General features: G+C 40.5%; 4 protein-coding genes and 1 long non-coding RNA gene across 8 annotated transcripts; 1 reads left to right on the forward strand and 4 right to left on the reverse strand.

Annotated features, from left to right (window-relative positions):
- Nucleotides 1–1,236: 1,236 nt before the first annotated feature.
- On the reverse strand, nt 1,237–2,960 carry LOC107379577 (heterogeneous nuclear ribonucleoprotein A0). The gene has a single exon (XM_015950379.3). The coding sequence runs from the start codon at nt 2,733–2,735 to the stop codon at nt 1,815–1,817; it is 921 nt and encodes a 306-aa protein (XP_015805865.1). The 5' UTR covers nt 2,736–2,960; the 3' UTR covers nt 1,237–1,814.
- A 782-nt stretch (nt 2,961–3,742) lies between these two features.
- On the reverse strand, nt 3,743–4,760 carry LOC139069670 (uncharacterized). Its single transcript, XR_011520361.1, has 2 exons — nt 4,106–4,760; nt 3,743–3,842 (listed from the first exon to the last, which is right to left on the reverse strand). It is a non-coding gene; the product is annotated as an uncharacterized lncRNA (long non-coding RNA).
- A 672-nt stretch (nt 4,761–5,432) lies between these two features.
- On the reverse strand, nt 5,433–6,651 carry LOC107379568 (heterogeneous nuclear ribonucleoprotein A0). The gene has a single exon (XM_015950369.3). The coding sequence runs from the start codon at nt 6,562–6,564 to the stop codon at nt 5,665–5,667; it is 900 nt and encodes a 299-aa protein (XP_015805855.1). The 5' UTR covers nt 6,565–6,651; the 3' UTR covers nt 5,433–5,664.
- A 1,194-nt stretch (nt 6,652–7,845) lies between these two features.
- Nucleotides 7,846–25,299, reverse strand: maea (macrophage erythroblast attacher, E3 ubiquitin ligase). Of its 2 annotated transcripts, none has more exons than XM_070550421.1 (9): nt 25,157–25,299; nt 21,156–21,338; nt 14,137–14,340; nt 13,714–13,836; nt 12,731–12,807; nt 12,521–12,629; nt 8,556–8,689; nt 8,224–8,419; nt 7,846–8,135 (listed from the first exon to the last, which is right to left on the reverse strand). In XM_070550421.1, the coding sequence occupies exons 1-9, from the start codon at nt 25,223–25,225 to the stop codon at nt 8,040–8,042; spliced, it is 1,191 nt and encodes a 396-aa protein (XP_070406522.1). In that variant the 5' UTR covers nt 25,226–25,299; the 3' UTR covers nt 7,846–8,039. The 2 variants fall into 2 exon arrangements, with proteins under 2 accessions (XP_070406522.1, XP_070406525.1); XM_070550424.1 differs by lacking the exon at nt 25,157–25,299 and adding an exon at nt 24,262–24,395.
- LOC107379536 (C-terminal-binding protein 1) lies at nt 24,439–51,530 on the forward strand. 3 transcript variants are annotated; one of them, XM_054739268.2, is made up of 12 exons: nt 33,555–33,760; nt 42,086–42,240; nt 43,068–43,212; nt 44,586–44,689; nt 45,089–45,191; nt 45,632–45,756; nt 46,605–46,694; nt 47,720–47,850; nt 48,131–48,258; nt 48,588–48,702; nt 50,400–50,450; nt 51,109–51,338. In XM_054739268.2, exons 1-11 carry the CDS (start codon nt 33,721–33,723, stop codon nt 50,443–50,445), a joined length of 1,182 nt encoding a protein of 393 aa, XP_054595243.1. In that variant the 5' UTR covers nt 33,555–33,720; the 3' UTR covers nt 50,446–50,450; nt 51,109–51,338. The 3 variants fall into 3 exon arrangements, with proteins under 3 accessions (XP_015805816.1, XP_054595243.1, XP_054595242.1); XM_015950330.3 differs by lacking the exons at nt 33,555–33,760; nt 50,400–50,450 and adding an exon at nt 24,439–24,544 and having other exon boundaries at nt 51,109–51,530; XM_054739267.2 differs by lacking the exon at nt 50,400–50,450 and having other exon boundaries at nt 51,109–51,530.
- Nucleotides 51,531–71,684: the final 20,154 nt, after the last annotated feature.

A 71,684-nucleotide genomic window follows, 5' to 3' on the forward strand; every position in this document is an offset into this window, starting at 1 on the left:
ATGTTGACATCTTAATGTGTATTGGATTATTTTTTCAGCTCTACCCATAGACTGGCTCTACCGAGCGCCCCAGCTAAACAAACCAACACACTGACTTAAACTTGCTCTGATTGGTTGTTCATCAGTGCGTCTGTTGTGTCAACAAAAGCAGACTAGCAAATGTCACGACTCGGCTGAGAGAAGGAAAAAAACAAAAGTGTGCTCATAGATTCGTCCAGGAATAACGGCACAGGAAGGTGATAGAACGCAAACAGATAGTTCTACGAGCTTTGGTAGATCATCCTCACTTTAGAATTCTTAACAATCTTGTGTCGTCAGATCACATGGCCCTACCGGGCGATGCACGTGTGAAGTGAATGATCTTACTTCCTTTAATGAGTCATTCACAACTGTGACCGCAAGCTAACAGCAAGACGGCACTCTCTCTAATGCTGCAGGCGAACGACTGTTTTTAACCTTGTTTAAACTAATATTGTGTTTGAAAAACATTTTAATGGTAAAGTGAATTATATTTTTAATCACCTAGATTTAACAGCCTGGTATAACAATGTTTATTTATTCAGCAGACGCTTTTATCCAAAGCGACTTACCTATAACCTATAGGGCATGTTGTGATCTGTGGGGGAGACCGGAGTACCCGGAGGAAACCCACGCATGCATGGGGAGAACACGCAACTCCACGCAGAAAGGCCGCAGCCGAGTTTCGAACCTGCAACCTTCGTGCTGCGAGGCAACAGTGCCAACAACTGCGCCACAATGCAGCCCAATAACAAGACAAATCGTGTTAAAATACGCTTTTAAAAATCCTGAATTTATTTTAGCAAATCAATACCTCCAAAATTGCACATTAGGCATCTTTACTCAAGTGTGGTACTTTCCACATGAATTCATGTTTGCTTTAATGACACAAAAAAACAAACTCACAACCGACTGCTGCATCCTAGCAAAAAGTTCAAATCTTGATTTAATAAATCATTTAAATATTAGTCATTCAGGATTTTATGTTAAATGCTAACCTAATTTCAGACCACTAAACACCATAATAGCTAAATCTGAGTATTGTCCTTTATTCGTCTCAGTCTGATGGCGAAAATTAGAAATCCTCCCTCCTGGTGGTGGTTTTATGAACCCAACACGTGGGTTTCATGATGTTCAAAAATGTGTCGTTTAATTATGATGCAAAGATATAAGCTAGTAGACTGAAATTAGGACAGAAGCAATAAATAGATGTTCAAAAACATTAAAAAGTTTTAATAAAAGAGTAAAACACAAGGGTAAAATGAACACATCCACTTCAAACAATTTGTCTAAAAAAATAAAAAGGAAGCCTAAAATGGGACGGCGAGGTAAAATTAATGCAGAAATTTACAGTTAACACTCCGTGACAGTTTCAGTTGTTTTACTCGTTTTAAGATCAAGAAACTCAAGCAATCAAGCCTCGTTTAGCGCCACACTGACACCAACATCACTTTAACCCTGAGTTCATGATACAAAAATAATCACATCTGACTGGTTTGCAAGAAGCAGGGACTGAGACATTACGGCTTCACAAAAGGAACAACTGAGGTCTTTCTGAAACAAAAGAACAGTATGATGAGTCACAATTCAAAGTCATAATGTCCATTAAGGGTAGAACAAAAAGGAACAGATGGGAGTCCGAGTGAAGGTGGCGGGTTTCATTCATTCTCAATGTGTAGGTGACGGGCACAACTCGATTTTATTCGACCAAAGACCAACCCCACCTGGGATGTGTATATAAATTGAAGTTCGTTCAAGTGTCTACATTAATTTTCTTTTTCGGTTTCATCGCGCAACTAATAGCCACCGCTAAACCCACCACCCCGGGCGGGGCCCACGCCTCCTCCTGCGCCTCTGTAGGGAGCCCCGCTCCTGTAGGAATAATTGCCGCCCTTCATTGCGCCATAGCTGGACTGTTGCTGTCCATAGCCCTCACCAAAGTCACCGTTGCTGTATCCGCCTCCCATCTCGCTGTTGTCATACCCGTTGTATCCTCCATAGCCCCCGTAGCCGCCGCTACCACCGTAGTAGCCTCCGCCATAGCCGTAGCCACCTCCGTAACTCCCGCCATAGCCGCCACCGTAACCTCCTCCGTAGCTGCCATCGCCTCCTCCTCCTCTCCCGCCACCGAAGTTCTGCATTCCTCTTCCTCGTCCTCTTCCTCCTCGACCGCCACCGCCGGTCATTTCTTGCTTCGTGAGGGCTTTCTTCACCTCCACCTTGTTCCCGTTAATCGTGTGGTATTTGTTGAGCACGGCTTTGGTGGCGGAGTCGGTATCCTCAAAGAAGACAAAGCCGAAGCCTCGCCTCCTGCCGGTCTGCTTGTCGGAGATGATTTCAGACTTCTCCACGGCGCCGAACTGCGAAAAGTACTCGGTCAGATTTTCAGCCTCGATGTGGTCTTTCACGCCGCCGACGAAGATTTTCTTGACGTTAGCGAGAATGTCCGGGTTGTTGGCGTCTTCTCGAGCTATGGCCCTCTTCAGTTCCACGTTGTTGCCGTCGACGACATGTGGCTTAGCAGCCATTGCTGCGTCGGTCTCCTCTGGTGTCGAGTAGGTGATGAAGCCGAAACAGCGGGACCGTCCGAGTTGCTGGTTCATTACCACAACACAGTCGGTGAGCACCCCGTACTGCTCGAAATACGCACGGAGGCCTTCATCCGTGGTTTCCACATTCAGCCCTCCGACGAACAGCTTACAGAGTTTATCCGCCATGTTTGAGATTCTCGAGAGAAAGATGGAAATCAGAGACCATTCCTCTTCTTCTTCAATGAGCGTCAAGGCGGGACGTTCTTGTCCCTGCCTCCATGTGACGTACCGCTCTCTGATTGGCTGTTGTTGTTTAAAACAGTCTCGCGATATTTGCAATGCTTAACGTGAAAAGCCTTTTACAGCCAAGATTATATGAAATTCTCGAATCATCCATTCATTTTGCTTTACAAGCGTAATCTTGTTTAATCACTCTAACACGCTCAGTATACAGTAATTTATAATACAATAAATAAAGATACCAATCTAGTCTGCATACAAGGAGTTCTGATTTTTTTTTATTTACCCTGTCCCTGCAAGTTTTAAAGGATTTCGGGGAGAATACTATGGCTCATGATTCGGTTCGTGGGACAATGGTTTTGTGCTTGTTAAACGACAATTTAAAAAAAACTACCAACAAGGCTTTGCTCACTTTAGAAAACAATAAACATTTTTATGGATTTAGCTTTATTACACCACTAACTGCAAGCACCAGTTTTAAGATTACCAATATGCGCTCATAAATTTAATATATCCCTATAACCTTAAATCTCAGACCATTAGAAAGAGCAGCATAATGAGCTGTTCATTTAACTCAGCTTCCTCCTTCCTGAGGTGCTTCAACTATTCTGCAAATAGAAGTTTTTAATCATGCTTACTTTTTCATTGACTGCTACAAAGCACAAAATCATTTTCTCTTACCCACAGAACTACTGATAAAACTTTACTTGGCTGTTTCACATGTTCCCCAAAACAATTAAAAACCTAGTGTGTAGGTGTAGATTACAATTATCTGAGATTTTTACTCATAACCTGACCATAACCCCACAATAGTATTTTCCTCAATCTAATTCCCCCATTTGTTAATGATCTACATGTTTATTTAATCCACCTTATCTGTTCAGCATAAACAAACCAGAAGACACATTTGTGAGGCATTCTGTAAATAAAATGATATAAAAAAGTAACAAGTCTTTGAGGATAAAACAGATTTATTACTCATTTATAAAAGCATGGTGAACAAAAAAAATGTATTTTCCTATGGAGTCATCAGAAGTCAGCAAGCACAAAAACCTATAGGAGAAAGAAAAACATTCATGCCCATGTATAACCAGTGACGCTTTGTTGAAAACATACAATTAAAAACATTTAAAATGGTCATTGTGGTTAATCTTTGCTCCGTTTCTGGATACTTGCCGTTACACTTCATAAAAGTCTGGGGAAGACTGTGGCTGTGTATATTTTTTCATGACAAAACAACCCGTGACATATTTCAACCAGCTTACATACTTCCACCTTCTTTGGTAGAAGTTGCTGAATTTTCTCTGAAAATTCACCTGAGGGGAAGAAGGCACGATCACGCTTTGGTCCCCAGTCAGCATGGAGGCACACACCCCATCACTTTCAGGGTGATGTCCTCCTGTCCAGGTTACCATAGCAACCTGAAGAAAATGAAGAAACACAAAATTAGTGCTTGAAACTGAAGAGGTTAATTCCAGGACAGATTACTTGCCCCATTTCATTTTCTTTGTTGGTGGAACAAGTGTCCCCTTCCACCCACTTTAAGTTCAAAATTGACCAAATTAAGCATTATCCACCCCCATCATTATATTCAATTTTTAGCTATATGAAAAGACGAATTCATCTGAGAATAAGATTAAATAATGGTACACTTGTGCACCATCATAAATATGCCATACATAGTTGACCAACACAGAGTGAAGACAGGTTGATTTACATACCTAGTTGGCTGGATGTGGATATCCTAAAGAGATATTTCAGACTCCTATCACAACCGACCCCAGGTAATCAACAGGGTCCTGATGTAGCCTACAAACAAACTGCTACGGCTATTTTGGCTGGGATAGCCTACTGGAATACAAGTATGAACACCTAAATATAGGAATAATCAAAGATAATTATCAGACCCCCCACATAAAGACGTGTAGAAAATGATCAAATATGAGTCATATTAGCAATAACTAAAACCACAAATTTTAATACAAGGTTACACCCTACAAAGCCTACATGCATCGGCTGTGGGTAGACTGCAACCATTTCACCCACCTGAATGTAAGGGATTAAACTGTGGAAAAGACGCCATGTAACTAACAAGATGGAGCCACTTAAACCTGTGGATAAACTTGAGGAAGCCTCGTTAAATAATTAAGATAACTAAGCTAAGTGGTATAACGTTTTATTTAAAATGAACATACATAAGCAGAGTGTTTCAACAATAAGTTTTGTTCTCCAGACATGAAGTATACAATATACATTAGATATTGCTACAAGTAATGGAAAACAAACAAATGACGGAAACTACCACTATGCTTGAGTATTTTAGGAACAGGCTGAGAATGAAAAACTAAAATCCTGCAGTTTCGCCTTTGCTGGATGATACAATTTGACCTTCGTTACAAATCTATGAAAACTAAACATGCTTTATTTAATCTTCACACATTGGAAAATACACTGGATTACCAAAGCAAACAGATTTGGAACCAACTATTTAGAAATGGCAAAATATTAAAATAAGAACGGGTCACCAAAACAATCCTACATCAAAAGCTTGATAAACAGAGTGAACGCAAAAAAAAAGTTCAAATCTAAACGACATCCGCACACCGATGGCGTGGGTACATAAAAGGAATCACTGAAACTTAATTCTTGTGTCCTAGATGAAGAGCAACAACAGCTGCCGCCATAAATCAGGTGTTCTGGGAAGTGACCTTCCTACCTGTTTGGGTATTTGAGGTCTTGATTAGAGGTGGGGGATCTTGGTCTCTGCCATGGGAGGATTTCACGGCAGACGCCCCATTACTGTTTCACGTCAAAATCCTGGCTGGGGGGGTGACTTGTGGTAGGAATTGGGGGTGGTCCCTTTGTGCAGTCTCATCTAGTAGCCGCCACCGCCATAGCCCCCTCGTGGGTAGCCGCCGCCACCACCGCCTCTGGTGTAGGGAGCAGCGCTCCTCTGGCCTCCGAAGGGCCCTTTCATGGGACCGTAACCAGAAGAATGCTGACCGTAGCTGCTGCCGAAGTCGCTGTAGCCGTTTCCGCCGCCATAGCCGCTTCCTTGGTCACCATAACCACCCCCATACGGTCCGCCGTACCCTCCGTAGCCGCCATAGTTGTAACCGCCGCCATTTCCGTAGTTGTAGCTTCCGCCATAATCTCTGCCTCCGTAGCCATTTTGATTTCCTCTCGTGCCTCTGCCTGGCCTGCCCCCCCTGGGCGCCATTCCGGTTCTGCTGGCGGCCTGCATCTCTTGTTTCGTCAGAGCTTTCTTTACCTCTACTTTGTGTCCATTAACTGTGTGGAACTTGATCACGACCGCTTTATCAGCAGCGTCGTGATCTTCGAAGTACACAAAGCCGAAGCCCCTTTTCTTTCCGGTCTCCTTCTCGGAGATGACTTCGGATTTCTCGACCGGGCCGTACTGTGAGAAGTAGTCGGTCAGATGTTGCTCTTCGATGTCGTCTTTCAGGCCACCAACGAAGATTTTCTTAACTTTGGCAAGCGCTTCGGGCTTGTTAGCATCCTCTCTCGCCACGGCTCGCTTCACCTCAACTGCGTTCCCGTCGACAGTGTGAGGCCTGGCCGCCATTGCAGCGTCGGCCTCCTCCGGCGCGGAGTAGGTCACAAAGCCGAAACAACGAGAGCGCTGAAGCTGCTTGTTCACCACCACAACGCAGTCGGTCAGGGTCCCGTACTGCTCGAAGTGCTTGCGCAGGCCGTCGTCGTCGGTGTCCACATTTAGCCCACCGACGAAAAGTTTACAAAGCTGGTCACTCATGTTTAGAGAAAATGGCGCGAGCTCAGTGTAGCTTTCCTATACTCAACGATGAGTCGGTCTTAAAATGGCGGCGATAGCGAAACGCACTTTTATATATACCCTACGGACAGTGACGTCAGCTCTTGAAACGCCTTTTCCGGGTCACGCTTTCTTTGTTGAAATTACAAAATGTTCGACCCTACGCTTTTAAAATGCGTCATAAAACAAAAAATTAAAATCACGGTATTGTGTTTTCATGCCCGGCATTTTCTCTGTACTTTGGTTTGACACTAACATTCATATCAAATGTTCTGACCTCTGAAACCTGAACCAGTTCATCTACTAGCTAACACGAGCTCCGACACGATACTAATGACTGATTGAAACATTAAGTTTTTAAACTTTTAAAGCGATTGATTTCACCGATACTGTCCACACAATAAGTTAATCAGAATTTGCAGCCCAGGTGCAACAAAATTATTATGCGCGTTGTCTTAGGCAGAATTTACAAAGGATTACTCTCATAATTTAAAAATCCCTTCAATACCTCAAATCTCTTACTTATCCACTAATAGCCTTCTCATATGTTTAACTCTCTCCCTGAACTCAGATCATTATAGTTATTATTAGTTGCATTTCTACCTTAATGACTTGTCTCTTAGTCCCTGGAAATGCTTACACGAGTAAACTGCAAACACAAAAATACTGAAATAAACAAAACGGCAATAATTTGAACTAAAGTATTTTAGTGTTTCTCCAAATGGATTCATGTCAATATTTAAAAAATGTTTGCGCATCAATCGATCTTACATCATGTATCCAGATTAGTGTATTTAGAGTAACATGCTTTCAGGTAACACGGTATAGAAGTTTGCAAGTGAAGGGAGTGTGTTTACCCCAGTTTGTGTTGAATGTGAACCATCTTGTACTTTTGATACAATCATTGCTGTTGCATTGATCAGGATCTTATCAGTAAGTGACTCGGCCTGCTGACAGGTCTGACCTTAAGAGATACCTTCAAAGGAAGAGGTTGTTGTTTTAATTGAAAAAACAATGCGTTTAAATTTGATTTAATAATGCATCTTGTGGCCCTTTCATGATTTTTTTAAAAGAAAACAAATGCCAAAGTAACATTTAACAAGGTTTTTTTATTTGCTGTAGTAAAATCAAACATCTAACTACTAGTTTTTCCACCCAGTCCTTTTCTCTAGAGAGTAATATTCAGAATAAAGGCCTTTAAGATAATGACATGTTGGTAGTCCATGTGCTTGGATGAATCAGTTCAAACAACTTCTAGCCACATCTAAAACACAGTCTGAAAGAAGAAGAGCCCAGTTTCTGTGAGACAACACTGGGGGGGTGGGGGAGATGGACCAGCTAGCAGAATGGGGTGGGGGTACTGGATCACAGCTCCACTGGTGGCTCTTGAGTTAACCCGGTCACAGATGACAGGCCAGGATTTGGTCTTGTTAACACTATAAGCATCATTCAAATGATCACATGATGTAGACCTTTTCTGCCTGAGAGAAGTTGAAGACTTCTTTGGTTCTGGGACACACCACTTTGTCATCTTGGCGAATGGATAGCAGGGACTGGGGAACAAAAACAGAATAAACGACTCAGCTTTATAGGACTGTTCTGAAATTCCAGATGTGGATCTGCATCTCACGGAGGACTTACGTTGTATCCATACACATATCCATTAGGCAGCATCATAGGAGGGTTGTTTTCATTCATGACCTCCCCAGAGATCTTACACACTAGTCTAGAGTTGGCACAGTGAGCCATAGGTAGCGGCTGGGCCAGTTTGTTTAGAGATTTACTGCAAACTGGGCAGTCTGGGTTTTTGGAACTACCATCCTCCTTGTAGCATTGACTGATGTGGATCGTTAAGGATCAGGTGCATCTTTTAGTCAACATATGTGTCCCCATAAGAAGACAGCTATATACAATTATCCACAGTTTGCATTGTTAGGTGTCGGGAGTTGAAATCACAGCAAAGTGAAGGATACGGGGTCTTGATGGCAGACAGCCCAGCCTGCAGGGTGATGGTGAAGACAGAGTTGTTTCCCAGCTGGTGAAGTCTGTAGTTGTCATATCGAAACTGCTGGATCAACATCTTCCAGCGAGCTGGATCCAAAAGATCCTAAAGAAACGAAAGACAAAGGCAGGAGTTTTATCGTCACTTTAGATGTTTACAGGTGTGATTTTGTGATCCTGAAGACTAAAGTCTTCGAGAACACAACTTTCTGTCCATTTTCACCCACTTATGTCATTCTGGGTCACAGCTCCAGCAGAGAGGCCCAAACCTCCCTTTCCCCAGCGACCTCCACCAGCTCCACCAACAGGATCCCCAGGTATTCCCTGGTCAACGTGGAGAAATAACACCTCCAGTGTGGCCTGGTCAACCTGGGGGCCTCCTTAAACACCTCCGCTGGGTTGCATCCAGGAGGTACTCATTAAATATCCAAACCAACTCAGCTGGCTCTAGGGATGGGTACCTTTGACAGAATCGATACGGAACCAATTCCCGGTACCTACAAATCGATACCGGTACTTAATGGTACCAATTTTTGATACTTTTGAGTGTTAAATAATTATTTAAATCACTTTTTAAATTAAATATATATTATTTTCCCAATATATAATCACATTTGATAAATAACATAAAACAGTTTGTAATTCATCAAAGTTTGTACAAAATTCTTAAATATGAAAACCTTTAACAACAACTGTCTCTAAATGGCTCAAAAACAAACCCAGCTCCATGTACTGGAATAACTGATGAGGAGACCATGTATTTTGAACTACAAATAAAACTAAAGCAAACTTAGATACCATACAATAGCTTGTATTTTAATATTGTGGTGTTTCACAAACTAAAACCAGCTCCATGTACTCCTTTCCCTTCTGGACAAACTGAGATGGTGGGTCCTTGTAGTTTTATAAACTACACTGAAGCAAACATCTTTGCTGTGAACTAAATTTACTGTGCATCTTCATTACTGTTGCTGTTCATTTTTAGACTGTTTATTTTTCTAACGGAGTTGGAATTTCCAAGGAGAAAATGAACGCACCATTAGCTATGTAAACAAAAACTCAGCTAACGTTATCTTAAACAGTTTATTTTGCTGCGGGAGCAGATTGAGATGCCTCATACTCATCACCGCCCAATTGCCCAACGCATTCAGTGAAGTGAAGCCAAACTTTAGAGCGCATTTGCTGTCTTCTAGTCGGAATTTTGGAGTTCCCAGTAGAAAGTGAATGCACCATTAGCTGAACGGAAGCCAACATATCAAGCTAACGTTATGTTAAACATTTTATTTACCTACCTAGCAGATCACCTTAATCTGCTCCGGTCTTAGATCGTTGTTGCTGGTTTCATCATCACCCAGTTACCCATCCCATTTAGTGAAGTGGACCCAAACTTCAGAACACTTCCTCTCTGCCATGCTACTTTGTTTACAGCTAGCCCAGAGTGACTGATGACATAGGGAGCCTAAGTCACTTCCGCATCATGGGTCCCAGGAAGAACAAAAAAAAAATGAATGCAAGTCAATGGGGCTAAAAATGCTAGTTTCTAATTTGCTTTGACCACGCCAGTCACGTACTTTGAGATTTATTAGCTTGTTAAAGTTCATAAATAGCATGACTACAAACTAGAAATTGACAGGTCGCATATGTGACGTCACCACATAATCTCCTCTCCACTAACGTAGCTGCTACTTACCACATAGCCAGATTTATGGTGGTTCTTTTCTCCTGCGGGAAGCTCGCTGAACTTACAGCCCTTTTCCCTCAGTTTTCTCTGTGTCTGGTTCGATGACGTCACTGTTGTGATGCGCATTTGTAGTCTTGGACTTATTTTCACACAAAACCTAAAATATTGTTCCCCCCGTTCGAAAATAAGCACATTCTTGGTATCAAAATGAGTCTTTAAAAATTCACGGACATCATATGTGAAATCCATGTTACAAAACAAGCCGAGTTAGAAAATAGTGTTTTTAGCCCCGTTGACTTGCATTCATTTTTTCGTTCTTCTGGGGACCCATGATGCAGAAGTGACTTAGGCTCCCTATTACGCTCATGCGCCGGCACATGGCACGCGTACTGAAACAAGAAACCGTTTCATATGACGTGAATTTGTACTCAGACGGTACTTTCTATTCTAAAGTTGCATTTATTTTTACTTGCAGGTAAATGTGTACATCCCTATTAAAACATCTGCTTAATAAATGCTCTGAAACATTATCAACTGATCGCTCTCTTTTTTTTTGTGCCCGTTTTGTACATTTAATACCTGGTCAGTTTATTGGTATTTTTTTTATTAATATTGTTATAATGTTTGATTTTATCACTGAGCAGTGCACAAAATTAAGATTCAACAGTTGGTTAAAAACTGATTAGATTCAGAAATCTTGTGCATTCACAGTTATTATTGATACTTAAGCAATTTGATAAGGTGCCAAACATCGAGATATCGGCCATGAAATCGGCAGAACTTATCGGCCATCGGCTGACCACGACCGCCTCGTATTGGTATTGGTAATAGAAAAACCAATATCGATCGACCGTCGACCTTTACTATGGAATTCGGTCAATGCCTTAAAAAGTACCGAATTTGGTACCCATCTGGCTCCTCTCAACATGGAGGAGCAGCAGCTCTACTCCGTCTCTCCCGAATGTCTGAGCTCTTCACTCTTTCTCTAAAGCTGAGCACAGCCATCCAACAGAGAAAACTCATTTCGATTGCTTGTATTCACAGTCTTGTTCTTTCAATCTCCTGCTCCCTCTTTCTCTCATTCGTGAACAAGCCCCCAAAATACTTGAGGTTGAACCTAAAGACACAAATTTGCATCCGGCCATAGTCACTTTGTCACAGGCCTATAAATGGAGCCCAGACACAATGATACTGTGATAATTCTGTCAGCACACTGCAGAAGCAGGGGAACAACATCAGTGTACATGTAGCACATCGCTTCTCAAAACAGGAAGCTCATTCTAAACCATGCATCTTTATTATTAATAGTGTGTTACATTACGGTCTCTTATGCAGAAACATGCATGTAAGACAGAAAGAAGCTACTTCTGGTTATCTGGAGTTAATGAACAGTTTAACATTTAACATGTTCCACTGCTTCTGAGTAAGTAATGGTAGCATCTTATCTGTGCTTCATTGATAATCCTGTGACCACAGAAATACGCTTACAGCTGTAAATGAGTGTTTTTGCTTTCCTACTCATATTTATGAAGAAAATAACACAATCACAAATATAAACATGCATGGATTTAATTAATTAATCAAATTGTAACTTTTTAAATCTGTATTTATCCAGGGATAATATAAACTTCAAGTTTCTTTTCTATTCACTACCCTCGACCAACACGCATAGCCTCTGGACCTCTGGATGTGATTTTACATTGATAGTGTCCCAATTTCATCGACATAAATGGATTTTGATTTGATAAACAACTGGAGCTGTAGGTAAGACAGCGTTTTAAACATCAGTACAAAAACACAGTGTTAATTCATCTGTAACTGATGGTGGTCCCAATGATACAAATAAAAATTAAAAACCTTTCTAAAGTCCATCTCATCTTCTAGAAAAACGCATGTGTAGTCATTAGTAAAACTGATGTGATTTCTGTGTTTATAGTATTTTGTGTTTCAGACAAAGCACCACTGTTTAGGTTCAGCAGTACAAGTCCAGCTATCCAGAATGAAGAGTTTATCCTGTTTGAAGACAACTGAGGTCCTCTAGTGGCCATTCAGGTGTTGAGAAGCTTTTTGTTTTTACTGATCTGTGAACTCATAATAATTTCTACTTCAAGCAAGTAGCATTGGTAGTTCCCAGACTGTAAACACACCTTCATCAGCTAACAAGAGAAATGGAGGTCTGCCTGAACAATAGCTGTGTTTACACAAATACACCTGTGGAGCAGTTTTTTTTGTTGTGCAACAGAACCAGTTTGTTACCTTATAAGGGGAAATGTGTGTATCTGATGGGAAGGCCAGCATGCCCATCACCTGCCGAACCTCATCCAACTGTCCCCCTTCTGCTTGGCTGAAGTGCTTCCTTGCATGTCTGCAAATCACACAGGGACCCACAAACCCAGTCAGTAACAAACAGACCTCTGTAGGTGTATGGTGAGTGGTGAGTGCGAGTCTGTGGTCCTTGTTAAGTACCGGACTGCATCCATGCGCTTGTTTTGTCTGATGAGCTCGATAAACTCCTGGATTCTCAGACTAAACTCAAGACAGCTCTGGCAGAGAAAGAGACAAGAGAGGCCATGATGAAGAATGCCTGACTGAAACCCAGGCAGGCTGGTTTCACCAGCTTTTCCAAACCATTTTAATAATGATGTCCAACATGTTCACAACCTCGCCAACTGTAGCTGGTAGGTGTCAACATGGCAAGTATGAAGTCTGTGAGCATTACTGTTGCTGAGATGAAGCTGAACTACATGATGCACAAAAATAAAAAACATTTACACAAATATTCCCTAAATTAAAACACTGATCTTTAAATTGACTGAATATAAGTGATCGTCTAAATTGTATTGGCTGATTTCAGATTCAAGACTTGAAAAACAAATAAAAAACAAAAAAAACTATTCCAACAGGATTGTTTCAGACCAGATAAAACGTATAAAGTGCCGAGAGGCCGATTTATGAATGAAAAGAGGGTTTAGAAGTGCACAAGCTATACCTTTATCACAATGTTAAAATCAGGCATCACTAGTCAAGCTGTTAATAACTACAAAATGAAATATCAATCATATATATGATTTAGAAGACAGATATAAATAATAAGACATGCCAACAAATTTCTTTCATGTCTTCATGACACACACACACACACACACACACACACACACACACACACACACACACACACACACACACACACACACACACACACACACACACGTCACTTTTAGATTAGTTTGCTTGCTGCTATCCTTCCAGAAACAAGCTACACAGCTGATCTGATGAACTAAAGTCAGCAGCCTACAATTAAGCTTAAACTTTAGACCATATTTAAGAAGTTTCATATCAACAGTTTCTTAAAAAATATTAAGAAAATACTTTTTGCACCTTATATTTCACTGGCTTTAGCCTCTTAAAATCCTAAGTGTTGCTTTTTTCCATCACTGTTCATGAAGTACCTTCATCTTGCGGAGACGGGACTTGTTGTCATGGCACCAGGCCAGACATGTGACTGTCTCCTGCCTCTCCAAAGACTCCTCTACCTCCTTTGCTGTGAGGAACATCTCAATGTTCACTAAGTCCTAGAAACAAAACACAAGCCATGTTTTAGTCATAAAACATTTTGAAGAAAAGTAGAAGAAAAAGTCACTAGATCACATCACAAACCCATCCATCCATCCATCCAGCTTCTGAACCCGCGTTGTCACATCACAAACCCATAAAGGGAAATTGTTTTTATCATCAAAACCCTCATCTCTCCCCCACACACAAATAGTTCTCTACTAGTTCCACATTTTGCTGCATGATAAGGAACATGTTAAGTCTTAAACCCCTTGGTGGACCTCAGGATAATCTGCATTCTCCTCGTTTAAAGAACATACCTCTATACCGCTCTGTCTGGCCAGTTTGACAGCTGTGTTGTAGTAGCCGCAGCGCAGCAGATGCTCCACCATCATGCGGTCCATGCGTTTCTTCTTCCACAGACTGACTGAAGCTGGCTGATCACTGCTGTGCTCCTTCAAGTGCTCGATGCGACGCTTGCATAGCTTGGCGCTCTCGTCTTCTGCTTGAATAGACTCTGCAGCCTTCAAGAAATACAAGTAAGGAGCTTCCAGTGAGTTAATGTAAAAATATTATAATATGTTTTTTTTAAGTTATTTGTGTTGAACATTTTAATAAAGGCAGAGTTAAACAGAGGAAGTGATATTTAGGATGTGTACATTACAGAAAGGAAATGTCTGAAGGCCAGAGCAAATAAATGCAATTTGCATTATGCAAAACCTTTATTTAAAGAGCAAATTGCAGGTAAAAAAAATTTCTAATTCATATAAAATGCTGTCCAAAACTACTATTTGAAATGCTTATTGTGGATATTTGGTTTTAAAACAGCAGTTTTCTAGTAAAAAGTGGCCTTTCTCAGCAAAGCTTCTAAAAAGGCTCTTTTTTCTAAATCTGAACCTCTGACGTAACCAAAGGGAGTTAGAAGCTCGGCTGCATCAGCTCAGTGTGGAGAGTGGCTAGTTTTAGGGTAGAGAGGTCGTGTTATGGAGTCAGTGTGTTAGGCTTGGGCGGTATTACGGTATTACCGTATACTCGCGGTATTACAAAATTGCGACGGTGTCAGTTCCAATACCGTCATGAAAAACAGCTGTGCGACTGACCAGTTCCACTATCCTCCCCATACTCCAGCTCTGCAGGGAGAGCGTGTTGGCTGTATCAGAAGACGACCTCCAGCTTACAAAGTCAATAAAAACCACAATTCTAAAAAAGCTGGAGGCCAAGTATGAATCTGATTCAGTGCGCAAATTAATGCGAAAATGCACTTTCCTCGATCCTCGTTACCGTGGCATATATGAGCTTGATGACAACGCACTGGCTGAAATCAAAGCTGAATTACAGGCTGAGATCGTGAGCTTAGAGGGGCAAGCAGCACCAGAAGCAGTGGCCATCCGAACCATAGAGGAACGAGCACAACCTGAACCCCCACGCAAAAATATGTCTCTGGGGGCTCTCCTGCAAAAACGAGCCGCTGACGCTGCGCCGGAGGGTCCCGTCAGCACAGAGCAGCGAGCTGGAGCTGAAATAACAGCGTACTGTTTGGAAGCTGTTATTCATGGGGACGAAGACCCTCTTCTCTGGTGGAAATATGCTGGCAGTCGTTTTCCCCAGATGTCACGACTGGCCCGGAGGTATCTATGTATTTGTGCCACCAGCTCACCATCGGAGCGGGTTTTCAGCACTGCAGGTAAAGTTGTTGGTCCACAATGTGCAAACTTGAACCCAGAAAAAGTAAACATGCTGGTTTTTCTGGCGAGAAATCTTAACTAGATTTGCTGCAACATGCCGTAATGTTCACACTCCTGTGTGTGTGTGCGCGCGCGCACACGCGTGTGGCCGTGTGACGGAGTTTTCTTTTTATAATTTTAATGCAGTTGTTTTGGTTGCAATAATTTTTATAATTTCAATGTTTATGGTTATTCAACTCTTGTTGACCGTTACGGCCTATTTGCACTGTTTCATGCTGCTCGTTGATAAGTTGTTCACTTGATTTGCGCACAACAGCTGTCCTGGGTTTTTATGTTGATTTATTGCTGTTGGACTGTTGACTCTTTGCACTTGTTTATAAGCTGCGTTTTTTGCGTTAATAAATGTTGTTAATAGGGTTGTCACGGTAACCGGTATAGCGGTAAACCCCGGTAAAAAGGTTGACAATAAAAATAACCGTCCAGTTTTTAAAAAACTATATTATCTCGGTGGGTTTACCGTGGCCGCGGTTTCGGCGCGATGACCCTTACCAGCCACCGTCGCTTCAGCTGAAGTTCCCGCTGCGCGCACACGCACTTTTAGTTTGCAACGGCACCAAAACTTTGAAGCTGAAATAACGGCCGAAGGAGGAGACGGCAGCGCCCAGGACATCCATCAGCCCTCAAAGAAGACTAAATCGGAAGTATGGGCATATTTTGGATTTCTGAAAAATGCTGAGGGACAGTTAATAGAAGACGGCTATCCCGTTTGCAGAACGTGCAGGAAACAAGTGTCTGCAAAAGGCAGCAACACTTCGAAACTAATGGCACATCTGTGTGACGATCACCCACGTCTCTACAGCCAGTGCAAGGTAAGATAACATTAGCATTTTAGCTTAAATGCATGACGTGAGGACTTTTGGTTGAGGGAGAATGCAACGAGTCACTATATACTGCAGCCGCAGCGCCCTCTGCCAGCATTTAAACCGTGTCACGGACACCCTGTTGCTGGATGAAGCATCTTATTTGTTGATGATGAAGAGAAATATACAATTAGTTCCTTGTCATTGATTTGTTTACTTATTCAATGCCATTTATACTTGAACATTTGGATTTGATTACATAGTGTAGTAGTTATTTTAGTAATTTGTTTAAAGTGGCTATTTATTTTAAATACATATTTTTTTAAGGTTGACTTGTACAGTGCTCAAGTCAAGTGTGGACTGGAGTTTTAGATTTTCATTTTGATAATGAAGAAAACAAGTATATGAGAAAACAAGTGGTGTTTCTTTGATTTGTTTACATATTGTTTATGTTTCGAATGTTTGGATTTGTATCATTTAAACCTGCACTGACTACTGGCACATGTTCCAGAAAAAGAAGCTATTTGTTCCTTTACTTGTGAAAAGTTGCACTTTTGCTAAGGCTTTGTGTTATTTTAGGTTTAATAAACACTGTTAAACCTTTTCAAAACTATTTCAGTTTGTGTAGAACAGGACTATCAATGCTTTCTGAACATATGCAACACCGTTTAAAAAATACCGCGATAATACCGAAAACCGTGATAATTTTGGTCACAATAACCGTGAGGTTAAATTTTCATACCGTGACAACCCTAGTTGTTAATAGTATGTGAGTTGCGTTGTTATTTTTTTTAGTAATTGTTTGGTATTCGGATTAAGAAAGGTGAAGGTCCACTTGAGGCTTACGTCATACTTTTTAAGTATTCACGGTAACACCGTATACCGGGGTAAAATTAAGTGGAAGTTAGACGGTATTCAAATTTGGATACCGCCCAAGCCTACAGTGTGTGTGTGTGTTTACTAGTGTTGGGCTGTGTTCATGTTCATAAACTATAGTGTGTGTGTGTGTGTGTGTGTGTTTACTAGTGTTGGGCTGTGTTCATGTTCATAAACTATAGTGTGTGTGTGTGTGTGTTTACTAGTGTTGGGCTGTGTTCATGTTCATAAACTATAGTGTGTGTGTGTGTGTGTGTGTGTGTTTACTAGTGTTGGGCTGTGTTCATGTTCATAAACTATAGTGTGTGTGTGTGTGTGTGTGTGTGTTTACTAGTGTTGGGTTGTGTTCATGTTCATAAACTATAGTGTGTGTGTGTGTGTGTGTGTGTGTTTACTAGTGTTGGGTTGTGTTCATGTTCATAAACTATAGTGTGTGTGTGTGTTTACTAGTGTTGGGTTGTGTTCATGTTCATAAACTATAGTGTGTGTGTGTGTGTGTGTGTGTGTGTGTGTGTGTGTGTGTGTGTTTACTAGTGTTGGGTTGTGTTCATGTTCATAAACTATAGTGTGTGTGTGTGTGTGTTTACTAGTGTTGGGTTGTGTTCATGTTCATAAACTATAGTGTGTGTGTGTGTGTTTACTAGTGTTGGGTTGTGTTCATGTTCATAAACTATAGTGTGTGTGTGTGTGTGTGTGTGTGTGTGTGTGTGTGTTTACTAGTGTTGGGTTGTGTTCATGTTCATAAACTATAGTGTGTGTGTGTGTGTGTTTACTAGTGTTGGGTTGTGTTCATGTTCATAAACTATAGTGTGTGTGTGTGTGTGTGTGTGTGTGTTTACTAGTGTTGGGCTGTGTTCATGTTCATAAACTATAGTGTGTGTGTGTGTTTACTAGTGTTGGGTTGTGTTCATGTTCATAAACTATAGTGTGTGTGTGTGTGTGTGTTTACTAGTGTTGGGTTGTGTTCATGTTCAAAAACTATAGTGTGTGTGTGTGTTTACTAGTGTTGGGTTGTGTTCATGTTCATAAACTATAGTGTGTGTGTGTGTGTGTGTGTGTGTGTGTGTGTGTGTGTGTGTTTACTAGTGTTGGGTTGTGTTCATGTTCATAAACTATAGTGTGTGTGTGTGTTTACTAGTGTTGGGTTGTGTTCATGTTCATAAACTATAGTGTGTGTGTGTGTGTTTACTAGTGTTGGGTTGTGTTCATGTTCATAAACTATAGTGTGTGTGTGTGTGTTTACTAGTGTTGGGTTGTGTTCATGTTCATAAACTATAGTGTGTGTGTGTGTGTGTGTGTGTGTGTGTGTGTGTGTGTGTGTGTGTGTGTGTGTGTGTGTGTGTGTGTGTGTGTGTGTGTGTGTGTGTGTGTTTACTAGTGTTGGGTTGTGTTCATGTTCATAAACTATAGTGTGTGTGTGTGTGTGTGTGTGTGTGTGTGTGTGTGTGTGTGTGTGTGTGTGTGTGTGTGTGTGTGTGTGTGTTTACTAGTGTTGGGTTGTGTTCATGTTCATAAACTATAGTGTGTGTGTGTGTGTTTACTAGTGTTGGGTTGTGTTCATGTTCATAAACTATAGTGTGTGTGTGTGTGTTTACTAGTGTTGGGTTGTGTTCATGTTCATAAACTATAGTGTGTGTGTGTGTGTGTGTGTGTGTGTGTGTGTGTGTGTGTGTGTGTGTGTGTTTACTAGTGTTGGGTTGTGTTCATGTTCATAAACTATAGTGTGTGTGTGTGTGTGTGTGTGTGTGTGTGTGTGTGTGTGTGTGTGTGTGTGTGTGTGTGTGTTTACTAGTGTTGGGTTGTGTTCATGTTCATAAACTATAGTGTGTGTGTGTGTTTACTAGTGTTGGGTTGTGTTCATGTTCATAAACTATAGTGTGTGTGTGTGTGTGTGTGTGTGTGTGTGTGTGTGTGTGTGTGTGTGTGTGTGTTTACTAGTGTTGGGTTGTGTTCATGTTCATAAACTATAGTGTGTGTGTGTGTTTACTAGTGTTGGGTTGTGTTCATGTTCATAAACTATAGTGTGTGTGTGTGTGTGTGTGTGTGTGTGTGTGTGTGTGTGTGTGTGTGTGTGTGTGTGTGTGTGTGTGTGTTTACTAGTGTTGGGTTGTGTTCATGTTCATAAACTATAGTGTGTGTGTGTGTTTACTAGTGTTGGGTTGTGTTCATGTTTATAAACTATAGTGTGTGTGTGTGTTTACTAGTGTTGGGTTGTGTTCATGTTCATAAACTATAGTGTGTGTGTGTGTGTGTTTACTAGTGTTGGGTTGTGTTCATGTTCATAAACTATAGTGTGTGTGTGTGTGTGTGTGTGTGTGTGTGTGTGTGTGTGTGTGTGTGTGTGTGTGTATGTGTGTGTGTGTGTGTGTGTGTGTTTACTAGTGTTGGGTTGTGTTCATGTTCATAAACTATAGTGTGTGTGTGTGTTTACTAGTGTTGGGTTGTGTTCATGTTTATAAACTATAGTGTGTGTGTGTGTTTACTAGTGTTGGGTTGTGTTCATGTTCATAAACTATAGTGTGTGTGTGTGTGTGTGTGTGTGTGTGTGTGTGTGTGTGTGTGTGTGTGTGTGTGTGTGTGTGTGTGTGTGTGTGTTTACTAGTGTTGGGTTGTGTTCATGTTCATAAACTATAGTGTGTGTGTGTGTTTACTAGTGTTGGGTTGTGTTCATGTTTATAAACTATAGTGTGTGTGTGTGTGTTTACTAGTGTTGGGTTGTGTTCATGTTCATAAACTATAGTGTGTGTGTGTGTGTGTGTGTGTGTGTGTGTGTGTGTGTGTGTGTGTGTGTGTGTGTGTGTGTGTATGTGTGTGTGTGTGTGTGTGTGTGTTTACTAGTGTTGGGTTGTGTTCATGTTCATAAACTATAGTGTGTGTGTGTGTTTACTAGTGTTGGGTTGTGTTCATGTTTATAAACTATAGTGTGTGTGTGTGTTTACTAGTGTTGGGTTGTGTTCATGTTCATAAACTATAGTGTGTGTGTGTGTGTGTTTACTAGTGTTGGGTTGTGTTCATGTTCATAAACTAGAGTGTGTGAAAGCTGTACAACTCCAGCCTGTCTGGACGAGTCCACGGGTTTCCAGATAAGAGAAACAAAGCCTCTATCTCTGTGTCTGAGGGCGTTTCTGCAGCTGAAAAGACGGACTTTTGTAGCCCACATCGGTCGGTACCGGGACAGGGAGGTCGGCGCTGGGCTCCGGAGATCCGTGGCGAGGTTTAAAAAATTAAACGCGGGTTTCTGGAGCTCAGATCACCGTCAGAACCAGGTCAGAACCGACCACCAGAAGAAATGTGTGGCTCAGTGGGCCAGTCGAGCTGGTTTATGGGTTGGAACCGGATCAGAGCCGTCGCCTGGACCACCAGGACAGGATGCACAGCTTTTAAAAATACCAACTCGACTGGCTCTCTGGTGTCTGGGTCGCATTCAGCTCACAGAAGCCTGCATGAGCTCCAGAACCGGATCACAGGCGTCTCCCTCTCTCTTAAGCACTAAACTACGTTTGGTGAACAGATATTAACGAGTATGAGACCGCTGACTGACGCTCAGTAGTATTAATATTATGTTAACTGACTGATACTATTTTAATTGTCTGGTACACGATAGTAATCTGTACTATATTGAGAGTTTAAGCTAACATGGTTAACTCACCAGACACCTGCCTGTACATGGCTTCAGCCTAACATGAAACTTCTCACAAAGACAATGCGTAATGATTCAGCACCACTAGAGCTAAAAACCTGCATATTTTCTTGCAATTTTGTGTCTCCATTAAGTCGCAGCCGGGTAAGGTACCAGCTTTAAACGGATGACTAATAAAGGTGAATAATCAAAGATTCTACTAACGGTTCTTTAACAGTTAGTAGGATTAAACCTAAGCTTAAGCACGGCTGCATGTTTGATGCATTTGTTTATCCCACCTTCCTCTTCAGAGCGCTGAGCTTCTCCACCACTCCATCCAGCAGCGACACCACCGAGTCGACCACTGGAAAGCTGCTCAGCGTCTTCTCCAGCTCTGCCACCACCATGGTGACGTGACTCGTCTCCCGGTCTATGTTTTTCTGAGCTGCTCTGAAACGTTTGTTCAGAGTCTCATACGGGACCTGGGAAAACAAGTTCAGCCCATGTTAACCACTCCAGCCTTGTTTATAGAGCTTTAGTTTTAAATAATGTTTAAGCATGATTGTACACACTTGTGTGACACATCTATATAATGCATCAGCCACAACAGACAATGCTGCATTTATGGTCACATCTAATCACATTTTCATTTTTCATTTATTTATAAAGCCCCTTCTGCGACCAATGCTGACGCCCAAGGTGCTGAACACGACACAATAAAAACATAAAACCATCAGAATAAAATATAACAATCGTAAAACCAGCATAAAATCAATTAAAAGAGGAGAGTAAAAGCAAAAAATAAAATCCAGAAAAAGATTAAGAGGCCGGGGCATCAAAACCGGGTAAAATTAGCTAATCCTGAAAAGCCTGGACAAAAAAATGGGTCTTAAGGTGAGTCTTAAAAACCCCAAATGAGGGTGACTGACGCACAACCAAAGGCAACTGGTTCCAAAGTGCAGGTGCCAACACAGAGAATGCACTGTCCTCCCATGACCTGCACTTAGTGCGTGGAACGATCAACAGCTCCCTGCCGGCTGAGCGAAGAGCCCACAAGGGGGCATGCCTATGCAAAAGGTTGCCAAGATATGCTGGAGCAGTTCCGTGTAAGGCCCTGTATGCCAGCACCAAGACCTTGAATTTTGCCCTGTATTGTACAGGCAGCCAATGAAGGGATGCCAACACGGGGGTGATATGTTCCCTGCGCCTAGTGACTGTCAAGAACCTAGCGGCTGAGTTTTGAACTAACTGCAAGCGTGCTACCGCACCCTGACTAAGGCCGGTATTTAGTTATTTATGTTTGTAAGCACAGACGGTCTCCAGAAATAAAGCCACAGCTTCTTCTCTTGTTCTACATGAAGAATTAGTTTAGACATTACTGAATCAATTTCATACAACCTTTGTGGTGGAACATGAGGCTGGCTGTGATCCACTGAGAAGCTTTTTCTCTCAAGTAAAAGCAAGTAAATTTCACAGATCACTAAGACTGAAGAGAGAAATTATGTGAATGTTCCAACATGGATGAATAAACCTTGTTGGGATTTAGGGATCCGACTCCGAACCGAGAAGCAGAGAGGGGCCATATGTCTTAAATATGCAACTGTGCTTCATAGCATATGTAGTCTTGGGAATATTCTCAAGTATCTTCACTGGCAGGAACACATCTCTACAGGAATGTTTGGCTACTGGAGGAAGTGAATTGTCTTTGTCAGTTTATCCAGCACTTCTTGTCCTGCAGCTGTGTTATGTGTTGGGATTTGGCTTTTTTTCTTTTGTTTGGCCTTTGTGTTTCAACATTTATGCTGGGTAAGACTCCAAACCATGTGGAGCTGTTTAGAAGACTTACATGAAAGCCAGAATTAGGAACTACTTTGACAGGATTTACTGGATGTAGAGGACATTTCCATTTCCACAGAATAAAACCATCTATACAAAACGGTTAGATTACTGTGGTCTTTTCCATTTTGGATCAGTGCATCATCAGGCCTGCTTTACTACCTTCTTCCTGTCTCTGTGTGATTTATGTAAGAACCAAGGTAATCAGCTGTTCAAGCTGCTACTGCTGCTGCTACACCCCAGACAGAACCAAAATGGGTGATGCACGACAAGGTAAGCAGACACTGAACAACAAGAATGTTGGGTAGCAGTGACAGGCTGTCTATGAAACCAGCTGGCTGCAAGATTTAGATTAGAAGCTATCTGACACAAATGTGAATGGCTACATATTTATAATTTAAAATAAAACTAAACTAAATAAATTCTGATTACATTTGCCATTTGTCAAATAAATGCTTGATGACTGTATCTTTAGGGACATTGCACTTTACGATTTAATTTATAAAGAGCTGAAAAAAGTCAATGCAGATTTCATCTGAAGTATGTAATGCAGGAAGGGCACAAACATGCCCCCCCCCCCCAAAAAAGTCAATTAACAACTTCATTAAAATGTGTAATACATTGGGATTAAGGTCTACATTTACTTCACAAATTATGATCTAAAAAGGACAGTAATATGTGTAATTTAATTATGCTCATATTACATAATGCAGATTTCCATGCCTCAGCCTTTTTGTACAAATGACTGCAGCCTTCTGTTAATAAGATGTGCCAGGAAACAGCATCCAGCAAATTAACATGAAGATAAATGATTTTAAATGTGACATTTTACAAAAAGTGGACTGCTTTTTGATATTTAGGTGATCTACCACTTGCACGTAACCATTTGCTGAATGACCTTAAGGTAAATGAAAATGAAGCCATGAATGCAGTGGATCATTAGGCCTGCACCAGGAAAATATTGTATGGGTTTGATTTGTAAGAGAAATTATTTCAAGCCGCATCAAGGAGTCCACTACAAACATACAGGTTTTGCTAATGTTAATCATAATTCTTACCACTAATAGCCCAGTGTAGGTCATTCTTAGCAAGCCTAGTATAATCTGCACTATTACAATGCCAGGCTGAAGGGGACCTACACTGAACTAAAAAATAGATGACATACATGCTCATCATTTTCATGTATGAATTGTATTTTATTGTTCGTACATGCAGTTCCTTTTCCTTTACATGCACTGATCTAACACGCAAACTGACACAAAAGCCAGGACATGCTGCCTTCTGTGAGTAATGCAGATTACACATGATCTGGGTGTCCGTAAAGGCATTTTATTAGCATGGGACGTAATCAGCACTACTCTCCTATGGATGACTCCTATTTGATACCAAATATAACCATCAGTCATGTCTTAAAATGGTGCCCATCATCCTCCTGCTGCAGACACATCCCCATGCTATAGCCACGGAATTCAACACACGGCCAGATGCACGAAACCCCTCTGTATATTCACCAGCGAATACCATGCCCGTCAGGTACGACACTAATCACAGCCGCACATTAATACTCACGACTGTCTCGGCAGATGCACGCAGGAAACAGCCCGGACTAGTTCGAGCTCGTCCTTTTAGCAGAGCTGTCGCAGTGGAATGGAGGAAGAGTGCGTGTGTGCGGCAGCCGGCTGTGATTTCTCTCACTGGCCATTTTGAAGTGCACAGAGGCGGCAGGAATCTGATGACACTACGCTAACTCACGGCACGGCTTCCACTGCATAACAGCGTCGGGGACAACGACTCTCGCCCAGCGGTGCACGCTTCCCCAGCCGCCTACAACTTCCCAGCTCGACGTTATAGGGTAGGCTGTTCCCAGTTATGTGGAGACAAAAGATGGCCAACACGAGTTTAGCGACAGCAAAGCCGAGCTAATGTTAGCAAGCCAATCACGTCTGCATGTCATCTCTTTGACGACAAGTCTGGCTTTTTGGTTAAGGACGAGCAACCATGTTGTTTCAGACTCGGGTTGTTATCCACTCAACGTTAAACTATCTTTTTGTTTCAACTAGCCACGGGGATGTGGCAGTCAGCTCGGCTCACACTACATCAGAGTCGAACAGGTTTCCACTTAGAGCTGACCAGCTGACTCAGATCATTTTTACACATTAAGCTTAAAATGAAGCCGTTAAGCGTTAGACGCCCATACTCTAAAAACATTAATAAAACATCGGTAGAACAAACAACTAACCAGTCACCAACTACTAAGACCTCACAAACTCTTTATATTTTCTATAATTATCCAGTTAGTGTTGAACTTGGTCAGACTAGCTCGGCTAACGTTAGCCTCCCTGTTACATTCCCGTTGTCTCTATCTCATGAGCTACTAATTAACGTTTCTAACCACACCATCGTACACCCAGCTAACATTTTAAACATTAGACTGTCAATCACGACCCGTTTTTGAGTTGTTTACCTTCAGGGTGGGATATTCTTGGACTTTTAGAGCCATGGACAGTTGGGACGCTGTTTCTTGCACCGCCATCTTGGTTTTGTGGTTTTCTTGTAGTTGTTTGTGTTGTTCTTTTTTCCTTTCTTGCTACTCAGAAAGGCTCCAGTGTTCACTACCGCCATCTCTTGACACGGTCCCGGTATTAGCGGGGAAAGCGGAGATGTTCTTTAAAATGGGATTTTATTGCATAATTCTTTAACGCAAAGCTTGTTGAAAAGCATCTAATTTCTGTTATGTGTGAGCTCATGAATAAGTCCAACTGCTGTGGTTTAAAAATGGTTTCATATTCTTACTTGCTTTGGAATTTTATTTGTATGTGATTTTAGGGCATCTTTTGTTGATTTCAGAATTTGGTAATGTTTTGAGTGGGTAACAAGTCTTGACTCCAATAGATTATTTATTTATTTATCAGGAAATGATAATACAGAAGTTTGAAATTGTTTTCATGATATGGATGGTTGTGTTGTTTTAAATCCTGCATGGGAAGAAGAAGAAGAAGAAGAAGAAGAAGAAGAAGAAGAAGAAGAAGAAGAAGAAGAAGAAGAAGAAGATATCATTTCTATAGCGCCTCTCAAGATAAAAATCACGAGGCACTTCACAAAAACAAAAAATGTAAAAATATAAAAAATAATTTAGAAAATGGTTAAAAATACATTTAAAATGTGCAAAAAAAGACAATTGTAATTAAAAAATGTTAAGAAAGAGAAAGAGTGAATAGGAAAGAGGGAAATCAGTGGATCCTGAGGAAGGTGGAATAAGTGGGGAGAGCAGAATAAAGAGAGAGTGGTGAAGAAAGTCATACAAAAGCCAGCTTGAACACGTGAGTCTTCAGCTGCTTTTTCAAGGAGACCACTGAGTCCACTGATCTCAGACTCAGGGGAAGAGAGTTCCAGAGTCTGGGGGCCACAGCAGCAAATGATCTGTCACCTTTGGTCTTTAGCCTGGTGCTGCACAACCAGTAGGCTTTGATCACTGGACCTCAGGGACCTGCTGGGGGTGTAGGGACTAAGAAGATGTGTAGGGTTGTTGTTCGTTACTCCTGAGAACGTGCATGGGCAATAGCTTAAAAATTCTGACATGGCTATGCGGCGGTGATGGAAACCACCCATTTTGCTTCATTTAGTCAAATGAGAGAAATGGGTGGTTCTATGTCCAGAATATTATATATTAAAAAAGAAATAAGTATAGTAAAAAATAAATAAATAATAAGTTGCCCAACCTGCCTGCCTGGTCCACAAAGCTCTTGTCTAAAATCTTTGTTCATGTGTTATGTGTCAAATTTTATTAAATGAATTACAGTCTTCTTTAAGGTTTTCTTAACAATCAAATTAGTGATTCAATCTTAATTATGTCTGCAAGCAATTACACAACAATAAAATCAATAAAAAGTAATGCGATTAAATGATCCCTGTGATGCAGTATATTTTTGCTGTACTCTTGTTACAAATAAGCTCTGATTTTCCAGGGTTTTCCAAATGAAGCACACTGCCCCCCATAAGCTAAAATCCAGCACCTAATAGTGTGTTTTTAAAAATCAGCACTGATAATGATGGCAGATGGAGGAGAGGATCAACAACAGCAGATCTAATTAATTAACAACCATAGATAAGTTGTAGGGGTACTGTAAAATATAAGGCACAAATGTGGATCAAAATTATGTTACGAGTAATATTTGCTACTCCTGTTTGCACCAAACCCCAAATGACATCAGTAACTAATGCAGAAACAGATAGGGGCAAATAGCAAAACCCTGATGAAGTCCTAAGCAGTACAATCATTGATCAAAGTGAAAGGTTAAAGTATTAAAGTTCTGGGAGAAAACATGATATATATGAGAAAAAGAACACAAGGAAAGTGTTGAAATTTCTTCTGTTCAAAACAGCAGTCAACTTAAATATAGTGAGAAGCTGTAAACGTGAATATTTTATTAAAAAGTTAGAGCACAATAGAAACAACATAAAAGGCATCTGGAAAGTATTAAATGGCGTAATTAGGAAAGAGACAGGGAATAATAACTATCCACAACATTTTATAGAGAGAAAAAATAATATTACAAACATGAATGAAGCAGTGGATGAATTCAACAAATATTTTGTAAACATAGGATCTAAATTGGAGGAAAAAATAATAGTTGATGAGATACAAACGGATGCCACAGAGTATGTTGAAAGAAATAAAAAGTCTGTTTTTTTAAGAGCAGTTGATGAGAAGGAGATTTATGAGATAGTTAGAAATATGAAGAATAAAACCAGTACAGACTGGAACGATATTGACATGAAAACACTGAAATATGTGATTGAGGGCATTGTAAAACCATTAACACACATTTGTAATCTTTCTTTTCAAAAGGGGTTTTTTCCAAATAACATGAAAGTAGCAAGGGTAATTCCTATTTACAAGACAGGAGATAAGCATCAATTTACAAATTATAGACCTGTGTCAATACTATCACAATTTTCCAAAATATTAGAAAAGCTGTTTGTTAAAAGATTCGATAATTTTGTTGATCAATGTGAGTTGCTGACGGAATGCCAGTATGGCTTCAGGAATAATAGGTCAACAGTCCAGGCACTGATTGATCTTAATGAGGAAATAACAGAATGCATTGACAAAAAGAAGCATGCAATAGGGTTGTTTTTAGATCTGAAGAAAGCTTTCGATACAGTAAACCATGATGTATTGATGAGAAAAATGGAAAAATATGGTTTCAGGGGTATAGTATTGGACTGGATAAAAAGTTATTTATCAAATAGACAACAATACGTGCAAATAAATCAACATAAATCAGGACTAAGACAGATACAATGTGGGGTGCCTCAAGGATCAGTCTTAGGACCTAAACTATTCATAATGTACATAAATGACATTTGTAGGGTTTCACAAGTTTTGAAGTTTGTATTGTTTGCAGATGACACAAATGTTTTTTGCTCGGGGGTGGAATTGCAACAGGTCCTGGATGTGGTCACACAGGAAATAAATAAATTAAAAAAATGGTTTGATGTAAATAAACTGTCACTAAATTTAGAGAAAACAAAATTTATGTTGTTTGGTAATGAAAGAAGACACAATGAATTAGATATAGTAATTAATAATGTAAAAATTGAGAGAGTATATGAAATAAAATTTCTTGGGGTGGTCATAGACAGCAGGATCTGTTGGAAGCCACACATCAAATATGTTAGGGGGAAGCTTGCACGGGGCATTGCTTTATTGGGGAAAGCTAAGTATATTTTTAATCAGAAAGCACTTTATATGTTATACAATACGATGCTACTGCCATATTTGAGCTATTGTGTAGAGGTCTGGGGAAACACGTACAAAAGTCATTTACAGACATTAACAACAATGCAGAAAAGGGCTATCAGATTAATAACAAATGCAGGATATTTGGATCACACAAATGAACTTTTTATTAAAACACGGATAATGAAGTTCCAGGACTTGGTTAAATACAAAACAGCACAAATAATGTATAAAGTAAGAAATAAATTAATGCCTGATAAAATACAGAAACTGTTCACAGAGAGAGAAGGAGGATATAACCTGAGAGGAACACTAAACTTAAAGATACATAAGTTTAGAACAACATTAAAACAGATGTGTATCACAATAATTGGGGTTAAATTATGGAACAATTTAGAAGAAGAAATTAAAGTAAGTACAAATATAAATGTGTTTAAAATGAATTATAAAAAACATATTCTGAACAAGTATATAGTAGAAAATAGATGATTTATGTGAGTGTCCTTTATTCTAAGGAAAAGTAAATTGTATCAATTGTAAAAAGATGTTTTTTTTTTCTTTTGTTGTTTTTTTTCCATATAATTTGGTGGTTTTTGGTGACTTGTACCATTTTGTTTGTTTTAATGTCGGTTTTGTGTTAGATTTAGTAAACAAGTAAAAATTACTTGTATAAAGGGGTAGGGACATATAAGTTTCCACTTCAGCCTACTCCTTTTCAAACACAGAAGAAGGGATGATATGTATTTTTTCTGTTTGTGGTATTTTTTTTAAAAAATGTATGTTTTCTTTGTTTGAAATAAACTAAACTAATTCTAAATCATATTGTTCAGTCTTGTCTAGCTATTGTTTACCATCACTGACACAGATGGTTTAATTATCTCGTGTTTTTATTATTTATTGCTTGGATAGTTTTTTCCTTGATCAGTAAAGGATGACTTTAGATTTATACTCAGTAGTAATAAGTACATACCGTAAATAGTCATCTGGCAGTTTTCTTAATTATTAACCCTTCATTTGGTTTTACTTTTCCCATTGTCTCCTCTCAACATGTACTCTTCCTGTTCTCACTATTTTGTAGCAAATCTTCCATCTCTTCTAGCTGTGCCTTATGCTCTACCCTTTTTTTCTTCACTTCTTTCCCATCTTCCTTTTGTTATTTGTTTGTTTACACCAGATATCTACATCTTTCATGCCTGCAGGAGCCATCTCGACCCACAGTAGATTAGATTGCTACATTCTGCAGTATCTGCCCTCTTTTCAGTAGAGGCATGCATTCACATTGTTCTGCAGGTCACTGTCAGCATCCATAAATCCAATTTTGTGTGTAGTTCCATATATATATATATATATATATATATATATATATATATATATATATATATATATATATATATATGTATATATATATATATATATGTTTGTATGTATGTATGCATGCATGTCCTTTTAAATATTGATACTAGTTTTATTGCACACATACAGACATGTGTCCTTTTAATGACTTGTGTCGGTGATAACTCCGGGTCTAGCTGGTTGTCAGTTTTGATAAAGCCAGTTGTTGGGGAGCTTTTTTCAGGGGCTGCTGCTCATCTTTCCTCCACGTGGTGGATCTGCTGAGGAGGAGCAGAACCATTAGACACGCTGCAGTGACTACTGAGAGGAGGAGTGGGAGGGTGGAGACGTGCGATGAGAAAGATGGAAAAAGAATGTGAGATGTGGGAATGGGGGTGGGGTCGGGTGGGGTGGGGATGATGGAGTGTGAATGAGGCTGAAAAGGAAGCCGGGAGGGAAGGAGACAGCAAAGTAAGATGGTAAGATAGAAGGAAGGCAGGTAAAAGGAGAGAGAGGGGAGGTGTTGGTAGATGTGGAGTGGAGGGACTGATAAATAAAGAGTAAACAGTGTGCAGAGAGAGATAAGAGGAGGACAGGGTGAAGCTGCTAAACATCCACCCTCACCCAAAATGCCTGGGAATATTAATGCTCTGGTTGAACACAAAACAGACTGAAAGGTGAAATTAAATTTGTTTATACAAGTTTTTTTTTACCTTCCTTGTCTCATATATTTTGTGTTTTCTTTGGAGCGATAACAGCAGACACCGTATCCGTACATATCGTTTCTATGTGCTGATTTAAAAACACATCACATGCTTCACGTTTTACTGCCCACTAGGGAGCGTTTGACTTGTGTCTAGAAGGTGGGTGGAGCCACCATCTGTCTGGACAATAACATAAATGTGTCTGTACTTTCTCAAAAACTTCACACCTGCTTATCAGTTTGAATTTAGTCACCAAACAAACCCTCCAATAGATTTTGTGTAGGAAGTGCAGCTGGCATAGTTCCATTTGATTAATTTGATGATAGATGTGTCATCAGGACTGGAAATTTCTCACCAAGGTATTTGTAAGTCAATAATTTAATAGGTTTAGCTACCAAGCAGGCATTACTTACTGAATTTAATATTACAGCAAGATATTAGATCTGCTTCAGTGCTGCTTGTTCAAACACCAAGTAGTCTACATTCAGTGAAAATTTCTGTGTATCCCCCTTCTTACAAATCTCCTAATCCCACAGCAAATTATAAAGTAGCTTTCTGATCAGAACATTAGCACATAGGCTTTTTGGCTTAGATTCAATCATGCTGTTCTGTTTCAAGTGCTGAAAGGAAAATAACGGGGGAACTTTTATTTTTCTATTTTGTAGCAAGGCTAAGAAGAGGCTCAGATCTTTTCAGTAAGTTCCAGCATCGATTGCAAAAAAGGATATGTTAAATTAAGTGTTTGGTTACAGACACCAACATAAGCAACTCAACATTTTGTTCTTGTACACGGAGTGATGAGTAGGCAATCCACCAGGTTTTATGAAAGGTGGACAAATGAACTTCTACTTTGATTAATCATGAAACTGCAAATGCTCAGAAGATCATATTGATAAATTCAACTGTCCCTTTTCTTTTTGTGTGTGAATGTACATGCATAGGTGAATGACTGATGCGGTGTAAAGCACTTTGGGGGGTTGTAGAACTCTAGAAGGCGCTATAAAAATACAGGCTATTTACCATTTTATGTGAGAAATGAGTAAGTCTCCTAGTCATGACGACACCATCTGTTGTGCAGCAAGGCTGCTGGTACTCTTGGAGCAGGCAGCTGCAGGCTTATATTACACGGACCCTCTGTGACTTTTGACTGTGCACTGCCTGGATCAGGGTTCTCTGGCTCAGGGTCATAACGAGTGATTTAAGAGATGATGACAAACTTAGTCTTGCAGGGCTAAACCTATCACCACAACTCTGTGTCAGGGTTTGGTTCCACCCACTACTTTTATGGTATAGACTCTTATTTGTTTGAATCTTTTGAATAATCCAAATCAGAATAGTCAGGATGAAACTGGACCCAGAGGGCAATGGTGGCAATGCTCTATGAGGGTGATAGGGATAACGTTTGAGGAAAACTTGAAGGGACATCTATTTTAGACTTGAAATGGTAAAGACAAATATCATTTTGAACTAAAATTACTCAGAGTTATTAAGCAGCTCCTTTAATACAATCTAATCAAAGTGATTTTTGAAATGCACAATTTTTACTGCCAAGCTTCCAGGTGGGAGGTTTTGGTTTCCCTCACAGAAAAAGGTTTTATGAACTAGCAAATCATAAATATGGAAAATAACATTTTCTATATGCGCCTGATATTCAATTTAAAATGTGTTTTTTAACAGATGGAAATGTAGCATCAACAGTAGAGCGTAGTCTTGGCGTTTTAGTTAGGGCCTGCATGCATTCAATGGTTACAGAGCACTGTGTCCATAACAGCAACCAGCCAAGCTTCAAGTTGATTAGCCCGTTTGCTAATTTGTTTATTTTGATTACCAGAAACACAATGGAAGGTTCATGAAATTCACTGGGAAAGACTAAAAATGTTAACACATTTGGGAAGATTTGTAGAACAGAAAAACCGAAGACAAAGATTTAGACAACTATGAAGGCTAAGCTGAATCTGAAATGAAATGACTTCCACTTGACTCCACACTTCCTTTGTATACCCAGAATTTCACAACCAATTTTTAACAGAGCTAGGATGCACAGGGCAGCTAAATGCTAAAAAATGTTGATGTTTTAATGAAGATGAAGGATAAATCTGTGATGTGGAGCAATAGAGGTCCTTGGACAGTAAATCAATGTCCCCCAAAAGAAGAACCTGCCAATTCAAAAGTAACATTTACCAGTTTAAAACTCTTAGGGTTTACCAGTTCAATATCATATAACTATACTTGTAGTCAAATTAGGACTAGTGTGGGGGTTGAGTTACTTTCTGTTTTGCTCTGCTGTAAGACCTTAGCTTTATTTTAAGTGTTGATTATAGTGAGATGCAAATACAGCACATTTATCTTATCAAATTGTCTGCTATTCATGAAATTATAAATATACAGTATGTATTCTCTAAATGTTTTTTACTAGTTATAATAGTTTTCATTTTTAGTTGTAAACATTAAATAAATCCTCAAGTAAGCATACCTGAGAGGAAACTGATAAATGATAATGAATCTACATTTAATCGTATCTAGCCTAATTTATTAAAAACACAAACTGAAGCTCTGGTTCCTCTTTGTTCTACAATGTTACATGAAGTTTTGAGACCTTTACAATAACTTTTCTGATATCAGAAGAACCCGTTTTTCTTCTTCCTCAATCTTGCAGTTGCATAACTAGTTTTTTTTCTTCCTGTCGTCTTTCAGGAAACAAAAGATGAATTTTGGCCAACATAGCTCCTCCCCCCATTCCTTCTCTCTCTCTCTCTCTCTCTCTCTCTCTCTCTCTCTCTCTCTCTCTCTCTCTCGCACGCACGCACGCACGCACGCACACACACACACACACACACACACCTCTCCCCCACCACCTCTTTAGTCTCTCTTGCGCTCCTGTTCCCATGAAAGCAGCACCTCTTAAGTGCATTGTTTAGTCTTTTTCACGACAGAGATAGAAACAGAAAGACAGAGAGATTTTCTGTAATAGAAAGTGAGAAAGGAAGGGGAGGGAAGTAGCTAGAGAGGGAAGGAGCAAGGGAGGGGTAAAGGCAGATAGAGAGAAGGCAAGCGAAGGGGGCGGAAGGGAGGGGAGTGAGAGAAAAAGGGGGAGCACATGTGTATGCTTGTCACTGAGGGGCTGGGAGAAGGACTAAGGGAAGAGAGGTAGCTGGCCACAGCCGCCATATGCTGACTGGATTCCTGTTCATGTCTGCTGTGTGAAGACTGTAGGTTGGTGTAGTGTGCTGGCTGGCTGGGGAACACACCATGGGAAGCTCACATCTCCTCAACAAAGGCATGCCTCTAGGTAAACAGCTAGCTCTCTGCTTTTATCTGCGTGTGTGTGTGTGTGTGTGTGTAAGAGTGTGTGCCTGCACCAATATTTGTTTAAGTGTACATTATTTTACATTCATTCTTCCCTCCCCCTTCTCTCTTCCTCCCTTTTACTGTCTCCTCCTCCGCTACTTAATTCTTTCTCACACTATTATCTGTTTTATCGCTCAGTCTTTTGGCACATGAAAATGGTTGGCCTTTTCACTGAGGTTCAGTGTGTGTGTATGTGTGTGTGTGTGTGTGTGTGTGTGTGTGTGTGTGTGTGTGTGTGTGTGTGTGTGTGCGTGTGAATGGAAAATCTCCGTTATTGAAGGCTGCTTGAGCACCTCCATTCGTGGCGACAGAAATAGATCTCACTCTCTCTCTGAGGGCTAGCAAGGACATGACACATATTCCCCTTTTATTGTGCTTCTTTTATGAATAGTGGTTCCCTAAAGTACACACACACACACACACACACACACACACACACACACACACACACACACACACACACACACACACACACACACACACACACTACACAGATGCACACATAAAGGGAACTCGAGTGACACACATATTCAAGTACAAATGCACCCACTCAGAGGCGTGCTTAGACAGAAGTGATAAATGCACCTTGTGCTGGTGGCTGGAAAAGACCGTTCTAGAAAACAGGATCAAGGTAGGGCTGGTGGGAGGAAGAAAGCAGTGGAGGTGGGAGTCGGGGTGGAGGAGGGTGAGAGAATAAATGACATCCACCCAGTCATTTACTTGTGATCACATGGATTTGTGAATATTGTCATGTGTGATGTCATCAGCAGGCTCTACCTCTTGATGGCATCAAAGATAAGAGTTGCTCACTTCATATTTTTCTTCTCTCGCTTTGGAGATAAAACTCTCACCACTTACATGGCCAAGGTCACTGTGATTTATAAATATGGAAGGTGTATAAAACTCTGTAAGCTGATGATAGTGTCACTGATCTTATCACCAGAATGAGGTGGCGACCGCTGAACCTGTAGGAGACAAATCAGCTAGTCGTTCCTGCTGGCGGGTTGACGGATTGATAGAAGGCAGGGGTCCTGTGATCCGTGTGTTGAACTGCATTTGATCTGGTTATATACTGTAGGTCTAGATCAGTAATGATGGCAGATGCTGGTCGGGTTCTCATTACAGTAAAATCAGATTTACATGATGACATATTAATAAGGTTATTTGTGTGAAGAGCTGTTTGAGATTTTGACTAAATCAAAGCAGAATGTAAAACACGTTGTGCCTGATTACTGACAGATATTTCCTCTTGAAGGATCTATGTCAACACTACCGTCATGACACAAAGCTAATTCCTGTGGTGACATGTTGTTAGGGGCGGTTTTGTTGAACCGGTGAGGGTGTTAGACTGATCATTGTGCACACCCCCCACACACACAAAACAACAAAAAATGTTTAAAATGTGCACAACTGTGAGAAAATGTCTCCTTATTCTGTACTGCAGTTTAGAGAAGTATAACTTACGAGCAACAAAGAAAGATCTTCTCACCACTAGACTGGATGTACTGTATCTCATTAAAATTAGAAATATGTAACGATAAATTAGGTTATTTAGAGATACCATTATATGTGACTGAATTAGCTTGAACCACTTGAGTCTAGGCAGGTGGATAAATAACACGTCGTTACGCAGGCTTACAAAGTTACATCCACAGGCATTAGCAAGTTAGCAGGCTGTAATTTCTGTCTGGGATTTCGATACAAAACACTGATTACTTGAGTCACCTCTTTGTTAACAATGTCTAAATCATAAATATAATCTAAAGTTGTAAATGATATGATTGTATAGAAATGCTGCCAGCTGTTATATTATTGGCATATCTGTGGTCTTTACAAAAGTCATTTTCACACATAAACATGATTTTCTAGAAAACAAGTCAGCAGCTCAGGCTGCATCTCCTCTAAAATGTTGTGCATCTGGGTAGTTCAGAGGACGCAGAAACTACCTTTCTGTCTTGTTTACAGCATTATAAGAAAATAAAACTCTTTATTAGATGTTTTCTGTACATGTATTTTTACTTAGAATGAAAGCATTGTACGAGCGTGCGCTCTCTCTTGCAGTACATGCCCTGGCATATTTGCTACATTCACACACAATATCTCAATCAGCAATCTGTGTGAGATACTACAACAGAGCTGGCTGGAAAATCGCTAATCTGTTCAGAAAGTCTCAAGACATGTTCAGGGATATACTGCGTGAGTAAAAACAATTAGCTTTTCGTCTTCAAGCAAAGGACAGTCGTAGCTGGCCGTTTGAAAAGCCAAGAATCAAAATGTAATAAATTCACAGCTTTAATAATCATTTAGGAGGGCCCAGTTACTCCTGAGTGTTTAAAGGGACTCCGGCTCAATACAAGCATCAAATTAATTGTGTCTTTCTTTCAGCATAATAAGAGTTAATCCAGCAGAACAAGGAGGCAATTATAATGGATTTAAAGCCTGTATTAAAATGTAATATTTGCTGTAAGGATTGTTTAAAAGCAAAACACTGCTTAAGTTGTAAAATTAACTCCTACTGGTCGGTGGTTGCTTATGTTACAATTAAAAATAGCATTCTGTATTTTTGTGTCTAATGCAGTGGATCAATAAGCTTAAGTAAATGTTTACCATTTCTTTAGTAACTGTAAATGAAAAGTATGCATCTGTTTTGCCGCTGGTGTTTTCTGTAATGGGAACAAAAAGCTGAGAAACCTGAAGAACCTTTTCGACACGAGTTGCAAATTCAGATCTTTTATGTGTGCCTGTGTGTACAGGAGTATGGGTGTGAGAGACCTGCATGGGGATCATGTAAGCACTTGTATGCAACAAAAATGGCAGCGTAGTGGCCATGTCAGCCGCCATGACCTGGTGCTGATTATACTAGACACCTGTATTCCAGTGTATTAGGGTGGGAAGGGCTAGGGGTCGAGCTCTGGCATCTGAGCCAAAGGGAGAAATAAAAAACATTAAACCATTAAAGACAGAGTAAGTAAAATCACGATATGATGTTTTTCTTTGCAATTTGAGAGAAACTGGCAGCATCGAAGAAGAAAGCAGCCAGTAAAAGCCATGGGAACACAAACTGAAATGATTGATGGAGATGAGGAAAAAGTGGGAACAATAGATGAAAGGACGGTGATATCAACACAGAGGGATGAAAGACGAGGATAAGGGGGCCTTTCAAACCACACCGTGTCACTGCACGCCACAAGAGCCGCTAACACTATCACTCAGGCCTGCAGTGGCTTGATTGCCAGTTTGTACGGCGACAGACTGATCACAGGAGTCAGGACTGCTTTTCTTCTCTGCCTTTGACGGTGGAGAACTCAAACACTGCAGCTGAAAAGTGTCATCTGCTGTTGGGTTAGAAAAGGACTGAAAAGATTGTTTAACTAAAGCAGTTTGACTTGATTTCCCTGCTTCACAATGAAAAAGGAATAACCTAAAAATATCTGCCTCTTGTGCAGTTAGACTGCAACAGAAGGTTTAAATGTGTTTTGAAAGTCAATGTGCTAGTTGTAAAAGGGAGATGAGTCATGTAGTATTTCCTCCAACATTCATACATACTGCTACTTAGCACTTATTTCATGTGCTTTTGGACTAAATGTGTAGAAAAGAGAATAATGAAGAAAAGAGAATTGAGGAAAACCTGTATTAGATTTGAATATCTTATTTTTGTTGAGACTGTCCTCAACAAAAAGGATGTTTTGAAATTATTATTTTTTAAATTCCAAGCAAACAATTCTGTCTTCAGCATTCTGTCTTGGACGTTGGTGGTTCCTTAGCCCCTCGGTTGTAGTCATTTATGACATCTACACACAAACTCTAATTTAGATTCTGGAAATATGGTCAGAGTAGGGCTGGGCAATACGGCCTAAAATCAATACCACGATATATTGAGTATTTCACCTTAATAACGATAAGTGGACAATTGTCCACTAGATGAGGCTGTCACATGTATTATGTTGAGTCACATTTTTACGTGACTCAAGGTGGTACAGCTTCTTAAAGGGACTTTACGGAGTTTTGAATTTTTATGCTTGCGATTGCCCCCTCAGGCCAAAAGCGTAACGGCAGCTTCAATAGCAGGCTCCTTAACGAAAATACAGCCAAGACAGTCAGCTCCGTGTGTGTGTGTGGCCCGGAGGACAGAGGACAGGAGAACGCGCAGCTAATTAATTAAATAATTTGGTTCTGTACCTTTCTCTTCAGCACAGCCGGCAAAGGTTTAAGATGGGTCGGTCCCCTGCTTGCTCAGATCATTCCCTTCCCTTGCTTGAAAAATTGTTCCAAAATTAAAGTTGAACCCACATCTTTTTTATCTGTGAATTCAATGCCGTTCGGCAAGTCTCAAATAAAAATTTGGGCATCTTACTGTAAAAAATTATACCATTAATGTAAAAAATACACTCTACATAAATTACGTGTACATCAAGAATCGAACCCGGATCTTCTGCACAAGAGTCCGACGTTTGATTAGGTGAGCTAAAGCGCCAGTAATGTCTCTCATATCTGTAACATTTATATCCTTGATGACTGCTGAAACAACGTTCAAAGAACGGTTCGGAGCGAAAATGGCTATTTTATTGCTAATTTGCAGGAAATATCTAGAAGAAAGTAGCTAAGGGTAGTCAGAAATGTAGCTAGGTTCATCACTAGGTGTGAGGAACAGTGACAAAGTCGCTGAGTTGGCACTGCCACGCTCTCTGCTGCTAAAGCTACTGATAGCAAATGCTACGGGCTATGCCTGAGCGTGAACGTGCATGAAGCAGCCTGCTCGACCCGAGCAGCTCTCTTTTTCTGTGATTTTACAGAAAAACAGGCAATCACAGTAAAAATGCCAGGGCTCATTCTACAGGACCAGGGCATTGCAGGAGAATGTATGAAGAAGAAATTTATTATTTCTATGCATGTTTTGGCTGTCAAACTTCCATAATGCCCCTTTAAAGGGACATGAACTTTACCAACCTAAACACATCTTGTCTTTTTTTATTATCAAATTTATTGACATGGGGAAACTTATCTCCATAAGAGTGAGACATTTCGATAACAATAAATTTTCGATTTATTGCCCAGCTCTAGGTCAGAGTATGGGAAATACCAGTACAAACTGTTTTTGAGGTGTTGAAAAGAATTAACTTGTAATACCGTGTTAATCACTGATTTCCTTGATAAACAAGCCACACCTCCCTTTTGTCTAAAATGTGAAAGGCAGGCTTAAAACTTCATAGCAGGAATTTGAAGCGTGTGTAACAACATACATTTGCTGTGGTCAAATCAGGACCACGACGCTTGTTTTCTTTCCTTTATCCTTCCAGCCAAAGATGGTGGACTTCTAGTTTAAAAGGCAACATAAATGGCCGGTTTTCCTAGATTTCTTTGTTAGCTGAAAGCCTTAAAATATGATCTCCTTAAGGACAAAAACCCAGATGTTTTATGAACTGATGTATGACAGCTGGATTCAAACAAGGTCTCATTGGCTCTCATGCAGCAGAAAAGTTTCATCATTTGTTTTACATGACTCTCAATGACAGAATCAAATTAGTTCTGACTTGGTTAGCAGATTTTAAAATCCAACATGCATCCTGAATGTCACAAAAGTCCCTTCTCTTCAGCATGAACTTGTTCTTCACTCGCAGGCTGCAGACCTCTACCTCCAAGGTGCTGAACTTCCTCCAAATGTATAAAATTCATAGTAAGGGCTCCAGATCTGTCTGGAAAGCAGAGCAGACACTGTGGCCCCAGTTGGCTGTCAAGAGGCCTGTTTGCACTGTGAAAGCTCCCAGCAGTTACACCAGCCCCAGACTACAGGGGGTGGTGGGAGCTGCAGATTATTAAAATAATAGGAGACATTGAAATGGATGGAAAATGGTTTAGGGACTGAGAGAAAAGCCTGGGCAATTATTTAATATTATGAAGAACTTAACGAGTACTTAACGTGACAGCGAGGCAGGCAGATGCAATTAATAAGAAGCTAAGATATAATAGTCATTTTTGTTCAGTTTGAGAATTTAAGGAGTGCAGTTAATATTTCCAGTGCAGTGTAATAGTCTTTGTGTATGTGTGTGTGTGTGTGTGTGTGTGTGTGTGTGTGTGTGTGTGTGGTGACAGAGTGTGTGAACAGAACACTGGTTTATTAAAGTACGACTCAGAAGTCAGTAGAGCTGGTCCTCCCAAGGTCATGCACAGTGCTGGAATGAGAGTTATTTCCTCCCTCAGTCTGACCAAGTGTGAGCAGCAGAAATGTCTGGAATCTGGGTTCCTTTCCATAAGCACCACATTGCTGCACAAGTGACGAGAAGAGAGGCGAGGAGTACATTATGAGTGAAAATCCTGTCTGTTTAATTAGAACACAGCAGTTTGGAAACACACCGAGTGTTTCAGCGTAAATGGAATCTTGTAAACGATTGGTCGCCTGTTGTAAGGGAAGGAAAGAGAACAGTGCAGCCCTCCGTTCAGGCATGGAGAAGTCAGTTATTTCTGCTGATTTACAATTTCTGAGCTATATGCATCATAGATTTGGTATTGATGTGAAAGTGCAACTGCCTCCAGACAAATCCTATTAGGTGAAGCTAATGTTTTACCAGTCCACATAAAGCACTGTGAAAGGGGGACTTAAGGTTTCACCTTATTGGCTTTACCACGCATCAGGGTTACCTCATCAGATCGGATTTCACGGCGTAATTTGACAGCTTGGATAAGAAGACAATGCAGACACTGGCTGATGGACTTTGCTAAAGCCAACCTCTCTCGCTCTGGGCTGCTACTGTGGTGCCTAGAGGGAGGCATGCACTGTTAGACAATTAACAATTTCTCATGTTTTGTGAGATGTTTCAATAAATGAATGAAATCATGTGTTTGTCAGCATGCTGTGTGTAAAATTTTAATAAAAGTTTTGATCTTAAGTAGTTAAAAAGACACACACAAAAAAAAAAATCAACATAGATGTTTCTAAATAGCTCTAGCACTCATGTTGATTAACACAAAATCATTTATGGCCATGTATGTCTGAAACAATCTATACAGGCATGTAGCAAATATGGGCATTCTCCTTTTGTCTGAATTCACCAAATTCTAAAAGAAATACAGTTATTACTGTTTGCTTATATCAATACTGTACAGAAACCCTTCCTATTCCCATGAAGTCTATTTCCCTTCTGGGAATAGTTGACAATACTTTACTTTTGTGTAGTTTCCAAATATTTGAATGTACTATTACAGTTCTCCCTCTTGAGAAATTAAACGTTCAACAACATATTTACATTTTCAGCATGAAGTTTTTAAGAAATCAACATAGAAGGAGAAAAAATATAAATTTACAGACAAATATGAGTTTACTTGTATGTTTTCCTGTTACCTGCAGAGAAAACAGAGAATAGTTCATTTAAGCTAAAAAATGATGTAACCAAAATTGTAATGCTGAAAAAACGAAAATAAAGCAAAAAAAATAAAAGCAAAATAAAAAATTCAGTCTTTTAATAAAGCAAATTAATGAACAATAGCTTTTACAATTAAGACTTATAAGATGCACTCTGCTAAGGGAAGAGTTGTAATCTGATTTATGGGATTGGAGATGCCAAAATGTCTCATGAATATCATTATTTTTATTATTAACAACCATTTTGCTTTAGGTTCTCAAAAGCAGCACCAGACGTGTCAAAACTCACCATAAATAAAGAATCGCAGTCACACAAATGACTACAGCCTTCAGCTGAACATAGGTTTGTCCTTCAGACACCTTGGTTCAAAGTTAGGTTGGGCGATATCAAATGAATAATCCTTCAGTAATGCGGAGAGGGAAAAACCACAGGAAGACTGAATATTTAACAAAAACTAATTAATGCAAATCCCATGGCTCATTATTCTCCTTAAACCCGAACAAAGACCCACTAGTGGGGTCATCTAGCACATGTCCTCTTAAATGCACTTATCTTTCTGCAGAGGCTGGCAGCAGTCTCAGGGTAATGGCTAAATCTGAAGAGCAGATTGGAGCAGGCTCCTGTTAAGTAAAATACAGATTAGAGTTTCAGAGACTGGCTGTTTCTAATGTGATGCTTCAATAGATAATTTTAACCCAAAATGTGTAACTGGTTAAAATGTGATATATAATAAAAGTTCTGTACGTGTTTGAGTAAAGATCTCACTAATGTCATCAAGTATTCAGCCTCTAAAGAGACTGAGCTAGAGACGGTACCAATCCAACAAAATAAAAATGTCACGCTTCTCTTTTTTTAAACCCTTTTTACTCAGTTCATTTGACCTATTCTTTCCTTTCTTTCACTGTTAGGCATTAGACCACCCATTATGAATGGGCCCATGCACCCGCGCCCCTTGGTGGCGCTATTGGACGGGCGTGACTGCACGGTGGAGATGCCCATCCTGAAAGATGTAGCAACTGTGGCTTTCTGTGATGCTCAGTCCACACAGGAGATCCACGAGAAGGTAAAACACACAAATAGCAACTTCTGTTTGTCAACATAAAGTGGAAGCATTAATAGTAAAGAATGCCAAAACATATATGTATATATATATGTGTGTGTGTGTGTGTGGGTTTTTATTTTTATATTTTTGCAAAATACCATTCAAACGGGAACTGTCTAAATGCAGTGTTAACATCCAGCAAAAACCTCAGAGTGAAAAGCTTAAATTGCATTTGTACACAAAAGGAAACTAGAACTGAAACAAAAAGAAACCCAAAGAGGAAAGTTAAAATGTGGGTCATGCTCAGATCCAGACACCGCTAATACGGACTGTAAATGGGTTTGTGTGTCTGGGAGGGTTACGTCTTGTTCTGGGTGTCTGCCAGGCACAGTCTCTCTGTGAGCGCGCTCAGTAGGCCACAGTGTGGGAGAAACAGATGGCTCACCCACTATCTGTTGCTCTGTCCCTCCTAAAAGCAGCCACCTCACTGAGTAATTAAAAGGGCTTCTTTACTATAATTGAACTTCATTTTCATCTTCACACTCTCACACACACACATTCACATGATGGAGGGCTGGCAATGCTAGAATAAGGACACACAATTAACTGGGAACCAATTAAACATAGGAGCTAAACTGCTTCACAGAGGGACACAGTCCTACTATACATGAAAACCAAATCCTGATCCTATCCGCTAATATACCTGACTGTATGTTAAGACAATAAGCGATCACCCTGATTAAACATCTCTAAGAATAAACTAGGATATTATTCCCTCTGATCAGATCATAATCATTTTGTTCTGCACTTTAACACCACTACTGCATCATTTCCTGTGTTGTGTCCAGGTCCTGAACGAAGCTGTAGGAGCTCTAATGTACCACACCATCACTCTGATGCGAGAAGACCTGGAGAAGTTTAAAGCTCTGCGGATCATCGTTCGTATTGGCAGCGGTTACGACAACATAGACATCAAATCTGCCGGAGAACTCGGTACAAAACGATACACACTCAAACATACGTACACTACCACTCAAAAGTTAGAGATCACGTCGATATTATACTAATGAAATTGGTCAGAATAAGAAATAATGTAAACAAAGAGGACATGCAGACATTAGCTACATTTACATGCGCCAAATGTCCCGTATCTGATTAAAATCTTGGTTGATCAGAAATCCTAAATCTCTGTTTACATGGGCACTAACTGAAATGATCCAATCAAGCTGTGAGTATATATACACCAAGCATTCAGTCAGATTAAATACGTTGAGCATGTTGTCTTTCCCAGAAAAAAATTGTTTACAAACACCATCTTGTCCGCTCGTCTTTCCCCTCACATTTAGTTTTCTTATTCTCTAGTTTGGTCCATTAACTTATGATTTTTTCCCCCGTAATGAACCTTTGTTACATTTTTACCTGTATGCTTTTGTTTTTACTGATCACTTTAACTAAGCTACAGAGTCAGAGTACTGCTCCTCCGCCACAGGAGAGGAGAGCAGGATAACTTCTATTCACCTCGCGCCATGTTTTTGACTTGTCCTGAGCGTCTGCAAAGGCGGAATGACTTCACGCCAAAGTTGCGCACATGTGCAATGGGCTTTATTTTACTCTGTGAATCCGAATGAGTGTGCACATGGATGTCAATCGGAATGGTGATCGGACAAAACCACCTCTCTCAATCAGAATGGAATTTCATTCAGATGGGGCCGTATTGAATCAGAATATTCAGATTGACATGTTTACTTGAAGAAGTTTTGACTTGATAGGGCGTTCATTCCGATTACTTGTGCCCATGCAAACTTAGCAGAGTTAGAAATGATTGTTTTAAGAAATTCAGAACGTCTTCTTCAATATTTTCTTTCATGTTACCGTTATTATTTCATGTTTGATGAGGTGTTACTCCATACTTCCTGCATCTGAGAGAGTCTTTGTGGAGGCCATAATCTATTGTCATTTCAGGGAACAATCCCTCCAAAGCTCCTTCCTGACTTTCCTAGGTGATGTTCTGTGTGTCAGGGTAATTAAATAAAATCCTGCAGTGTGAATCTGAAGATTCAACTCTTCAAGTATTGGATAATAAGAAAGCTTCATCATCTTTCGCCATACTGTTCAAAAGGGTTCAAATCAGTAATTATCTTGTTGCAGGATGAAATTGGCACCAATCAAGTGCTGTCCACAGGGTATGGCATGGCACTGCTAAATCTTGATAGCATTTCTCAAAGTTCCTTCTATTCACTAGAAACATCCCATTTTACCACCTTTGTAATAGACTACAAGAACATAATTTTCAATAAAATCCATGTATCTACAAGAATGCCTGGCAGGCGCTCTTACTAACCCCGATCTGCTCTTTTGTCCAACAGGAATAGCGGTTTGTAACATGCCAGCAGCTTCGGTGGAGGAGACAGCGGACTCTACGCTCTGTCACATCCTCACACTGTACCGACGGACCACCTGGCTGCACCAGGTTTGTATTTTTATGTAGTTGATTAAAAAAAACACTCACACTGATTTCATTCAAATAAAACTACTTCGGAATGTATGAGTTACAGGCGTGCATTTGGTTATCCGAAATTCTGTTTCCACAATACTAATCACTGTCAACTGACGAACCAGCAAAATTGAAACGTTTCATTTTCTTTAGAATGTGGCTGTATTTGAAAGACGTTGATGTAAAGTGTAGAAGGTACAGTAAAATGATTTGTTCCTCAAATCATTTCACAGACTTATAATTATGATCACTATATCTCAAAAGGATGTAGCTTCTGGTGCACAGTTGTGACATGAGTTGTAGCTGGATCCAGTTTAACAGTGTCTGTTGTCTGGCTCAGATTTGGAAGTGATCATTAATTTTCATTTCTGTCAGGCTCTGCGAGAAGGCACCAGAGTTCAGAGTGTGGAGCAGATTCGAGAAGTGGCATCAGGAGCAGCTAGGATCAGAGGAGAGACTCTGGGACTCATAGGGCTCGGTGAGTACCAACACTGTGACTCCATGTAGAGACGACATTAGCTGCGTTCGTTTTGCTTTGTAATCACTGAGTGACTTAACTGCTTGGTGAGAATTTTGGGCTGTGGATTATATTTTTACTAAGGAATTTTGTCTTAGGTTTTATCCCTAGCTTAGCTAAAATGGTTTATTAAAAAGTTACTGGCAATAAAGTGTAAGCAGATTAAACACAAGCAGAATGCAAATCTCTCCTCTGTATTCTGGAAGGATTCCTTTAATGATGAGAAACTGTGTCACCAGAGCTGTGTAATATGTGAAAGTCAGCAGTTAAGAAGTGATTACGAAGTGAAAATAACTAATCATTACATTAAATTAAATAGATCAGCATTAAAGGTGTAATCTACATTCTCTAGTGTACTGATGTGTGTGGTTAAGCAGCAGTGTGCATTGATGCTCTTTTAGGGCGGGTGGGCCAGGCTGTAGCCCTGCGAGCCAAGGCTTTTGGCTTCAACGTGATTTTCTATGACCCTTATTTGGCTGATGGTGTAGAAAGATCTCTGGGACTACAAAGGGTCACTACGCTACAGGTGAAAACACACACACACACACACACACGCACGCACGCACGCACGCACGCACACACACGCACGCACGCACGCACACACACGCACACACACAAATCCTGTATGAAACACAAGACAAGCCTGACCACTAACAGAAACATTTTCTTCAAACTTTCAGACCTCTGATGTCTCTAAACCACTCAGGTGTAACATTTCCCAGGACTCTAGCTGTCGCAGCAAACTTACACTTCATGGTCCAAAGGCTTTAGAATAATTAAAAACAAAGCAGTCTCCAAAGGTTAAATAAAACGATTAAGTTACTCAGGAAAAAGTAACACGAAATAAGATTAGGAGTAATGGGTCGTTGAGATGGGATTAATCAGTTTCTGATGTATTTAAATTACAGCTACATATGTCCCACTTGGGGTTTAATGGCTAGAAAGTACAATCAAAGGACACAACTTTAAATAATTTGTATTAAATCTTATTTATACAGTGGAACAAAAACAATCCAAATCCAACCTTGATCCAAGAACAATGGAGCTTTGTCAGTATATTGCTGGCTCGGTCTGGGATAAGTAAGGGATGTTTACTACTAAATTTTAACCCAAATAGTGAAAATAAATAAAATTAAAAACAAATGTATAAAACCAATTACATAAACCTTTGTTATGGATGTGACTTTGCAAGTGGTAGCTGCTGCAGCGTTACTACAGATAGATTAGGAACATTTAGCGGCCGTGGACACATTAAACCACTGCTGTTGGTAATGCTGTAATCTGTTAATGAGAAATCAACACTAAAATAACACAGAGGTTTTTGTAAACTAGCCACAATGTGATTTTTACACCGCCTTGTCCCTCCCTTCTTAGGACCTGCTCTTCCACTCAGACTGTGTCTCTCTGCACTGCAGCCTCAATGAACACAACCACCACCTGATCAACGACTTCACCATCAAACAGGTACTCTGACACAGCTGCCATGTGCTCCATCAGCTATTGGCCAACAGGTCAGAAGTACCACCCCAGATTCTCACATTTTCCAACCAATTGCAGGCTCTCACGCCTGAGAACCACTGCTTTAAGTCTTTATTTAGAAAAAGGGTGTATTTGCGTCTTCTTTAACGATGTACGACAGACTGCCCTGTGGACTGACATCCGTAATGATGAGTACATTATCTTGTCCAATAGCATGTGGCGATGTTTTGAAAGAAAACCATAGATTTCGCCCTATGACTGAGATCAGTAAATGGGTCGTGGCCAGACTACATTTTCACATATATAGGATGGTGCACCAGGCTATGTTAGGCCCATGTCTAAATGTCATCTGCATAAATACATTGCCCCTTGACCTTTTTTGGACTGATGAAAATATGTTGGAAAACTTTCATATATTTTCCAACCTTAGCTCACATCAGTGCCCTGGTCTGTGCAGAGCTCCTGCTACCTCCTTCGCTCACCCATGAACAAAACTCAAAGGCTCCTCCACATTAAGTAATACCTCTTCCCCAAACATTTACAGTTAAAATCCATGGCTCAGAATGAAGGTGCTGATCCTCATCCCAGCCACTAGACTCAGCTGCTAACCTCCACAGCAAGAGCTCAAGATCAAAGTTCGATGAAGAAGACTGTCTTCCTCAAAAAGAAGAGATGATAACCCCCTGCCATTAAACTCGAGTCCGTACACACCAATGTGTAGAAATTCTGTCCATAAAAATTATGAACAGAACTGTTGACATGGAGCAAACCAGGCAAAGTTCAGTTCAAACTGGCAAAAGGTCCAACTTGGTGCTAGCTACATAAACTGAAAGAGAAATCAACCCTATACTCCCATCAAATGGTTATTTTCCATGCTAATGTTTAACTCGTTTCTGTAATCAATGAATTTTAGTGGTCTTAATTCAGTTTTTATGTCTGTCTTTGTCTTTAACAAGCTCCCCAATAATAAAATGTACACAGCTTTACCTGTTGGTCATTTTGTGTTAAAGATGCGCCAGGGGGCATTCTTGGTGAATACAGCCCGAGGGGGTCTGGTGGATGAAAAGGCCCTGGCTCAAGCTCTGAAAGAGGGGAGGATACGTGGAGCTGCTCTGGATGTTCATGAGACGGAGCCTTTCAGGTAAAGAATCTAATGTTTTTGTAGAAAGAACTGTTAACTATAAATGCCATTGTCTCTGATTTTATCAATAGAGATCCTTTCTTCTTCTTTTGATTTTCCTCTTCAGACAATGTACACAAAAACTGTCAGCCTGTCGAATTTGGAGAATAGAATCTTTTGTTGAATTTATCTTTAAAAGAAAAGCCTACCGTTTCTTAGGTTCAGCGTTCCAATGAAACGTTTCTGAGGGATGGGTAAAATTACTCACTCAAAGTGACCGTACTGTTTCTACATGTGCCAGTTTCAGTCAGGGTCCACTGAAGGATGCCCCTAATCTCATCTGCACACCTCATGCTGCCTGGTACAGTGAGCAGGCATCACTGGAGATGCGAGAGGAGGCAGCCAGGGAGATCCGAAGGGCTGTGACAGGTTAGTGAACAGAAGCCACAAACACACACACACACACACACAAGTTCACTGAAAACATGACACATATATGAGAATGTAAACACATGGCTATAAAAAACAAGATATCTTTAGATATGTTTTTTTCTGGCAGGTGAACAGACATTTATTCTTATTTGGCTCTGCTTTTGCCTGTGTAAGCTTGCTGACTTTACCTCAAAAATGTAAATTGCACATGCTTTGAACTGCAGTCTTTGTACCACATATTAATGAGTGCACATAATTCTAATAATTCATAAAACAACTTTATTGGTAAAATGTTGGTCTTTGTTCTCTTCTGTGTTGGTTTATAGGTCGTATTCCAGACAGTCTGAAGAATTGTGTGAATAAGGAGTTCCTCACCCCCAACAACCACTGGACAGGAGTCGATCCAGCTGCAGTCCATCCTGAGCTGAACGGCGCTTATCGGTAACAACCGTCACAGCTACGAATGACCCACAGTAATGTGCTTATTGTTGCTTTTTAACCACGAGGAAGAAATCTTCAATCATCACTTTGATAAATTAATACCAATATTACAAATCTAATAAAGAAAGGTGATATTTTTCAGCATGTAGTTTGTTAGGATACGTTTGTGTTGGCAGCTCCAGCCAAACATAATACAGGTAGTTTTCTATGAGCACTACTCAAAGTAACTCGGACTGGTGCAGCTCAGTTTCCAATAGCACAGTTCGGTATTTTCCCTCTATTTTTCCCCCAATGTTTAGTCCCCGTTCTGTTGAGGTACCTGGCAAGGCTGAGTTGGCACGACATCGCAACCGTGGCTACTGATTTGCTAGGGGCGGAGTCACTGAGTGCGTTTACATGCAGCCAGTAACCCTTTAAAAACCCGAATATTCACAATAACCCGGTTCCGCACGGCCATGTAAACACCGCCAAAAACCCAGATATGCTCATAACCGGGTTTTTAAAAACCCGGTTACTACACCTGGGGTAACCCTTTTCTAACCCGAATGTTTGGTCGTGTAAACGCATACCGGGATATCCCCATCAAAGCGTGTGTTCTGCGCATGCTCTGTTCGCAAGGAATCTTGGTCTTTTGAGTAGCGAGACGTCTTGTATGCGCCAGAACTCCGGAAGTAAACAACAAGTTGGGAGCAACATGGCGAGTCGCGGCACAGCACCACACTTTTGGAGTGACGAGGAAACTAAAGCGCAAACAAACGCGGTCGCTATCTCTTCCGAACTGGGAAACATGTTGTTTTCACAGATACCAGAACAAGAAGAACCGGAAATGACGCATATTGCATCTGGACGTAGTCCATACGTCCTGACGCTACCCCAACGTCCGCATTTAAATCGGGTTATGCAAGTTAGGGGTAACTCTTTCTATTTATGCTTGTAAACGGGTTATTATGATCAACTCAGAAACCCAAATACCGACCTTAACCCGATCATAACCCGGATATTGGCTGCATGTAAACGTAGTGACTGGTTGCTCTGGAATTTTTTTGCCTGCTGCTTCACTGCTTGCAACCATTTCCTGGTTCAGAGTCTGACCAAAAGCCGTAAAACTGAGCAGAATGTCCAACACCACCTTTACTGTGCTGTTGTGTTTTTGTGGAGCATACAGGTTACCTTACACTGTTTACTGATGACCTCATGCTACTTTTGTCACAAGTAAACCCCAACCCTCCGTGTCTATGAGGGGTACACCCACTTTCTGTCACAGAGCTGGCAAGCATACAAAACTACACTCAGATGAGCTGACTCAAACCATGCTGTACAGCGCTGTTTCAGGCTGAGTAGTGCCCTTCGAAAACCAGCTTATGAGAGATGGCTCATAAGCTAGTTGTCATCTTGATGTATAAACAGTGTCTGCATCACGCTGAACACCGATAAAAAAAGACATAACAAGCGCATTAACTTACATAATGAGCATTCCTTTTAGGCACATTTGCAGATATTCATACAGATAACAGCAACACTTCACTTTAGAGGTCCACGGCTTCTAAATCCAGTCCAAACAGTGCCCTCCTGGTAGTGAAATCTAGTTTACTACAATTATTGTGTCAGTCACTACGAGCCTTCCATCCATGGAGTCTGTCAGTTTCTTGATGTGTTCATTATCAATTTCTGCTGAGGTGTCTTGTCTTCCTTCACAGTAAATCTCACATTAGAGAAGAGCCCACGAGTTGTCAGAGGATTTAAGTCAGGTGAGGAGGAGGAAGAGGTCCTTACTCTGTTACCACAGAGACCGATGCTAGTAGTAGTAGTAGTAGTACTTAGATTAATGTGAGGGAGCTTAATCACACAGTAAGACCATGGTTGCTTTAAATGATGAAGTATATTTTAAAGCAAAAACTGGTAATGCATTCCATTTGTTCACCTTTCATAATTTGTAACCTACGATGGACCCGATATCCATCCACAAAAGGAGAGATTTAATTTAAAATGCAACTAAAAAGCACTGACATTTAAGGTACACAGAATCCATCAAAAGGTAGATGTGTTGCAAGTTCTAAGGAAGCTACTCTACAAATCCAGATAACTTGAAGCTTGAACTTTAGATTTCTACTTGAGCATCGGAAAGTCTGCTTTTATAGCTCTTTTTTTAAGGGAGGGACCCAGCAAACCTATGCAGATTTTGTCTACTAATATATAGAATTTTTAATCAAGATTGAAGATCAGTACAACAGCTGCCCCAAACCTTATTTACTTTGGCCAGATCTCTAAGTAAACACCTCATTCTTCTTAATGCTCCTCAGTTCTGGAATATGGTAGCAGTGGATCTAGATCTACTCCAGTGTGGAAACATCTTTTTTATCTGCTTTATTTTTACTAAGTTTTTTATCTCTTCTCTCACATCTTCAGGTATCCCCCTGGAGTGGTGGGCTTGCCAGCTGGTGGCCTCCCTCCACCAGTTGAAGGCATCTTGCCAAGCGCTGTGCCAATTACACACACCCTCCCGCCTGCTGTCACACCCCACGCACCGTCTCCTGGACAAAACACAGTGAAACCACCAGAGGGTGACAGAGAGCAGCATCCCAGCGATCAACTGTAGCCACTTTGCAAGCAAATGCACACTTGTTCATGTTGTCTGGCAGCTGGAGGAGACCCACACGGCAACATTAGTTTCTGAATTACAAGTTGTTATCACACAGGTTCAGATTGGACTTTCAACTCTCTGCCAGTTGCGTTTCAACACACTCCAAAGAGGAAGAAGGAATACATAATGGACTAAAAGGACTGGGTAACTGATGGCTGCTGCAATTAAAAAACTAGACTGTTGTCTTTTACCCCAACCACATGGTGATTTACTGATCACAGGTAAATCTTCAAATACTTGGAAAAGGTAGAAAAATATATGTTTGTTGATTTGAGATGAAAAGCAAATTTGACTGTCTTAGACTGTGGTGTGTCCAAAGGTAGACGGGGTGGGTTTGATGTTTTTCTCTTTTTTCAGTGTCCTTTCTTTAGTTCAGTGTACAAGCAAAGGTAATAGGTGACATGAATGTAACCTGTCTGTGTGCATTTTTTTAGACTTACAACAAGAAGATATTGATATTTGCATACCGGTCTTAAAAAAGAGGTCTCTACATGTAGCCAAACTGGTTTGAGAATACAATGTCAACTTCTGTTTTTAATTTGCCCAAATTTAGCAAAGTCCCCAAAAGAGGCAGCTTTTTGCACACCGTCTCAGGAAATTAAGTTTCTGCAGTTGGTAGAGCATTGTTTTAAACATTGGTTGAGTTTTGTTGAATTATTTTTATGCCACTTAGTGCTTTTGTTTTTCTACCTGCTTGCCTTTTTTAACCTTTCAACATTAGGGTTTTACAACTTTGGCTAGAGGTAAAGTTGATCTAATGTTTGTGTTTTGTCAGTTTTGTTTACGGAGCATGCTCTTGCTCTTGAAACTTGTGTAAATGTTTGACCCAAACTGAAGGGATAAAAGGCTGTAGAGAAGTGGGAAAATGGTATGCTTGCTTGGGATGTCTTGATTTCTTGTGGCAGATTTAATTTATTGGTAAGGTGGCATGCTGATAGTTTGTAGCAGCCTACAGATTGACAAACTGTCCTGTTAAAATTCTGTCACAATCTTCTCCTTGTGGCCTGATTCAGTGCTTTCTGTGTCATACATTATGCAGGTTATGGAGCATGAAAAGTTAAATAAATTATTGTTACCACATGCTGCTAATTCTGCATCAGTGCTGCATTTCTTGCTAATATGTATTTATATGTTCATTTAACCAAAAGTTGCTAATATGTTTTCAAATTGAGATGTGCATTGCATTTAAAAGATCCAGTAGATTCACATTTTTCACTTGAAACTGAAAAGCAAATTCTCCTAAATGAACCTAATTTTAAAAAACAAAGACAAACCAGAAGCCTATGGTTTTTACTTCAACACAAGTGAGATCTCATACTTTAGCACTGAGAAGCAAATGAGATTCACAATAAAGTTAAAACAAAAATGCCAGTTCCTTCAGATAGATCCCTTTAATATTTAAAGCTGGATCCTTTCCAAGTATACCATTTAACCACCCTCACTGGCCTCTTCTGTCTATGTGTACATACGGTGTTCTGCCTGCCTGTGTCAATGTGACTTGGTTGTATCTGTGTCTAAACAGCAGCACTGGGAGGATGGGTTTTAGCAAGTATTATCCACATAGCATAATTACAAAGTGTGCTAATTAAATTTACAATATACCACCTCATGAACAAAATCTAATAAAAGTGACCTAATTTGGGCTGAGAGTCTTACATAGAAACAGTAGATGCTTTGATAAGAGAGGTTGAAACCATTTAACTGGTAGCAGAACTCAGCACTGTCTATTTGGAATATTTACATCTGACCCCAGTTCAGGTGTAAAAAAACCAGTACTTTCTGGATCCCATCCAACCAGCAGCTGGATAGTTAAAAAACAAATAAGCAAAACAACAACAAAAAAAAAACCTCAAACAGTTTACTGTTCCCTACCTGGCCGTTATGGTGAGGTATTGAGCGTAGCAATCAGGGATGGACATTTCTCTGCCATTTCACAGCCGACTAGATGTTGAGCTCTTTTGGGCCAGAAACTGACTAGGTTTTACTGAACAGAGGGTACGTTTGTTTCAGACTGAAGTCCTAAACATTTTAATATTTAATCCTGAACTTCGGTCTTTATCTTGCCTGTCATCTCGTGGAGGAGCAACTCTTTGCTGGTTGTTCCTATAAGAAATTCAAAACATTCCTCCTTCAAACCGACGGGTGCCACAAAGAAAAAGCGACAGCCTTGCTTTAAAAAGTGCTGCTTGAAATTCCATCCCTGGTAGTAACACACAGTCCACTGTTGCCTACCTTAGTCACTTTTATGGTAAAGTAGTAGGCGTAGCAATATACAGTATACATATTCTATATTCTACAGTAAATATTATTTTTGGTCAAATTAGGACATGAAAATGTGTGACTGTATGAATTTGTATGAATTATTTTAAAGAGGAAATAAACAGTTGAAAGGTGATATTTTTTGTCTGTTTTTGTTTTTAGTTTATTAGCATTTTTATTTTTATTGATCTCAGAAATTTCTCTCTTCAAAGGTGTGGAACACTCGTTTAGTCAATATATTTGCAGTGGTCACTAGTAGAAATGAATGCCTTGTAAGATGTACTCTGGGGGTAAAAAAAACTCAGGTGCCAGTTTCAGGAACTACTACTTTTTTAACCTTTATTAACAACTTACAATTATATGACAAATTTTACATTCACTGCTGTCCACATTAAATCTTAGTCCTCAAAATTCAGAGCTTGAATAATCATTAATCGTCGTAAAATTAACTTTCATTTAGGCTAAAAGAGGAAATGATAAAAATGTGGCTCTATAATATTGAAGATTTGATTTTTCATAAAAATTTCAATTGTTTGTTTTTTCCTGTCTAGAAGCAAAGAAAGTATCTTCTTCATTTTGAATTTTAACATTTTATTGTTGACTGCAGACAGTAAAATTGTACTGAATGATTTTAAAACGAGTGATTAAATTAGTGGCATGTCGTGTCCAAAAATACACAGCATTGTTATCAGTCAACAATATTTTTCAACAGACATGAATCTTTCCAACAGAGAAACGTGATTGTGATCATATATGTACACAATAATACAATATTTAATATTTCAGCAATCATACTTAAATACATATTTTTAGGCAGGACACTTGAGTCATTGCTCCGCTTTCTTCTCAAGATCCCCACACAGCAAGGGACTGTGGGTAACGCCCTTCACCAAAGTTCAAATCACCGTGGACTTTAAGGTCCACACTTGAGAATTGAGACACCCTGTGCACATGCACCCCCGGACGGGAACGGGCAAATTAGGGGTGCAAGGGTGGAAGTGCAAGAATTGGGACAGTGTGAAAACTGCCACATCAGAGGAGAGCTTCAGACAACAGGATTTGGAGCCTTATTTCCTGATATGCGGACCTCTTGCCTCAGATTGTAAAATGACAACACAACTCTACCACTGACTCGGTTTGCTTTGCAACATTGATATTGACATTTCTACTCTTCAACAACAGCCTTCCCTGTCGTGAGTCAAGATGGGTGAATCCATGAATGTTAAGTAACAGCGTGACGTAGATCAATCAGGCTTTTCAAATCCTCGAGTTTCCTTTTTTTTTGTACCGTGTCCTGTCTGGCTGTGAAGCAAACAGAATTGATGTCTGAATGCTGGTAACAAGCCTTACAGATTTACACTCAGGTGGAGCATCAAAGCATCTGCTTTTAATGTCACACCTGATACTTAAAACTTCATTGTTACTGTTTTTGAATGCTTTGTAATTCCGACCAGATACGGAGTCAGAGGTGAAAGAGAAAGGAAAAGACAAAAGGTGGGGAGAGAGGGGGGAAGGGGGTGGGGGGTTCCACAAAAATAAACAATAATGAACAAGAGTCTGCTTCTAGACCTGCAGAAAGAGACAAGAAAAAAAAAAGCAAAAACAAACAAAAAAAGGGACACAACAACAATACAACAAGATCAAACTATCACTGCGTCAACTTGATGAAGAAATATATAATCAACATTGTTTAACTGAAGAATCACACGATAATAAATCACAGTGCATTAAGTGCCCACTATAGTCTTAAGACCTGTGTTTAACGTGCCCAAGCCCATACTTTTGAGAGCACCTGTGTGTGTACACACGCTTGTTTATGTAAGGTTTCTCTATAGGAGCGTCCAATAGAGAGTGCGAGGGACCACAGATCTGCCCCCCAAAGATGCATAGGAGACGGGGGAGCTCCAAGTCCCAGAGATCCAGGTGCTGCCCCAGAACACAGGAACCCCAAGGAGACTGCAACCAGAAAGGCCCCCGCTCCCCTCGAGAGGCACAGAGGATCGCCCCGGGGGGCCACAACCAGCAGCTGGCAGAGTCCCGGGAGACATCAGCGGCAAGCCCTCAGGCCCGCCCGCAGCCTCCCACCCCCTAGCCGGCCGAGCCCGGGACCCAGGGGCGACCACCCCCGCCGGGGATCCAGCAAAGCCCAGGGACCCAGACCCCACCAGGCCGCCACCGGGATTGATCAGGCAGACGCCAAAAATCTTAAACCCCCTGACCCGGGAGCCACGAACACTCAGGCAGACCAAGGCACCACACCCCACACCAGGTGTGGCAGGGGGAGGGGAGACGAAGATCTATATCATCAAAAGAAGTCCCAGGAGAGGGGAGGAGTCAAAGGCCCCACCTGACATTTACAATCATACACAGACACAGTCACACACTCCCTCCCTCATGCTCACACATGCACATACAACCCAAGACTTATAAAAATGCACGCCGGACACCCACTCATGCTCCCCATACACACCCTATTCACTCTGGTCCCGGTACTGCTGCACATGGGGTACAACCATCACCGGTAACCAGAGTTTGACTCTTTCTTCTGGGGTGCTGATGAGCAGGCTCCCCCGCCCAACGCTGAGCACTGCAACCCACCACCCCAGACCCCAACCAGACGGCCAGATCTCCCTCCTAGCCTCCAGCCCCAGGAAGCCAAGCAACAACAGAGGTGTGCTAAGACCCCTAGTCTCCCTCCACCTGCTCCAATATAGTGTTGTGTGTTAATGAGGTGTATTCCATGGCTGTGGTGAGCAGGCAGTGCGGACATTGTCCGGCCCATACGTAGATCAATCAGGCTTTTCAAATCCTCGAGTTTCACCGTCTATTTTCTATCAGAGGCAATTGCAGGACATAGGTGTAGGACACTATTTTCATGTTCAGCTTGCATGAGTGACAGATTATAATCACAAATGATTAAAATATTTTTCAGTGTTCCACACCTTTCAACTCCACCACACTGCAGAACTCCTTCAGGCTTGTGTTATTTGTGGATATAAGACATCAAAGTTGCAAAGCAAACAGTCAGTGGTTGCATTGCTGCTAGCCAATCAGAGGCGAGATGTCCAAATATCAGGAAATAAGACTCCAAATCCCACTAACTTCAGCTCAAATCTCTTTTTCTCTCTTAATTTGTTTCATTCAAAGTGTTTGTGTGTGTGTGTGTGTATATATATATATATATATATATATATATATATATATATATATATATATATGTATATGTATATGTATATATATATATACAAACAACAAAAAAACATGCATAAACATGAACACCAAACAATTTGAATGAAAAGGGGCAGAGGGAAGAAATAACTTATATTATCTGCCCCTATTTACAAACCAAACTTTTTAATAATGCTTCCATACAATTCTCAATAAACAACAAAACAAAACGAAACAGATTAATTTTATATTCCTTTAACTTACAGACCTAATCAGACTCCAACTGAATTTAGGTTATTGTAGTTCTGTAATACACTTGATTTGATACATTTTTAAAATATATTTAGTGACTTTGATTCTTTTATGTCTTTGGTAAGGTTGTTCCATATTCTCACGCCATTTACAGATATAGTCATTTCCTTCATTCTGGTTCTAAATTTCAGTTTTTGAAATACTTCAGTTCCTTTTAAGAAATAATTACTGACTCTTTTTTTCAAACATTTTCTGAATGTTGGTGGGTAACGTATTGGTTTTAGCTTTATACATTGTTTCCAATATTTCCATATTCACTAGATCATGAAATTTCAGTAGTTTAGATTTGATGAATAACAGATTGGATGGATCTCTATAGTGATTGCTATTAATGATTCTCAATGCTCTTTTCTGTAGAATAAACAGTGGTTGTGTATGAGTTTTACATGTGGATCCCCATATTTCTACACAGTAAGTCAAGTATGGAACAATTAGTGAGTTATACAATGTCACCAATCTAGAACTATTCAGTAAAAACTTAACTTTATGTATTATTGCAATGGCTTTGGCAATTTTACCTCTGATATAACCTATGTGTGACTTCCAGGTGATAGCTTCATCAAACATGACTCTTAAACATTTAGTTTCTTTCACCCTTTGAATATCCATTCCATTTATTTTTATTGTTACATCTTTGTTGTCTCTGTCATTAAACAATAAAAAATTTGTTTTATTAATATTCAGTGAAAGTCTGTTTGTCAAACCAGTAAACTTTTATCAGTGTCATTTATCACTCTAGTTACTTCATTAATATCTGACCCTGAATAGAACAATGTTGTGTCATCAGCAAATAAAACAGTACAGAGAAGCTTAGATACACTTACAAGATCATTAATTAATAGTATGAACAGTTTAGGTCCAAGGACCGACCCTTGTGGCACACCATAAGTAATCTCCCACAGTTCTGATTTAGTGTTGTTTAGTTGGACAAATTGTTTTCTATTCTTTAAATAACTTCTAACCCACTGATGCGCCACACCTCTTATTACAAACTGATGTAGTTTCTGAAGTAACCTCGAGTGATTGATGACATCAAAAGCTTTCTTCAAGTCAACAAATACACTGATGTAGTTTTTATTGTCTATTGCTGTAGATATTTTGTCAATTAGTTTCATTATTGCCATTGCAGTTGAATGTTTGGTCCTAAAACCATACTGTTAATTATTTAAAATATTATTTTCTTCAATGAATTTATCCAACCTTGATACAAATACTTTTTCTATTATTTTGGAAAACCGTGGAAGCAGTGACACTGGCCTGTAATTGGAGAAATTGTGCCCCCCCCCCACCCCTCCTCCCATTCAATCCACTGCAAATGCATTAAAGATATGAGTAAAGTCTCTTTAAATACCAGTTAATTAATCTAAAATTGTTAGGTTTACTACACAGATTTCCTCCAACAAATAAAACAAGTGAGCTCTTGTATATTGGGTTGTTAGTTAATCACATTCATCTTTGTAAAATATCCAAGGAATTCAGTAACACCTTGTATTGCTCAGATGTTCAGCACTGAATCAAAAGCACAACATTTTAACATTTAAAGTTGCAGTATGTAAGAATTCAGTGAGAATTTTACAGTGAGAAAATCCCAACAGAGTCTAATGTTTCAGTCATTTTGGAAGGAAGGTTATACTGAAACATGCTTCATATCTAGCTGGTTGTGGAGATTGTCACTTTTTCTCCTTTCAAAACAAAGGAGGGACGTTACTACTGTTTACCATCAGTGAGTGTGAGGTTGCCATGTCTCCTGTGAGCTTAAGCTTGGTTTATGCTTGACGCATTCACTTTCCGCTTGGTGATGCGGCTTGCGGAAGGAACGCGCTTCACAACTTGCAGAGTTTATGGTTCGTGCGGCTCGTCTCTGGGAGAATATTGGCTCACCGCAAACTGAATGGGGCAGCATGGAGCTCTACAGCAGTGGTTCCCAAACTTATTTAGCCACGCACCCCCTTCTATGTCCCGACCATGTCGACGCACCCCCCAGCCCCACATCAGGGCATGGCTATATATATATATGTATATATATATATATATATATATATATATATATATATATATATATATATATATATATATACACACACATAATCAGACGTCAAGCTAAACAGACAGGGTTAAAAATATGATCGACCTTTTTCCCCATCACTTTCATTTTTTAAATAGTAATTAATAAGCATTCAATACCATTACAATTACCTTTGATTTAATTCTAAATAAATATTTAGAGTGCCCAGGTAGCACATAAACAATGCAATTTAACGGTTTTCTTAAAGTAGAAACGTTTAACCTGTGTGGCCAGAGCGCTCTCCTTCCTTCTGCTCTGCATAAACCTGAGCTGATCACCTACTTGTGCGTAATCAAATGTCTATAGGGGAAAAGATGGAAAAGCCATGAGGTTCACTTTTGCCTCAGACAGACTTATTGCTGTTTTATGGTGTGGCTGAATCTGCGATCCGCTGCCACGCGGACTGGAATAACAAATGCTGCAACAGGGGTTGTAGTCAGGTTCGGAGTCACTGCTGGAGCGGACCCGACTTTAATACGTCATCCCAAAATAGAAGCTAATATCTTAATTTGACCTTGAATGAAAAATGTTGTTATACAACCCTCTTAAAAGTTTTTACCACAGAGGAGGCAGCGCTAATTTCTGTCTTCAGTCTGAAGGCGCGCCGGAGTTTGCGCAGCGTGCGCTCTTATTGAATCTGTGCGCGTGTGTGTGTGTGTGCGGCACAGCTCCATGAGCCGCTCCAGTCACCGCGTCTCGTTATTGGCGCTATTTAAACCAATGTTGTAAAATTACTTCTGCCCAGCCCAGATGTGCTCACATGTGCACCCGTGAGCCGTGGCTCCGCTGGAACGCGTCTGACCTCTGACAGACGCACTCTGAACTTCAGATCTTCGGCACGCTGTTAATAGCCTGAATGGGAATCATTTCTTATTTATTTAGTTACATCCACAATGTTCTGTGTGTGAGGTTTACAATGCCAGAACACCTGCATGAGACAGGGTGTTAATTACAATCTGCCAGAATGACTCGCCAACTTCAGATTCCTCCAACACCGTTAAAAATGATCAAATACGGAACATATCGGCGTGCGCAGGCCAGAGTGCTGAAGCTCGGCGCATTGTTATTATGAAGTTAGGGCACATGTGGAGGACACACACACACACGCAAAAATATACATGTTTTCAATTACATTTATTGGGCCCACTTACGTTTTCTTAGGCCCACCCACAAATGAGTTTCTGGCTACGCTAACGGTGACATATGACAGACTTCTCTGAGCTCCGCAGCCATTACACTTTTCACCTCGCGCACCTCCTAGCGGCAGCTTGCGCACCCCCGGGGGTGCGCGCACCACACTTTGGGAATCCCTGCTCTACAGCGTGCATCCAACACTACACCATAGTAGAAGTAGAAATTACTGTTTACAACATGGCATTCCAGCATTTTTAACAGCGACCTTGTCTTTTCCGAAAGTGCGAGCTATTTCTCTCCAAGAATTATTAACAACATGTTGATCACGGTGATCTCTGAGAGCTGAATCATACAAATGTCTGTATTTACGAACCTCTGCCATACTAGTTCTTGCCGGCCCGCCATGTTTTTCCACGTCCGACCGTCCGCGTGGTTAAAAATTTTCCTATGTACGCGTTGCAGAAATTTTGGAGGGGCGTGGTTGTTAAAATGACGCAATTTCGCCGCGCGGACCTCGCGGACGCGTCAAGCATAAACCAACCTTAATACTTCAGTGCGACAAATGCAATTTGACAACAGCCGACAAAAAGCTCCAGAGTTGTTTAAAGTGGTTGCAGTAACCAAAATTTTCAACAGCATGTCATTTTACTTTAGTTTATTTCTACATAATGCACCTTTAAGAAAGACCTTAAAGTGAGTGTCAATGCCTGGGTGGGGACGTATTTCATCCACACTTCCTGTTAGGAAAACGCTTCTGAAAGAGGTGCCTCCTGACGGACCGAGAGAGCGGCACTGAGGCAGTAGTAGGCCGCACCCCCCTCAACCCCTCCACGTGTGCTGTTGGAGTTTCTCAATCTAAAAACTAGCTGTTAACGAGCGCGTGCACACACTCTCACAAGACTTACCGCTCAGAAGAAAAGCAGACACAGATTCTGCAGCACTCTGGAGGATTTCATGTTAACCACGATCATTAGATGAAAAGGGGAGGAGGGCATTTTTTTCAAGGAGGCGAGCGGCTCAGAGCGGTAGCGTGTCATAATGGCAGGTGAGTGGCTGAGCCAGGTGGAGGTGCGGCTGCCTCACCTGGAGACAAGTGCGGTGCAGCCACGTAGTACTTTGCTGATAACGTCACATTTTTCAGCTTAGCCATCAGCCACAGTTGGTTCTACATAAAATGTGGAGCAGAGTTTTTAACCTGAAGATGGAGATATATAATTATGGTTTTGAGCTGAAATATTAAATTTAAAGTAGGTTGCACTTAACTGCCACACTAATGATTACACATGTGCACAGCACCATTAGACACTCATCTATACAGGTTATCAAAAAAAAGTTAATTTAGGCATTACTTGCTACCCTCACAAGTGCTTAAAACCTTTAAAAACCTTCATACTGAAAAAAATCCTGCCAGATGTTTTAAGTAGTCCATCTCACAAGATAATTATTTCACAACAGTTACTAAGTACATTTATTTCATTTTTACAATGTGCAAATACAGCATGCTTCCACCAGATGGCACTAGCACAACTGCAACATTAACTACAGGAAATGAAATTCATTAGAAACCCTACCTGCAAGTCGTTTTTTAAAGTGTCGTCCTCAACTCTAACGCTTGATCCTCAAAAAACTACACAAATACGGCTCTTTTCCTCTCCCCAAAAAAATCCGAATTATTGGCTTCTAAATTACACACATAATCTTCCATCTGGCACTGAAGTATAAAGCTGATTTTGTTGATTTTAGCAAAAAGGGTGAGGTAAAAACAGTTGACCTAAGAGAATAACAGCTCTTTTTATCTATTTCATTTTAACCCCAAAAATAGTCACAAGAATCAGAGGTCTCAATAAGAAACATTGAAAGAAGTAATTATATCTAACTATCGCTGGTAATGTAACAATGGCAATATCTATCTTGAAATCATTTTACAAGATCTTTGTCAATATAAACCTTCAATATACAGTAGACATGAACAGCTAACGATAAGAGTTGCTTTGCTTTGGACCAATCACCTAACTGGAATAGAGCCATGCAGATGGCACAGTAGCAGTAGGACACGCTAACAGCTAAAGTTTGTGCAGCTGTACCCTCTTACTTTCATCTTTTAAAAAAGGAGGAAAAAATTAACCTCTGGAAAGAAAAAAATGTAGGACACAGTGAACGACATCACTGACACAAAGGAGCAGTTCAGTTATGTGGATGTTTTTTCTGTATTTGAACTAAAAGAAAGAAAAACAAGTAGTGTGTCCTGCAAATTACATCCACCACATGTTCCAATAAAGCTTGAAATGCCACCAATTTGTTTAGCTTCTGAACCAGTGCCACCCGCTAGAGCAGCAGGATGTAAAACTTTACTAACCTAACCCAACAGACCACAGCTTGCTCCAGTGTCATACCTTTTTATAAAAAAATAATAATAAACGAGGATATAAAGAATTGAAGTTCAGTTTCCTTCTGAGAATAGGCAATATCAATTTTTTATGATGAAATTTGTGCTGAGGATATCAACAATCATTATTTAAATCTTTTATACCTATATAAGGCAGATCTACCTAGCCTTATCACCTAGTGACTGTTGTCCACTGGACTCATTCTGTCAGTGCCTAGAACAAGTAAACGACTGGATGCAGTCAAAACTTCCTTTACCTAAACAAAGACAAGACTGAAGTTATTGTCTTTGGCAACAAGAAGGATAGAATGGATGTTCTTGCTCAGCAAGACTCCAGGGGAATAAAGACAAAGACCCAGGTTAGAAATCTTGAGCCCCCTTCAGATAGGCCATGAAAAACGGTAATGTTCCGGACTCTGACCGTAAGACCTTTGTGTCTGAATACAAACATCTGGATAACGTTTTCCGTAATTAAACCGGACGAAGCCCCTAGTAACAGGTCCGGACTTGTTACGGACAAGGTGGCTGCTTCAGACTGGTGAGGTCGAGATCCGGACAGGGAGGAGGGGGAGGGGACCGGGGGACGCTGTGCGCACCTAGATAGCTTGCTCCTGTAGCATGCGGCGAACCATGGCAGCTCGCCTCCTACGGTACCGTCTAGACGCGCGACGGAGCGCATCACACCGCTTCCGTGATTCCTTTTAACCATTGAGCTTCATCATCCAGGTCTCTTATGCGTCTTTGGGTGCGCAAAATTATGCTTAACATAAGTCCGATCAGTGAGAAGAATTCTATCTCTTTGTTAGCCATGTTTGACTGAATGGCTTTGTTTGGGTAAATGATGCGTGTACGCCCGCCGCACTATGTCCCCCCCCAGACATCTGGAACTTTTCCCTGCTGTGTGAAGGCAGCCGAAAGGACAAGTTCCGGTACAAAAGTGGTGTGTCTGAAAACACAGTTCCGATTAAAAACTGGATTGAATTGTCCACACATTCCAGAATGTCTATCTGAAAAGGGCTCTGGTGTTATCACTGACTCTGACCTGAACTTCTCTGGACATATTAAGGCTATAACTAAATCAGCATTTTAACACATCTCTTCATCAAATATCAAGAGTCAGAGGTCTCATATCCAGACCAGACAGAGAAACATATTTATTCTTTTATTTCTAGTCGGCTGGACTACTGCAATGGTCTCCTAAATGGTCTTTCCAAAAAAGCTGTGAAACAACTGCAGATTGTTCAGAATGCTGCTGCTTGAGTCTTAACAAGAACTAAGAGAACGGAGCACATCATCCCTGTTAGATCCTTACACTGGTTACCAGTAAACTACAGAATAAATTTTAAAGTGATTGTAGTGACTATCAAGTCCCACTTTTAGTCACCCTCGGGTGCGGGTGGAGGCAATGACTCGCTTCAACAATATTGTCCAGGCAGAAAGCGGGTTTGGGTTTATTGTCCCATTTATTGAATATGCTGACGATCACAAGCTGGGTCCAGAATGGCTATTTCTTGTCCAGATTTATGTAAATGATGAAAATTATAACGGCAAATTAGATGTGGCATATGAAACCAAACGAAGCGGTAAAAACCGTGTGACCTCCCGTCACCCAGAAAACGCCAATGCACTGCCTCCTCAACACCTTTATAGGCTCCGCAGTGCCACCAGTGGTCAAAGGAAATACAAACCATAGTGCAATAAACTGTAATGTACATACAGTTTTTCTCAGTCGCTTTGGTGCGTTTCTCAGAACACTATTAACATTTGCACAGCAGTTAGTGCATTTCTCAAAACAATTAGTGCAAACTGCAAAACCTAGTGGATAGCCTGCAAAAGCACGTCACATGCTCAAAATTGATAATCCATTCCTCAAAAGCAAGTATTCATGTCAATGAAACTGTCAGTGCCATCAAAATGAAGTCTTGACACCATCTTTATGAACAAGATAGTCAAATGGCTTTGTCATGTTTTCACCATAACAGTTTATAATTTCAGTGTTTTCCATTGCAAGAATATTTGGTGACACCTGAAAATGCTCAAGACAGTACTATGCCCTACTTGTACAGCCATTTGAAATGTGCAGTAAAGTTACTGTAGATGTTATGGGAGTTTGGGGAGTAACTGAGACACTGAATACGTACGTTTTACATTTTTACTGTATAGCAGTGTTCGTAATTCCACAGCATTGTGCAAAAGGAAAATATGCTACAGTCACTTGTTTACTGTAGAATACATGTAAACATAAAATCACCCTTTTGGTAGAGCTGTGCACAAATTTGAACAATATACAGTACATGTAACAGTACATACAGTGTTGCACAGTACTGTAACATACAGGTACAGTAAATCATTCTGGCACATCCAGACGTTCCTGTCTGTCTGGCCACATATTTTCATCTACATCACAGCGGATGTCATCCCTCGCAATGCAGCGAGGAAAGTATCTCCTGGAGTGGCGAATCCATCCTATGCAGGACTCTGCTGTGACGTCATCACAAGCTGTATCCATGGCTGCTAGCAGGGCCATTTGGGTATGTGGATGCCTGTCATATACCTTCCACCTCCAGGCAGAGAAAAACTCCTCAATTGGATTTAGGAATGGAGTTTAAGGAGGAAGAACTCCATAAGCATCCTGTGCAAACCACTGCCTGCCTGTCGTGTGCTGCAAACCACTGCCTGACTACAGCAGAGTGATGGAAGCTAACATTATCCCAAACCATTACATACATTGTCCGATTGTTGCCAGGACACACACCAATTTTCATTAGTGTGAGATAAGGTTCATCTGAGAACAGTAATTTATGGAGATTTCCATGGAAACTCCTTAAAAATAGGGTTTTCAAAATGGGTGTACAAATTGTTTAACAAGATGTTTAACAGTTTTGAGTGCTATGACACAAGCAATGAAATGAAGACTATTAGTTGTAAGGACAATGACTATTCAGCCGGTACAAGTATAAATAATTGTGACATTCATGATAAAAGCAAGGAGACAGTGATGAATAGCAAGTCAAAAGGGACCATTCTTTAGACATTTGTACTTACTCAACTGCTTCATGTCCAAAGGCATTTGCCTTTGGACGAAATGAATGTGATACCGCCACTAGGTTGTGCCAAAACGACTACTTGTTGTGGAGGTTGAACTAACTGTTGTGCAAAGTTTAATTCTGTTGTGAGAAATGCACCAAAGCAACTGAGAAAAACTGTAAAACATTATCAAAATAAACTTAGACCATAATATAATCTAAACCAAAACAATAATGTCTCCTACAGTGATCCTACTAGTTTATAAATCACTCAATGGCATGGGACCAAAATACATGTCTGATCTCATTCCTGTATATACACCCAACAGGGCTCTGAGATCCCTTGGAAGCAATCGGCTGGTAGAACCATGGGTCACAACCATCGACATATAAATATTGGACAATGGGTTTCCACAGGCTCCAATAATAAGTTTTTGTGCTAAAATGGGAGGTGGCCACCACCGCCATTTTGACCGTGTCACTGGTTCCATCAAGCCCAGACAATTCCACAAAAGGGAAGAGAGGTGGAGCTGAGGGTGGGGCTGTAAGGCTGGGATCAACTGACAACACGCGATCGAACTAGCTACAAGCTAACCTGAAGCTAACCCAAAGCTAATGCAGAGGTGTGCGATAAGCTAACGGAGGTAGCAACCTAGCTACAACTGGAGTTAACTGTGCACAACACCAGAGCTTCTGAGTCAGAGATACGCCGGGCTGACCGCTGGGTAAAACCAGGTGGAACACAGAGGTCTCCTGAGAGCTCCACAAGTCGGCAGCCGCACAGCAGACAAGTGCCCAGGGTCCGAAATTAACACTCGCCACTTGCGAGCAAATTGCTCCAATTGGCGAGTCAATTTTTGAGCTCTATCTGCCACATAGCGAGTAAATGTTTGCACCAAATTAGTTATGTTTATCAGTCATCTTCCATGGATTTCTGTGATTCTCCTCCCGCCTGCATGCAACGTACAAAAACGTACACGAAACGTGAGTGCCGCATCCAACGTCATTTCCACCTATCCCATTCAATCAGTTTATCAAGTTAGCAGTTAGCTTCGTGTTAAAACTAGCGGTGAAATGTGGCGGTTTTTAACTGGAGTCAGCCAGCCTTCCAAAAGAAAACTCGTCGAACTGGAAGAAAAACCACCAGGACCTGTGGCAACCAGAAGATTTTGTGAAAAGTGGCGAACTGGAGATGGCGAAGTCGTGAGACAATGGCTACATTATGATGGCCACGTAGCGTTGCTGCCTTTCACAGACACTTTTTCTGCTCGTGCTGCAAACAGGATAGCCGTCTTCTATCAACTGTCCCTCGGCATTCTTCAAATATCCATAAAATGCTCATACTTCTCACTTTGTCTTCTTTGAGGCATAATAAATGTCCTGAGCGCTGCCGTCTCCTCCTTTGGCCATTATTTCAGCTTTAGCTTCAAGAAAGTTTTGGTTGTAAACAACAAAGTGTGCGTGTGCCGCCGGCAACTTCAGCAGATGAAACGGTGGCTGGTAAGGGTCACCGCGCCTACACCGCAGCCACGGTAATCCAGCGAGATATTTTTTTAAAAAAAACAAGACTGTTATTATTATTGTCAACTTTTTTACCGGGGTTTACTGCTACAACGGTTACCGTGACAACCCTAGCCCTGACACACTTTCAGATATTCTCATGGTGCAGCTGTGTTCTCCAAAGATCAAGGACCATGACCCAAATGAGGCTGTAATGCTTTAGCACAAAGACGGTGTCAGAAGCAGGAGGCCAGACTTCATGGACAGAGAAAACAAGGAGTCTGACTAGATTTCAATGAAAGAGTTCATAAAAACATCTCTAAAAATTAATAAATAAATTGTAAAAATGACAAAAGAGTTGTTTTTCTTAATAACTGATGTTTTAATTATTTTGTCACTTTGTTTGGAATCAACATAATATAGAATAACATGCTTTAGGTAGATCTAAATCATTTAGAATTTTGGCCGGTAAAAAATATGCTTGGCCGGTAGATTTTCATCATCTACCCGCCAACTTGGCCGGTGAGTAAAAAATTTAATTTCGGACCCTGCAAGTGCCGCTGCGATCTGAGATGTGCAGAGCTGCCGCTGGGGAGAACCGGGTGGAAAGGTTTCCATCCGAGAGCTCCACAAGCCGGCAGCCCGCGCAGCAGACAGAAGCCGTGATCAGACAGAGATGGGCCGAGCTGCGGGGAGGGGAGAAGAGCTCCACAAGTCGATAGTGGGAATCCAGCTCCACCAACATGTTATATTTCAACCCATTTTCTAAAGTGCAGCATTATGTTAAATGCACTGGGTTTTACCCTATTACATTTAAATTTCATGGTTAAACAGTACATGTTAAAATCTAAGCTCAGCTCGGCAGTGACCTAAAATACATAAATATAATTTTACTTACCGAAAAAAATTAAGTGGAGACTCCTTGGATGCTCTATTTGTGCAATTAATGCCACAGCAAGTCATTTTGTCCAACAATTGCACAAAAAATATCCAAAAAAGAATACACAAACACAGAGACTCAAAATCCCGGAGCAGTTTCCAAGCCAGACCGAGGCTCTACTGAGGCCTTTCCACGGAGCTAGCTCTGTGGTCACGTGGGTCTGAGGCAGCGGTCACGTGGGTCGGATGCTCATTAATTATAATAATACACTTAAACAGAAGAGTGAGAAAAAAATTTACCCCCCTCAGAGTTGTCATGAGTGTAAACTAGATAATTTAAACAAAAAACATGTTTTGGTACCAGGCTGTAAACATGTTTATTTCTACTGTGAAATTGGTATTATTAACATGGGAGTCAATGAGGATTTGCTCGCTTCTGACACCAGCCCCCAGCGGATGAGGGTGGAACTGCAATTTTTTGTACTTCCGGGATTGCTCCAATTTTTGAGCCGCATTGCGGGGGCTTGGTCACAACAAAGCATGGTGGAGATGCTTTTAGTTACCATGCTGCTCACATATGGAATCAGCTTCCCCATGACCTCAGATCTGGCCCAACCCTAGTGTTGTTTAAATCAAAACTAAAAACCCTAATGTACTCATCAGCCTTTAAATGAATTGTTTCTTATCATGCATCGTCTGCACTGTAATCTGCGCTGTAACTTTGTCTTCTCCTTTAGCTCTAAACTGTAATTCCATTTGTGTGTATTTTAATTTGTATTTTTATGTTGTTTTCAAATCATGTCCTGATAATTGTAAAGCACATAGAATTTCCTCTGTATTTGAAATATGCTCTATAAATTAAGCTGCCGTGCCTTGCCTGCCTATATCTTATTGCTTATTTTTAAAGAAAAAATATTTTCAATGCCTATTTTTATTAATTTGACATCAACAGAAGAATATTTCCATTTTTTATTCTGTTCACTTGTGATGCTTGAAGATTTTAGTTTAACATAAATGGAACAAAGGAACTAAAAAACTGTTTAAAGCTCAAAACTTATGGGAAAAAAACAACTCTATAATTTATCTGACTTATGTCACTGCATGAACAGATGTTTTTGCAATTCCAATCACCTTTTTGTGAACTCATTTTGTACACATGATATAAAAATACTTATAAAGCCTGTTTTCATTGCATTTTGATGTGTTTTATTACTGATAATTTCCTTCCAGCAAATCCTCCGATATCTCCATCATTTTTGTCCTTCTCTCCTCTCTGGTTCATCCATTCAGAGTTAAAGACACTGAAAACAGCTTTCCAGCAGCTGGAAACTCAGAATGATTCAATCTAAACCTCAGGAAGCAGGATAGGAACCAGATGTAGTAAAAAAAAAAAGAACAGACAGAGACCTCTAAAGGGCACAAAAGGTAAAGAAAAGCTCACGGGGCTGCTGGAGCCTTAAGGAAGGGAAAAAGTGAACACTTAAACCATAACACCATCACCAAACTTAAACGTCAAAAATGTTTTGAAAAACAATAGGCATGTTTTATGCAGTCACATCCTCCAGTGAACATTGGCTCAGGCTGTAAGAGGTTTAAGAGATATTAGCCTGTTTTAAGACATGGAAAATTTGAGAAAAAAATATGTGCGTGACTAACACTCCATTCCTTTTGGGAAAATCACTAGGCTGAACCTGGGAAAGCCGCATAACATTAATCAATGCTGTAGCATAATACAGTCGTACAGGGTCAAAGGAGGATAGGCTGGCTTCTTCCATGCTATGTATAAAATTATGTAGACAACAAACCAGGCTGTTTAAAAGAAGACTTCTGAAAAAGGACAAAGTCCCAAAAGCAACATTTTCTTTGAAATCACAATGAATAAAAGGCACATTTAGAACCCTATAGCGTTCTGTCATAGTGGAACCATCTCTGTGGTTCATTGATAGAAATCTTCAGCAATTTTAATCACAAATTCAAATGAACATGAAGAGTGAGCCAGAGAGCAACAAAGATGGTCAAGGTAAAGATGGTAATCATCTTCAGAAACTTAAAGAAGCAAAATGTAACAATTCTACAGTGAAATAATCACAAAACAGTGTAACGTCTCAAACATGTTGGAAGGAAGGTTACATTGAAACAGATCCCCTTCTCTCAGCTGGCAGGGGGGTTGTCAGTATTTCTCTTTCTCTTTCAAAAACCCGTGTGGTTGCCGGGTGAGTGCTGCAGGGCCGGCATTTGTAAATCGATACCGGCTGACAAAAAAGCAGCATTTTGTAAAGATCATAAGTTGGAAACAGGAGCAACCCAGAAGTAATTTCTTATACCCCTTAGAAGCAGGGCCAGATTAACACTTTGTTGTACCCTGGGCAACAATATTAGAGGGCCCCATCATCACGACCCGAGGATCACCATAATATGGTCACATACAGAATATTTTACTGTAATATGCAGTAAATATACTCAATACTTGAATGCCTGACATCACGTAACCCGCTCAGGGTAACCTTTGACCCACCTCGTGTGGACTGACCAATGAGGAGAGGGTCTTAACTTGAGGCCCTCTCTTCATTGGTCAGTCTGCATGAGACTGACTCTCAACTGACGTTCAAAGTAGGCAGCGAAGCGTCTCTTATGCAGCGCAAAAGCCCGGGTGGACAGTTTGTTGAATATAGGGTGGCCATATTTCCATTTCCAAAAAAGAGTACAGGGGATCTGTGCCTATCACGTAACACTATGGCAACGCCACACAAACCACGTTGGGGGGAAGGGGTCATTTTGTCTTGGCCGCCAAAATGTCTTGAAACGGCTCTGGGTGTGTGACTGAGTTTTGAAGGTGATCTGAATTGTATCAGATGTATAAATATTACATGTGTATAACTTGTTGCTTTATACAGGTAAAAATGTGTAGTGGAGATAAATCTACCTACATTTTACTTGTTTTCTTGTTTTTGTTTAACTATTTTCCTGTCCTGTCTGTCTCTCATCTTCCTGCATCTCCTCTAAACTCTCCAGAAAAACTACTGCCTGGATTCTTACTTTTTCACCTCATCAGTTACTTTTGAGCAGATCAAAGGTATCTCCTGACCGCGAAGTGGAGAGCGCGTTTCGATGCTGTGTCAGTGAGGTGAAATCACCACAGCACAGGTGATGAGCTCCGCAGTGGCAGAGCGCTTCAGGCACAAATAAGACAGAAAGTAGAGAACATGTGCGGACATGAATGATCGTGTGTTAATTATAGTTTTTTGGTTGCGCCACTTTGAGAATGGACCGTGCGCTGGAAGCAGCAGCCCGGAGCGCTGCGCAACAACGATCGACGCTGTGCCGCTCTGTCCTCTCTGCTCAAAAGAGTCCATAAATAATGTAATATAGGTAGAACACTTTTATCCGGCTACCCTGGATGTGTGGGATATCCAGCTCCCCCATAATTCGATCCCTGCTCCTGGATGAAAAGCCGGACATTTTCATCAAGAACCCCTAGTCCGGACGCCCCGGACAGAGAGTGAAAAGTGGACATGTCCGGGGAAAAGGTAGAGAAGGCTAGAGGCTAACGTTGAGCTAACAATGTTAACAGTGAATTAGAAGCAGAGTCGGATAAAAAAAACTCACGCTTCA

Source organism: Nothobranchius furzeri, chromosome 1 (genome assembly GCF_043380555.1).
Source record: "Nothobranchius furzeri strain GRZ-AD chromosome 1, NfurGRZ-RIMD1, whole genome shotgun sequence".
Taxonomy (NCBI): Eukaryota; Metazoa; Chordata; class Actinopteri; order Cyprinodontiformes; family Nothobranchiidae; genus Nothobranchius; species Nothobranchius furzeri.

Coding starts and splice junctions, on each gene's coding strand:
- maea (XM_070550421.1), bottom strand. CDS start 25,225: ATGGCGGTGCAAGAAACAGCGTCCCAACTGTCCATGGCTCTAAAAGTC. Junction 21,339..25,156: donor AAGAATATCCCACCCTGAAG/GTAAACAACTCA, acceptor TTGTTTTCCCAG/GTCCCGTATGAGACTCTGAA. Junction 8,690..12,520: donor CACACATTTCCCCTTATAAG/GTAACAAACTGG, acceptor TCGTTTCTTTAG/GATCTTTTGGATCCAGCTCG.
- LOC107379577 (XM_015950379.3), bottom strand. CDS start 2,735: ATGGCGGATAAACTCTGTAAGCTGTTCGTCGGAGGGCTGAATGTGGAA.
- LOC107379536 (XM_054739267.2), top strand. CDS start 33,721: ATGGGAAGCTCACATCTCCTCAACAAAGGCATGCCTCTAG. Junction 47,851..48,130: donor CATGAGACGGAGCCTTTCAG/GTAAAGAATCTA, acceptor TACATGTGCCAG/TTTCAGTCAGGGTCCACTGA. Junction 48,259..48,587: donor GATCCGAAGGGCTGTGACAG/GTTAGTGAACAG, acceptor GTTGGTTTATAG/GTCGTATTCCAGACAGTCTG.
- LOC107379568 (XM_015950369.3), bottom strand. CDS start 6,564: ATGAGTGACCAGCTTTGTAAACTTTTCGTCGGTGGGCTAAATGTGGAC.